General features: G+C 34.7%; 4 protein-coding genes and 2 pseudogenes across 5 annotated transcripts; 2 read left to right on the forward strand and 4 right to left on the reverse strand.

Annotated features, from left to right (window-relative positions):
• Positions 1-13,646: 13,646 nt before the first annotated feature.
• Positions 13,647-17,984, reverse strand: LOC143604635 (cucumisin-like). Its single transcript, XM_077081051.1, has 9 exons — positions 17,882-17,984; positions 17,718-17,809; positions 17,461-17,552; positions 16,762-17,002; positions 15,950-16,463; positions 15,443-15,540; positions 15,081-15,302; positions 14,872-14,983; positions 13,647-14,407 (listed from the first exon to the last, which is right to left on the reverse strand). The coding sequence occupies exons 1-9, from the start codon at positions 17,972-17,974 to the stop codon at positions 13,670-13,672; spliced, it is 2,202 nt and encodes a 733-aa protein (XP_076937166.1). The 5' UTR covers positions 17,975-17,984; the 3' UTR covers positions 13,647-13,669.
• Positions 17,985-18,934: 950 nt separating this feature from the next.
• LOC143604636 (cucumisin-like) lies at positions 18,935-23,569 on the reverse strand (annotated as a pseudogene). The gene is made up of 7 exons (XR_013148336.1): positions 23,484-23,569; positions 22,360-22,600; positions 21,092-21,605; positions 20,923-21,020; positions 20,576-20,797; positions 20,346-20,456; positions 18,935-19,802 (listed from the first exon to the last, which is right to left on the reverse strand). The product of XR_013148336.1 is annotated as a cucumisin-like (transcript).
• A 4,404-nt stretch (positions 23,570-27,973) lies between these two features.
• On the forward strand, positions 27,974-29,702 carry LOC143604639 (ras-related protein Rab2BV-like; annotated as a pseudogene).
• Positions 29,703-35,265: 5,563 nt separating this feature from the next.
• LOC143604638 (uncharacterized) lies at positions 35,266-38,487 on the forward strand. Its single transcript, XM_077081053.1, has 7 exons — positions 35,266-35,570; positions 36,200-36,376; positions 36,458-36,607; positions 36,695-36,796; positions 36,887-36,957; positions 37,039-37,106; positions 38,131-38,487. The coding sequence occupies exons 1-7, from the start codon at positions 35,379-35,381 to the stop codon at positions 38,367-38,369; spliced, it is 999 nt and encodes a 332-aa protein (XP_076937168.1). The 5' UTR covers positions 35,266-35,378; the 3' UTR covers positions 38,370-38,487.
• Positions 38,488-38,525: 38 nt separating this feature from the next.
• LOC143604637 (protein DA1-related 2-like) lies at positions 38,526-41,160 on the reverse strand. Its single transcript, XM_077081052.1, has 11 exons — positions 40,977-41,160; positions 40,684-40,771; positions 40,491-40,605; positions 40,289-40,409; positions 40,116-40,199; positions 39,885-40,004; positions 39,584-39,796; positions 39,438-39,500; positions 39,243-39,358; positions 39,094-39,152; positions 38,526-39,013 (listed from the first exon to the last, which is right to left on the reverse strand). The coding sequence occupies exons 1-11, from the start codon at positions 41,100-41,102 to the stop codon at positions 38,703-38,705; spliced, it is 1,416 nt and encodes a 471-aa protein (XP_076937167.1). The 5' UTR covers positions 41,103-41,160; the 3' UTR covers positions 38,526-38,702.
• Positions 41,161-51,678: 10,518 nt separating this feature from the next.
• LOC143604640 (protein NRT1/ PTR FAMILY 5.6-like) lies at positions 51,679-53,886 on the reverse strand. Its single transcript, XM_077081054.1, has 2 exons — positions 53,701-53,886; positions 51,679-53,245 (listed from the first exon to the last, which is right to left on the reverse strand). Exons 1-2 carry the CDS (start codon positions 53,782-53,784, stop codon positions 51,872-51,874), a joined length of 1,458 nt encoding a protein of 485 aa, XP_076937169.1. The 5' UTR covers positions 53,785-53,886; the 3' UTR covers positions 51,679-51,871.
• Between the last annotated feature and the right edge of the window lie 1,350 nt (positions 53,887-55,236).

The following is a 55,236-nucleotide window of genomic DNA, read 5'->3' on the forward strand; positions in this document are numbered from 1 at the left end:
AGATCAGTATCACCTCCATCTTTCTTCAACTAATTAATCAACCAAAACGCGTGTTAGTTCTAGCATTTTTAACGTTAACACGCAACAAAATGGCGGGGATATATGTGGATACTCACTGTATGAGGAGGGCGAGTGGTTTGGGTGTTTGGAGAATAAACTTCTTGGCCACCATAATAGATGGAAGAACTGAGATAGCTTGGCTCTGCGGTTTCATTTCCGTAAACAAGATTTCCCTCCTTTTCACCCGTGTTTCTTTGTGCCTTGTAATCTATTGCCAAAAGACTATCTAATTAGTAAGTAGTAACTAACCTTACTTGATTTAAAATTTTTAAAAAAAGTTATGAACCTGGTGTTGAAGTTTTGCCACCCCCATATGCACCTCCAAATTCCTGGTTTTTCGATGATCCTGAGTGCGTTGGGTGTCTTCCTAGACCCTGAAAACAAAAGTGTAAGATTATGTGGTTCTATTCTATTGGTTTTAAATCCATAAAAAGAGAGGAGGAGGATGATACCGTGGAGGATGGACCGAAGACAGTGCTGAAAAGGCTAGACGAGGAAGCGGAAGATGCATCCTTAGGACCAAACAGATTCTCGGTAAATGAAGATGACGACGAAGAAGAAGAAGAGAGCTGCTTTTTCTGATGATCCATTGTTTGTTAGTTGGTTACTTGGTGATGCTATATGTTACAAATACTAGCTAGTGTTTGGATGGTGAAAATGAAAGGGGGGTTGTGGTTATTTATAGGGGCCAAAACATATTATTACTATTATTATTGAAGGTGGCACTTGACCCATAAAATTTGTGTGACCCCAAGTCCCCAACCTAGTATCTTGTTTCAAAGTGTCCCCAACCGTAGATATAAATATTCTTCCTCTAGTTTTTAGTTATCGAATATTTTTAAGCAATGTTGCTCACGTGTAGGCAGTAGGGTGAGGTGGGTCCTATGTATAATAGAAAATAGAACAGTTGAGACAACTTGGGTTAAGATTCGGATAATGCATGGCAGCCATCTAATAAACAGTTGAATGTTGACCCCCACCACCTTATTAAGTTTCGAACATTCGTTGGATACGGACGCCTTAAGCATCGAACACATCAAACTAACTTAAAGATTGAGTAAACTAAAACTTAACACATAACGTACTGAGACAGGCATATCACTTATGGCTTTTAATAAAAGGTACGTAAAAGATTTCAAAGGATAAAACGGAATATAAATACATCATTTTGTTGAATGAGTTTGTGTTCGTTATAACTCGGAAGGTATCTCTTCATAGAATATAGATAATATATATAACAGGTAAATTCTAACAAGCTCATAAACGATAAGTTTATTTTTTAAACGACCAACAATTAGTTAATATATATATATATATATATATATATATATATATATATATATATAAACCCAACATAATAAGATGTATGAAGATATGTAAATGATATTTATAAAACTTTTATATGATATTTAATTTTGTAGAATTTGACAAATAAGGTTTTATTTTTCAAGAAAACTTCACTACAATGAGTAACTTAGGTTTAAATTTGACCTTAGGTGTGACAAAGCACATTAGTACAATTGATCGATGGGGTAAACAGATTTGGGTCATAAACAAGCTGACACGTTAATGACACGATTAAAACGTGGTTAAAGACGTTTAATACTTAACCCGTTTATAACACGCCTACCATGTTTAACATATCTTATTAAGTAGGTTAAATGATTCACATGACATGTTTATTATCCATTTAAGTATTGTAAATTTAGCTTTTCTGTTATAATGTAAATGGTCATCCTGTCAACAGGAAATTAGTGGACATTGTTTGAAATATGTTTTCCTTTTGTATTCTCCAGTATATTCTTTTTAGAATATTTCTAATAAATAAATATATTAAATATCATAGTTTCAACATTGGTAGGCCAAACCCATGTTAGGTGCCAGTGTCAACCGTTTACAAGCTTATCTTGAATAATATATGTGAGGAATTAAGATTTAGTCTTTCAATCCAAAAGGTATAATATTGAGGTTATGCGTATTAGATTCTTCGTGGGTCATCTTTGCCACCGGTCTGTTCTTAATTTGTAGGAAGTAACTGAGATATTATCTGGACAAAGAATATAGTCTTGTGGTCAAGGATCGGATAAACCATTTGTCTATTCATATGGCACTTTCAAGGTTATTGCTAGTAGAACAACATCAAAACATATTACATTTACTAAAACATGTCCAATAGAGATCAACTCTTCGAATATGCCTTTGTCATGGACTACTGTTTTCGTATGCATGAGCGTTAATCATATCAAATGGTGGATTTAAAAATCTGCGGTCTATCCTATTGCTAGTCAATTGAACACCTGTTTAGAAATGATTAAACCTATTAAATAAAAAAAGTACACTATGTGTGTGTGTTTATTTTAAATATATGAAATTAGTATGATACACTCCATTTTTATTTATTGATACATAAAACATACAACTGTTTTATATACATGATATATAAAGTAGTTAAATGAATTGTATCCATAATGAAAATTTTTTTGGATTTTAATGGAAAATATGATGTTCAACTTACGCAAAGATATTTTAATATACGAATTTATTGTTAAGATCATGCGGGGTGTGTTTTTGTTTCATATGAAGGCTTAACTTTAACTGATCTCACATAATACATTCTAATATGTTAATGTGGCATGCTGACTTGCAAATTAGCTACTATGAAGATTCTAAGTAAATTGAACGAGATGAGAACTTTAGTATGTGTGTGCGAAGGTGAGTAGTGCATCCGTAACTTGTGCTATTACCTACTTATTTATAACGTAAATATAATGGCATAAATATGTTGTGACTAATTTGTTAAAGATAGCAAAGAGTTTGGTTCAAGGTTATGTTGTTGTCCATGGTGCACACTTACGAGTCGAGGATTGTTCCGGTATTAAACAATTTCAATTTTTTACGAAAATTTGTTTCCGCATTAATTGTTGACAAATTTACTTAGACCCTACAGAGGTTTCAAGCCGAATGAGCTTAATTAAGTAGACATAACATGTTGGTACAATTGAATTACACTTGTTGTCAATTAAGTAGACATAACATGTTGGTACAATTGAATTACACTTGTTGTCCTAACCAGGTCAATCTATTTAGATAGGTTGTTTTGGGGATTTAAATATTTTATTTTGGCATGATTTTTGGATAGAAGTTGGTTAAACTCATAAATTACTATATGAGCTTTTAATATATTTTTCTGAATTTGTGTGATTTAGTTTTGTGGGTGTTTTATCAATAAAATAGTGACAATAATATGTTTAATAAAGTTGTAATGAGTCAAAGTGTATATTTTACTAACCAATGATATCGGGTCAACAGTGAGGATTCATAATCTTTTTTAGTTTTAATTAATGTGTCATAATAATAAATATTATGATGTGTATAAACGGGAACATAATGTAGTAATAAGTAGGGTTTGGATCAAATACAACTGAAATTAACGTGCCAAAATGAGAATCAAGTAAAGTAATTATGTATACAAGTAGAGTAATCATCATAGAGTAATTATAGAGTAATTACATAATTACTCTATGATAATTACTCAATTACTCTATAATGATTAATCTACTTGTAAGCTTTATTACTCTACTTAATTCTCACGTTTAATACGTTAATTTTATTTGTACGTTAACCTTCCCCATAATAAGTAAATGCGGTGTAGGATTAAACTATTGAAACAAGGTGAATACTTGAGTTTACGATTTTACAAATGAATTGTTCCATCCTAGGGATTTGGTTTATAATCAAAAGAATGGTTATATGTTATTAATAATCGATCTACATGATAACTAGGGTCGAGTTTGAATTTGTTAAAATGTCGCATAAGTTGAAGTGAATTGTTAAAATCACAAAATGGCATGTTGATTTTTATTTCGTTGTAGTCTACGATGACTCTAGCTTAGCCTACCTAGAGGTGGAGGTTTACACTGGCACGTTTTGTACTACGCTCGTTTTTGCTTTAGCGTAACCTACGCTGACCCCGGTGTAGTCTACACTAGGCATAGGATGAATTTGAGTTTATGGAAAAGTACAACTTTTTGTTTAGTAGGTTTATATATATATATATATATGTGTGTGGTGTATATACAATTAATACTAATTATATTTACAATTTTGTAATGCCTTAAGTGAAACTCTCAACATGAAATCACATGGTGGAACTTGGAAGATCAAGGCCCGGGATTGAACACACATCTTCTAGGTAGAGTTGGCCTTGTTTGTAAATGGATTTAATGGTCAAGAAGATAAAGTTTGTTTTAAGATATAATTACCGGGATTATCCTTTATTTTTACACCCAATTTAATTGGCTGCCCTTTATTTTTTAAATTGACAAGTTTTGTACTTTACGTTTTAAATCTTACATTGTTAGTTCTTTGGCGCTCAACCAGTTTATTTTTTATATTAAATAAGCTCATTTGCCTTGCACATGAGGGCACACTAGTCTTTGGGAGATAGGAAGGTTGGTGGGTGCTGTGGTTGTAACACCCGGCCCCTAGCACCACCAATGTTGTCCGCTCTGCCCACGAGAGCTCAAGGATTTGTTGTTGGTTGCTCAGATGGAGACTTCCCAGAAGGTCACCCATCCTAGTACTACTTTCACCTAAGCACGCTTAACCGTGGAGTTTTCATGTGCTCCACAACTAGGGCTGTCCAAATCACTCGTCGCTCGAACTCGCTCGCCGCTGGCTCGGAAATTGCTCGGAAAATGCTCGCTCGTTTTCCCGCTCGATTGTAAACGAGCCGCTCTGCTCGGTTCGGTTTGCAAACGAGCCAAACAACGAGCAAAGGTCTGCTCGGTTCGGTTCGGATCGAATATTTTTAATTTATTTTATATATAATATATATGAACAAATATATAAATATATAGACAAAACACATAAATATAAGCTTACAAAATTTTTTGCCCCCTTTATATTTTTTCTATTCCATCAATTTTATAGTTTTATTTGTTCGTTTCAAGTTTTTAGAATACTAGAAATTTATTTACATGATCATTTTATCTCACTTCAAACTTACTTTTAATAAAAATTTACAATCGATTACACGTTTGTCTAAAACTAGTAATTTATTTATAAAATCTATATTTTACAACCTTCAAATTCTTTTTTATTGAAAATTTTAAAGTGAAAAAGAAATAAATAATGCTCGAAATCGCTCGATGTTCGATCGAAAGATGCTCGATTTGATTTTAGCTCGTTTCGGTTTTCGCTCGGTTCGAATTTCAGTCGTTCGGTTCGGTTCGGTTGTAAACGAGCCAAGCAACGAGCAAGCCTTTGCTCGGTTCGGCTCGGCTCGTGAACAGCCCTATCCACAACCAACTAAGCCCAAAACGCGTTGGTGATTGAAGAGACAGGACATTTACTTATGAACCAAGAATCTCTCTTGTCCACGGATGATGTGAGATTTGCCTAAGAGTGAGACGATGTTGTGTTTGCCAAGGGTGTTACAGTGGTGAATGATGGTAAAGGTGTATTGATGAATTAATTCGCAGTATATTGTGGTAGTGCTGAAGGTTGACGGTGGCAGGTGTGGGAGTGACAGGGTGGTTATTGGTGGTGGTGGGTTGTTGGTGGATGAATTCTGGTTTAAAGGAAAAGGGGGGGGGGGGGGATCGAGAGGAGCTTATATATTTTTTTAGTTTGTATTTCATAAAATGTTTTTTTTAAATAAATTGGTAACAAGACTAATTTTCTCTCATGTGTTGTAATTGAGCCGACTTAATAAAAAAACTAATTGTGTTGAGGCCAAGGACTAACGATGTTGAATTTGAAAACATAAAGTACAAAACATGAAAATAAATGACAGCCAATGAAATTGAATGCAAAAATACAGGACAATCTCTGTAATTAGACGTGCACAAAAAAACCGGTTCCGGAACCTAACTGGTGGAACCGAACCGGAACCGGTTCCAGTTCCAACCCGGTTGGAACAATACCCGGTTTGGGTATTTTTGTACCCGAAAATCGTACCCGGTTCTCCTATTTGTATGTCAGTACCAGTTCCAACCTGGTTCCTACCCGGTTCTTAATTGGAACCGGTTTGGTTCGTACCCGGAATAACCGGTTCCGACGGGTTTTTTTTGAAGGGTCAAACAAAAGTCAAACTAGCCGTTGGAACCGGTTCCAACGGTAATATAGCCGTTGGAACCGGTTTTTTAGACACCAATTAGCCGTTGGAACCGGTTCCAACGGTAATATAGCCGTTGGAACCGGTTTTTGATGCCCAAACCTATATATAACTTGTTTCCATTACTTGTTTCACCACCAAACTCAAAAACAAACTACAATACTACTCCTTTAGCAAACCCGTTCCTTTACCCGACCATCCAACTAAATATTATTATGGCACCCATCAAAAAAACTAACAACAAGGCTAAGAAGAGTGTTTTTGTTGCCCCTGTTCCTGTTACGGAGGACCCAAGGGTTGTTACGGTAGTCAACCATAACCGCAACCAAGACATATGGAAGAATTGGGATTTGATTGTGGATGACGAAGGTTATCAAAAGTCTCGTTGCAAACTATGTGGTTCAATATTAAAGCACGATTCCAACTCTACTTTGAGAAAGCACATCGAGAAGCCATATTGCAAGGCGTTGAAAGGGATTGGCGCGACCGATCAAATTGACTTGGGTAAAGATGGTACACTATTTCGTTACAACACGACTCAAGTTCAAGATAGAATGGCAAAGTTCGTTATTCAACGAGGTTTGCCGTTTAACCACTTTGATGACCCGGAGTTGAAGTCGTTGATTCGCGAAACTCTACAACCGAGATACACACATGTAAGTCGTACTACCTTAAGACGTCATTGTATCAGGTTGTGGGAGTGTGCTAAAAAAGAGTTAATCGAGTCTTTTCATTCTTTAGAAGCCATGGTTAGTTTAACTACCGATGTTTGGTCGGCACCACACGGGTTACCCGAATCATACATATGTGTCACCGCTCATTGGGTTGATCCGGGTGACATGGCAATTGATGAAACGCACCATCGCTTTTGAAAACTTCCCGTTCCCACATACCGCCGAAAAATTGTTTGAATTACTTGATGAAGTTATAACGACTTACAACTTGAGAAATAAAATATTTTCGATTTCGTTTGACTACGCTTCAAACAATACTAAGGCGGCTGAAAAATTTATCATTAAATATTCACCACCTTGTTTCGGGGATTTTTTTCATGTCCGATGTGTTGCACATATCATCAACTTGGTTGTTCAAATAGGTCTTGACAATGAACACATTTGTGACGATTTAAAATACTTTAGACTTATGTTACAAGATGTCTTCAAAAGTGGTAAAAGAAGACATCTTGAATATAAGAACTATTGCAAGTCGGTTGAAAGAAAGTATTTGGGGCCGAATTGGGACGTTCCAACCCGTTGGAACTCAACTTGTCATATGTTAAAGTGTGCTTTTGCCCAACGCCAAACTTTACAAGCTTTTCATAACAATCTTGTTGAAGAACGCAAGGCCGATATGTTTCCGGAAAGTGTTTGGGTCCAAGTCGGTTATTTGTTGGAGTATCTTGATGTGTTCAAAAAGTCAACAACAAAATTATCGGGAGTCTATTACCCTACTAGTTGTTGGGTTTTGCAAGAATTGTACTATATGTCTTGTGTTTTTAAAAGCTTTGCGGAGAAGAACAAACTCTTCGAAAATATTGTTGCTGTGATAAAAGAAAAGTTTATAAAATATTTTGAAATCATACCGCCGGTCTTTACTTGTGCCGCCGCATTAAACCCCTATTGGAATGTTAATGGGGTTGAAACAACGATTGAGGAAATATTCGACAACTTAGGTATGCACGAGATTGACCCGAAGTTGTCGACGGAAGCAAAGGACAAGTTCAACAAAAACCTTCAAGACCTTTATGACCATTATTTTCAAATGTATGGTCCAAGCACGAGATCGTATTTTGTGAAAAAAACAACAACTGGTAGGCCGTGCAATGACCCACTTATAAACTTGATGAATGGGATTCGTGAATCGGCATCTAAGAGGCAAAGAGGAAACACACCAAGTAGCGAACTTGGTCGATATAGTGGAGCAAACTATGTTGAGGGCGCAACGGTCGACGAAATTCGCAATATTGATTTGTTGGCTTGGTGGAAAGGTAAACAAAACGAATTTCCCATTCTATCCGCCATGGCTCGTGATTTGCTTGCCGTACAAGCCTCAACGGTTGCTTCCGAATCGGTTTTTTCTCTTAGTGGGAGAGTGTTATCTATGCGAAGAACAAAACTAACTCCCGAGTCTCTAGAGGTTTGCATTTGCCTAAAGGACCATTTGGATGCGGTGGATCGTGTACAACACAAGGCGAACTTTGAAGACGAAATACCAATAGAGCGTCATATTCATGATGAGGAGGCGGAGGACGGGGTTTCTTCCGATAACGAAGACGAGGGTGAAGACGAGAATGAAGACGAAGAAGAGTTGTAATTATTTGTTTTGGTAAAATTATTTGTAACTTGTTCAACTAATATTTAGTTTTGATTTGTTTTATTATAATTACTTTTGTTACTCATGATTAATTGTTTGTTACTTTTTTAATAACGACGAACATTTTATTCATCTAAAAAATAACTATTACAAACATTATTAAAACATAAACGATACTAAACATAACAACTAAAACATAAAAAACAAAGTCCGTCGTTTTAATCCGGGAATACTTATTTTTTGGTTGTAGAGCCGGACGACTCTCCCACTTCCGTTTTTTTAGCTTCCAATCTTCTTTTCTCTCGACAATACTTATTCGTATGTTTTCGTAATGTCGAGTTGGACCCTGCTTTAAGAAACTTCGAGCAATATTTGCAACGTGCCAACTCATGTGAGTCGGTCATGAGACACAAATCGTAATGAACCCAAACATCGGGGCATCTTGTTGTTTCGATCACCATAACAACGTCATCATTGGTTGCCATTTGTTGTCGGTTTAAGGTTAATTGTGGTTTGGAGTGTGTTTTATAGTTTTGGGAGTGGTTTAACAAGTACACAAACAAACCTTGCTATTTATAGAAAGAAGATAACCTATTTATAGTTAAAAAACCGGTTCCAACGGTCAAAAACGGCTATATAGCCGTTGGAACCGGTTCCTAATGGCTATAATGTTTAAATTTCAAAAAAAACCGGTGGAACCGGTTTTTACGTAAAAACCGGTTCCGGTTCCACCCTACCCGGTTCCTAAAAGTTTGCATTTCTGGGCATCGGTTCGGGTCGGGAACCGAACCGGTTCCTGACTGGAACCGGTGTCATTTTGTACCCGGTGTGAAAAAAACCGGTTCCGAACCGGTTCGGGTTTTCAAGGTGAACCCGAATTGTGCACGTCTATCTGTAATTATGTCTTGTTTTAAATTACATACTTACGTATTCTAGGTTTTATATATTAACAGTTGGTTGATTGAACTAAGTTATTATATATATAATAATTAATTTAGAAGTTACGGTTGTCTCTCATATGTCTACTGTTCTACTGCTAGCATAATTGAAGCTCATGTTACAAACATACAAAGCGGCTGTCTTTTGCCACGTAAGGTTACGCGTGGCCTCTTCTTCCATTCACACCTACACTCCGTATTGAATACTCTTTCTATTGCATGTCTACTCCACTCTGTCCTTCACTAATTACATTGTTTCTATCAGTTAGTCTGCCTCTTTGCTTAATTAACTCAATTAGGTATGTTACTAAACTTTGTGTTGTAAAATTTGGGTACCACGATCTTGATTTCGGGCATTTACTTGATTGATTTGTTTTGGTTGCCGTATGGGTTATTTTGTCACCAAAACCCTACACGACAAAGAAATTTAGGGAGGGTTACAAATCTCCTGATATAAATATATTCAACTATCTTTTACTTAATTAATTGTGTATATTCACTTGCAAAGATTTGGGACCCAGGCATGTTAACTGATTTTGGGGTTTCAGGCATGTTGTCGAACCAAGAACCTAGAAAGTATCATAGTACAGAATTGGGCGTCTATTTTTTTTTTGAATTAGCTCTTTAGGTAGTGTTCTTTTGGGTGCACGACAGTTGCTCGATGAAATGTCGGTTGTTTTTTTTTTTGTTGTTTGAAGTTAGGTTTTTATTGGTATTTTACCATGAGTATGTTTGTTTGTCCTTTCGCATTTGTGATTGGGATTGTAAATTACGTTTTAATATAGTATAGTTGTTCGTTATATGTATTTGTAATTGAAAATGTTGTCATCAAAACTGTACATCGAGATTAGGTTATGTGAACTGACCCTATATATTTGTGATTGGATCTTAATATATCTACTACCGCCATCATTAGCTTAATGTTTTGAATTATATGGCATGCTTTGTAGATGCTCTGGAAGTATTTCCTTTGTAGAATATGACATGTTTTTAAAAGATATTATGAAGTTTCCTTCTACTGCATCATCACTGAATATTTGCATCATAAAGTTTAAGGTATGTTACTTTTACTCTATTTTACAACTCATATTTTGTTACGCCTTAAATTGGTGTGAAAGTTGATTAAAGATTGTAAAATTGGTGTAGGGACAATTTGGGTATTATTAAGTATGGAAGGTGTTATTGGATATGCGGATCTTCCATTGTCAACACATGCTCAGTAAGTTTTTACTTTTTTACATACAATTACAAACAAGTGCTTTTTAGCATTTCTTTTGAAAGCACAACATAATGTTTTATTTGAGAATTTTAAGGCTTTGAGCATTCGGGTTAATGAAAGAGTTGATCTGTTTAGCTTAACTTATAGAATTGCGTTTAAAATGAGTGATTATAAGTCTATTGGAATTGACCCACAGAGGTTTTACCATGACATATCTAAGGTGGTAATGTATGTAGGGGAAACTCTAACCATGAAATATTTTAAATATTTTTTTGTAAACATGTATGATGACTAGGGTAGCAAGTCAAAACACGTATGCATCAATGTTAAGTAAACAAAAGATGACGAGGAAAAGAGGAGTGCATCCAGATTGTAAAAAATTATCCAATCCTTGCCATGAACGTAGTGAATATTGCTTCATATTCCTGCAGAGGCCCAGAAGATGGCTACTGAAACTTAACCAAGTTAGCTCATATTTTGCCGGTTTTTGTTGAAAGCTAGAGTTGTTATTTGTGTAATTGTTTTTTAGTTTGTAATTTGCAAAGTTTAGTTCACAAATGTAAGGTACTGTAGATGTTTACAAGTACACCCAGATAGTTAGTTTTAAAGGAGTTATATTGTTTTTAGCATTTGATGTGTAGTTGGTGATATCTGTAATAGGATGTATTCCAGTATCTCAAGTGGTAGGTTGGTGAAAGAGTTTTGCCTTTCTGTGTAAATTTGAAGTTATATAAAGTTGTAATTTAATGTTTTCTTTATTTTTCATTAAGCCATCAAGACTTTGGCTAATGACTGAACCAGAATGGGATTGTGAGACTTTGTAATAAATTCAACATTAATTGCCTTATAGTTGGTATGTGGTACTGGTTTGAGACTTTGAGCCATAGGTTATTCGCTTATTGCATGCATATTTGTGTATGTTTCGTAAAGACTTAATATAATTGACTACACGTAGTAAGTTTTCCTGATGTAAAACAGTGACTGTAGACGTCAACTTCACGCCCGCGTAGCGCAGGTAAGCATCCTAGTATTATATTAAAATTCATTAAATAGAATTTGTGTTAGTTAGTTAAACCATTACGCATGTTTGATGATTTACTTAGTAAATGCCCCTTCACCTACGTGGCAATGACGTGATGATAGGGAAAGCTCCTCAACTATACATGGTCTTATTGAAACAAGCTACGAATGCGTACGATTTCTTCTTCGTGGTGACGATGGTTAGGTATGTGGTGGTGTTTGGCGGGTGGCAATTGTCTTTAGAGGTGGTAGGTGGTGGTCGGGACAATGGTTGGTTGCAGTGGGTGGTGGTGGCGGGCGGTGGTGGCGATGGTGGGTGGTAGGTGGTGGTGATTTTGGGTGACGGAGGTGATGTAGGGTGGAAGATGGAATAAAATGAAAAGAGGAGTGGGTGGAAGGAATGAATTTTTGGTGTTTAGGGGGAATGAAATGGAATACGTAATTCCCTTCACCAACGAAACATATTTTTTACATTGCCCTCACGATTACATCATATTCGTTATTATTGCATATCAAACGCTATCTAGTTGTAACTCGTAAGAGACTTGAGTTTAAATAATTCAAATTGGATTCGTGAATTTTATTTGAATTTGCACTATATATAATCTTCTATTCTTTTTGTTTTGATAATTTTGAATTTTCTAACAATCCGTTTCAACTAATTGTATCTAACTACGATCTGACTTTTGAAATTTGAATAACCGGAATTCACTCCCTACATCCAACTTGTTATAAATAAATGTAAACCCCCACAACCACCGTACATAGAAAACATCATCACATACCGTTTGCATAGAATATTGTTCATCCAAAATCCACTAAATAATATATGTTTTCTTGAGGAGGAGGGGCATACAAACCTTCGTTGGATAGCAAAGGTGGCGGAGGGACGGTTCCGGTGGTGGGATTAGCGTGTGACGTGAATATGAAGGAGAAGGACCTTTTCCCCATCTTCTCCGTCCTTCTCCTTCTCATCATCATGCGCCAATCTCACTCGCGAAACCGTACTTCCTTCACAGTCGTGCGGATATAAAGTTTTCTAGTAGTGTTTTATGATTAGCTTATATAGATATTTTAGCACGCACAAATTAGTGTTGTACTATATTGTCTTATTATTATTCATTATTGTATTTTCTTTTTAGATCAAATGGACCCACCCACGTTCATCTAATTGACGGATCCTGAGTGAATCATTTAACTCGTGAATTGAATGTATTTATGGGCATAAAAGATACTACTAAAATAACTATTCAATAAACAACAATAATGCATGTTCAATTGTTTATTTGCTACCCGTATTTCCAATGGCCGGCTATAAAACACCTTTTTTTTTGTAATAAACCCAAGTCTACCTATTATTTAAAAATTAATGTAAAGTTAATAAAATAAAAGGTAAAAGGGGACAGATGTAACTGTTAATTTTTTAAAAATTTCAAGACTTTTAAAAATAATAATTGAATATAAATACATGTCGATGTGTCACTTAAAAAATTTAAAAACATTTATAAGAAGACATCACATGCCACTGCAAAATGCAAATTTGCCATTTGATTAATCGAATATGTTTTTAAAATAATCAAAATCTGATACGACTGTTCTTAGAGATGGTGATGCATGGCCATATTATATATGCCCATCTATGATCAGTATATGTAACTAATTCTAGTTGTTTACAATTTATTTTTAGTCTTTCATATAAAAGGTGTCACAGATTTGGTGGCAGAGTTTTACAAGTGGTCACTAAATTTGTTATCATTTTTCTTTTGGTCACTAATGCTCACTTGCATATCAGAATAATTATCCCAACCTCAACTTAAATATAATTAAAAATAAATGAAATATTAAATTTAAAAAATTCGAACACTACCAATTAGACAAAGAAGTATAATTATAGGAAATAAAGCATCCGTTAAATACTTTTCGTATAGAAAAGAATCAATTGATCTTTTTTAATCTATTAAAAAAGAAAATTAAACTAAAGAAACAATTAATAAAATTCTTTTAAAAAAGAAACGCAACAATGGGGCTGATTACAAAATGAGAAACACCATCTGCCCATACCAAAGAGCCTGATAACACCTTTGATCCAATTGTTGCATCCACAGTCACTACAAAAGATTGCTTCTCACCAACTTCTTTGAACACAAGACTACTCGGGTTAACCTTCACCACTAGCCCTGATGGTACATTCACATCAAACACGTATGTTGAATTTGCATCACCTACATTAGTAACCGTCCTGCTAAACGTTTGGCTAATGGTTCCCGGTTGTTGAGCCGAGAGAGCAAACGACGGATAGTTCAAGTCCCAAACAGTCGTGTTAGTGACACTAGAGCAAGCACTTGCATCACCAGTAATGACTTTCAAAGCGGTATCGTTGTACCCCTGCCCACATAAAAACGACACGAAATCTTGTTCTCCGGCATCATAGACTAAACCGGGGTCAACCGCCTTTGATGGGTTGATATGGCCCGAACCATATGCGAATTCAGCGTCAGTGTTTAGTGTAGGGTCCATTAGTGTAGCTGTAGTCATAAGGGCCGACTTTATGGCCGCAGGGGACCAAGTGGGGTGGAATGATTTAACGTAGGCAGCCGCACCAGTGGCGTGCGGGCAAGACATAGATGTTCCGGAGATGATATTAAATGGGACAACGCGTGTGTCTCCTACTTGTCCGGTGACGGTTGAACCCATTGACCACGCAGCTAAAATGTCTACTCCCGGAGCAGTTAAATCAGGCTACAACAAGATCATAATAGTATTAATAGACAGTCAAGTATATATTTTTCTTTTGTGAGAGGCATAATTCCATATATACTTAGCTACAAAGAAAACAATATCACGTTCCGTCGGAAGTTCATTGATGAAAGTGATTACCAACGAGAATCCATTGATGAAAATCCGTTGTCGGTAATCTAATTAGCAACATAACCAACGTTGCTATTTTTGTACAATATTACCGATAACTTACCAACGGTTAGTTATCGTAAATGGACCCTCACACAAACAGACAGTTACAAATTATGAGCGGGAATATTATAAAATTTATATGGATAAATTTTTCGCTGATTTTCCATCGATAATGAGTTCGCCAAAATCTAGAGTTTGAGAATTTTTACAAAAATGGTTCTTGGATTCTACCGGAATTCCGTTGGTAATTTTTGAGCAGACGTCAGTGATACTCATTTGTTTAATAGTGATACCTTAAGAATATCAGGTGTGATTTGGTTTGGGCCTCTTGATGAGAAAGAAGCCACAACAGGTGCGTCTTTGTCTAGAGGCTCGTGACTCTTTAGGATGCTTGCACTTGGTGTTCTATCAAATGCAGCCACAAAAAGTTGGTTTATGTCACTTGTTATATGTCCATATATGAATATAAGGTACGAGTAAGTAATCGATATGGTAGACTTACGTAGTCGAGTTTATGTAACTTAGAACTCCATTGCCATCTTTGCTACTCAAATAAGTTGCTGGCAAAGGGAAAGCAAATGCCACATCTTCAAAGCCGAAGTCGCCTGCTACCACTACACCAGTTGCACCCGATAATGACACATTCTCAGACGCATCAGGATCCTCACACACAACAATTTTATTTTGTACCAAAGTTGGGTCCAAGGAATCAAGTATGCAGAATCTGTGATCATTCAATGATGATGTTTAGTTTTTTTTATGATGTTGGCAGTATTTTTGATAGATTTTAAGTACATTCAGATTGTAAATGTCACAAACTTGGGATAGAATTCTGTCATTATAAGTTGATGACTTTTCGTTTACCTAGATTCAGACGACGTAAATCCTTTCTTTGTATTAGGCACTGATGCGCCATAAACTATTGGGTGAATCACACCATCGAATGTGTTTATTGCCGGCCCCTACACAAGATACAATTATAGGAAACATTTGTCATGCTATGATTGCAGTTGTTCCAATAATCAATTTTACTTGAACCAAATAGACAAGGGAAACGAGTGGTGTTATGGGGACCATAAGGAGCGGACCAAAGGTCTTGACGAGATGGATAAGGCGCAAATCCCTTAAACAATTTGGACCAGTTGTCCGACACCCGAGTTCCACCAATTAAAGCTCTGATTTTACCACTAATGGCTTTTCATTTCATTAATTTTAGCTGTATTCATTTATGCCCCATTTACAACTAAAACTCATAAGTCACAATTGACTCAAGTTACTCGTTTTTTTCGTTATTAGATACGTGTTTTAATTTGTATTGCCAATATGCATCTTTTTATCTCAAAAATCAAATGAGTATGATTTCTCACGTACCTCGTAAGTCATATTGTTGCCCAACACAATTTGAGTTAGAAACTTCCTGTCAATGGTGCTCGCAGCAACCGATAATAACCAGGGTGAAACACTAGAAATTGATCCAGGACTAGAGCCGCTGTTTCCGGCCGAATGGGAAGTAAGAATCCCATTCTTCATGGAATGGAAAGCTCCAATGGCGATAGAATCTTCAAAATAATTTAAAGGAGTAGGATTTCCTACTGAAATTGAAATGATATCAACTCCATCAGCAATTGCATCGTCAAAAGCCGCCAAGATATTAGCATCTGAACAAAACCCTTTAAAACAGATCTTGTACACAGCTATGCGTGCTGAGGGAACGCCGCCTCTAGCAGTCCCATTTGCTAGACCGAACAAACTTGTGTTTTCAACTGCACATCCGGCCACCGTGGATGCAGTGTGTGTCCCATGCCCCCCACTGTCTCTTGCGGATAGCTCTTCAATTCCGACTTCACTTGCCTCAGCGTTGTAGTATCTTGCTCCAATGAGTTTGCTGACAATATGTATAATGTTAATAGTGTTTTAATAATTGTAACGAAAACGACGAAACACAAAATTTCATGGATTAGTAGTTGATTAAGGATTCAGCTATGGGAAGCAAACTCACTAAGTCTTTCATAAAGTTTTGGGTAGTTCGCTAGCCACAAGCAAATTTACCGAGTTCGCGTGCTGTCAAGGGAACTCTCTAAAGTTTAAAAACTTGTAATAAAACGTCTACAAATACTTAATTGAATCCTAAACCATATACTAATTCAAAAGTTCTTAAGACTTAAGTGTGTCAATTTAATTACTTGTTGCATGTGAAGTTGGTGGAATCGCATGATCCCTTCCACTTGGCTGGTGGAGGACCGAATCCGTCGTCCTTGAAACTCTCTGATTCAGGCCACACGCCACTGTCTAGCATTCCGACGATAACATCACTTTCAAGAGGTGCTCGCTTGATATCTTGAGGGAATCCCATGAAGTCCCATGACCTTGTTGTCTGTAGTTGCTTTTGTTGGTTGGGGAATACCGACACCACACCCTTCAATCCTGCATGCACAAGACGGTAATTAGTAATATGTTTAAAGTATCATGCAATTGCATCAAAACATTTTGATTAAACAATGTTAATAGTTTATTGTTAGTAAGATGTAACTTGTGATAGTTAGACTTTTGTATATTGATTAATTGATAGATGGTTTAGGATCCAGCTATCTTTAGACCTCCCCTCCCCCCCCCCCCCCCCACCCGCCTTTTTTTTAAGAACATCCTTGTACTTTTAGAAAGTTATGAAAAATGTAAACAATAAATTAAGTTCAGTGAAAAATTCTATCAAACGACCGAACTTGCTGAGTTCATTTGACAAACCATCGAACTCCAGAAATGTTACGCAAAAGTTCGATTGCAGGAGTAGGAAATTGTCTCAAAGTACAAGAACTTTAAAAAACCGTCATAACCGGATCTTAAATCTATCTACTAATTCAAAAGTAATGTGATAATTCACTCACGGGCTATCTTGTTTTTCTCATCTTCTGTTAGCTTGGCGACGAAACCATTAAAGCTCTTCTTGTAGCTCCAGAGTAAAGATTTTTCTGCCCGACTGCTACAATACGATCAAAAGTGTGAGTGATTGATTTCTAAAAACAAACAAACAAACTACCCAATATAACAAAGCTATTGGTAGGGTGTTAGCGATCATCACCATGTCATAAAAACGACACTTGGTGACAAACTAGCGGTCACAAGAAATCATAAAAATGTAAACCTGGCGGTAACTTTTTGTAGCATGTTAGTGTGAAGTGATGTTAGGGAGTAATGACGAGTCTTTGGAAGGTCACCCATGTACACAATGTATGTCTGCCAAACACAAATATATGTTAACCAAAAGAAAACTAAAACACATAAAGTTTTATATATAAAAAAAATTGCCTTGAGATCATTGGAATCGGCTGCGAGAGTGTCGTTATAGATGAAAGAATACGCGACGAGTAGTAAGAAGAGCAGCTTTATTGGAGATGCCATTGGTTGCAAGATGTTGGTATGCAGATAAAACTGAGATTCAATTGTTTATATATAGCAAACGAAACCTCATTGTTTTCTCAGAAATAATCTGATGTTGTGATCATCATATGTACTTCAGAAGCCGTCTCTAACAATGTTACTTTGAGAATCCCGCACAGACAAATACTTTTATATCAAGTGTCAAATTTACTCCAAATAGGGTCTTCATTATCTAATTGAAATTATTAAACAATCCTGGCCATTAAAAGTAATATATAGCATATTTATTTTTATATATATTTTGTATGTATATTACAATTTTAAATAAATTTAACCCATCTTAATTAGCTGGTCTTTGGGGATGAGCACAGTTAAGGTAAAATCGCGTTAATAACTAATGTTTAGATTTTAGATTATAACCTATAGGTGTTCGTTATAAACAGTTTAGTTACTAGAAAAGATCATAACCAATGTTTCATTTGCATTCTTGTAATAAACTTGGTTAGTTATGTAAAGTTGTTATTTAAATAAACTATCGATTTTACCACTAAGATTCATTATTTGTTTTGAGAGGAAATATCAAAAGAGGAAATTTCATCTACTAGAAAAAGACAAATAAAAATAGATTAATTTTATATGTACCCTTACAAAGATAAGAGGAAAAAATAAAAATAAATAAAACTTCAAGACAGTCACACTTATAATTAAGAGTAAAAAATATAGGTTAACCTATAATATAGAATGCAAGGAAAAAAAATTCACAAACACGCGCATCACCAACATCTATTACCATCGGATCACAATGGAATGGTTCATCGACAGCTAGCTCATCGACTATACGAAAATGGATGTCATCGACTATTTACCAATAACGTGTCATGAACATATAAGAGAAGACAATTACTAAAATATAGGAAAACAATGACTAAAAAAAAGATACACAACGATCGATTGTTTTTTATGTTCCCTTTATACTAGTATAAAGAAAACATATGAAGATAGTTACATAACAAAGACGACATACAATAATATGTTGCTTATTGAACTATTGACACTATGTCACATGAAGCTAGTTATATATATAACCAGAAGAAAGCAATTAAATAGCATTATTTTGAGAAAGAAACGCAACAATTGGGCTGGTAACATTGTGAACTCCACCAGTCCACACCAATGAACCTGATAACGCCTTTGACCCAATTGTCGCACCCACAGTCACCACAAAAGATTGCTTCTCCCCCACTGCTTTGAAGGCAAGACTGCTCGGGTTAACCTTAACCGTCAGCCCCGATGGCGCAACCACATTAGCCTTGTATGAAGAATTGGATGCCCCTACATTAGTGACCGTTCGATTAAAGGTTCGGCTCACGATTCCAGGTTTTTGAGCCGAGAGAGCAAATGACGGATAGTTTAGGTTCCAAACAGTTGCGTTAGTGGCGGTGGAGCAAGCACTTGTATCACCGGTGATGATTTTCAAATTGGTGGCATTATAACCTTGCCCACATAAAAATGACACAAAATCTTGTTCACTGGCATCGTAGACCAGACCTGGGTCAATGGCCTTTGATGGGTCGACATGGCCAGAACCATACGCAAATTCAGCGTCAGTGTTTTTTGCTGGACTCATTGGTGCAGCTGAAGTCATAAGGGCCGACTTTATGGCGGCAGGAGACCAAGTGGGATGGAATGATTTAACGTATGCAGCAACACCAGTGGCGTGTGGGCAAGACATAGATGTTCCGGAGATAATATTAAACGAAGCAACGCGTGTGTCTCCCCCTTCTCCGGTCACGGTTGAGTCCGTTGACCAAGCGGCTAAAATGTTTACTCCCGGAGCGGTTAAATCAGGCTACAACAAGATTACATTGTTAATAGAAAGTAGTATATTTATTTCTTTTGTGTGACACATAATTCCATAAATAATAATGACAAACCAAATGACTATCATTGTTGGACAATTTTGTTTAAAATGACTGTGAAGGTGACTATACCGACGAGCGAACCAAATGATTTTCTTGATTCCGATGGAATGTACCGACGGACCACACCCAAACAATGTTCTAGTGTTTTTGAAATACAAAGATGTTATACATTTAGGTTTGAAATATGGACAGTGGCCACACAAACATTGTGTTACTGTTTTTAGATAATATTACCGACGGTAAGGCCCTTGTAAATAGACACACGACTCTGAAATCTTAACGAAAATCTTATCAGAAATTTTATCTTCAATTACACGGATTATCCGTTGACAATAAGTTCCCATCAACACAGCTAAAATCTAGAGTTTAAGAACTTTTTGTTAATTTTACTGGATTTCATCGAAATTTGGTTTGTAATTTCCGACATTTTTAGCACTCATTGTTAACACGCATTTGTTTATTTGTGATACCTTGAGAATGTCTGGAGTGATTTGGTTTGGGCCTCTTGTGAGAAGGAAGCCACGGTTGGTGCTGTTTTGTCTACGGGTTCATGACTCTTTAGGATGCTTGCACTTGGTGTTCTATCAAACACACACACACACACACACACACACACACAAAAAGTTGGTTTATGTAACTTGTCCATCGATGAATATACTTATATACCAGTACAAGTAAGCAATGCATATGGTAGACTTACGTGGTCGAGTTTATATAGCTTAAAATTGCATTACCATCGTTGCTGCTCAAATAAGTTGCTGGTAGAGGGTAAGCAAAGGCCAGATCTTCATAGCCAAACTCACCTTTAAGCACTGCACCGCTTGCACCCGCCATTAACACATTCTCGGCTGCAATAAAATCCTCACATACAACAATTCTATTTTTTACCAAAGTTGGGTCCAAGGAATCAGGTTGGCAATATCTATGATCATTAAATGGACATGTTTAGTTTTTGTGGCTTCTTTTAAGTACTTTTAGATTGTAAAAGTCACAATTTATGATGAAATGTTGTAACTATAAGTTGATATTTTAAGTGAATGAATTTACCTAGAGTCATTTGATGTAAATCCTTTGTTTGTATTAGCCACTGATGCACCATAAACTATTGGATGAATCACACCATCAAAAGTGTTTATTGTTGGTCCCTACACAAGATACAATTACTCTTATAGTAAACAACAGTCTTTATTTAAGTCAAAATATTATAATTTCTAACCTCATATGTTTTATTGTTGCCTAACACAATCTGAGTTAGAAACTTTCTGTCAATGGTGCTAGCAGCAACCGATAATGACCATGGTGAAATATTAGTAATTGATCCGGGACTAGGGCCGCTGTTTCCAGCTGAATTCGATGTAAAAATCCCGTTTTTCATGGAATGGAAAGCGCCAATGGCGATAGAATCCTGAAAATAATCTAAGGGGAAAGAACCTCCAACCGAAAGCGAAATGATATCAACTCCATCAGCAATTGCATCGTCAAAAGCCGCTAAGTTGTTAGCATCTGAACAACCCCCTGTAAAACAGATCTTGTACACGGCTATGCGTGCAGATGGAACTCCGCCTCTAGCTGTCCCGTTTGCTAGACCTAACAAGCTTGCGTTTTTAACTGCGCGTCCAGCAACTGTGGACGCGGTGTGTGTGCCATGGCCCTTGGTGTCTCTTGCTGATAACTCTTCCTGTAAGGTATCTTCTGCCGCAGCGTTGTAGTATCTTGCTCCAATGAGTTTGCTGTCATTATGTATAATTTTGGTAAACCGAAGTTTAGGACCGGCGAAAAATGGACGCATAAATTTGCGACTGGAATTAAACGGGAGGCAAACTGGTCGCAAAAGTATTGGTATACAGACAAAATTAGCAACCGATAATTTCAATTGTAAAAACATTCTATATTTAGCGGCGTTTTGGTTCAAAATACATTAGCTATGTTTATAAAGTAATAAAATACAAGGTAATTGGTCACAAAGTGGTAACATATATAGATTTCGAACTCGTTTCAGTCAAATAGAATCCGTAGTTTTAAAAGAGAAAAAGTAAATAAAAATTGATTTGGTCGCAAAAACATTGCAAATATATATTTAATGCAAAAAATGGCCACAAACTTTCCTATCGAATATGATTTTCTTTTCTTTTGTTTTACTAATTACATATGAAAATCTATATGCTATTTTTTTATTTTGTTTTACTAATTAAATATGAAATTATTTGTTCGCAACATTTATTTTTAAAACCTTAAAATAAAAAAAAATTGGATGAATAACAAGCACAAAATCTGGTCGCAAATAACAGTAAAAACAAAAATATTCGCAAACGACAAAACAAAATTCCGTCGCGACAGTAGTTTTGTCGCAAAATAGTTGCAAAATAATTAACTATGGTCTAAGATACACCAAAATAGTTTGCGACTGATTTCTGACCGTTTTAAAGATCACAAATGTTGTTGTAGCAGTGAAAGCTATAATTATACAAGGAACTATTCAATTACTTGTTGCAGGTGAAGTTGGTTGAATTGCATGATCCCTTCCATTTGGTTGGTGGAGGACCGAATCTGTCATCCTTAAAACTATCAGACTCGGGCCAGACTCCGGTGTCTAGTACGCCAACAATGATGTCGCTTTCAAGAGGTGCTCTTTTGGCATCTTGAGGGAAGCCCATGAAGTCCCATGACCTTGTTGTATGCAGTTGCTTTTGTTCACTAGGGAATACCGATACCACACCCTCCATATCTACTTGCACACGACGATTTTAATCATAATATTTACAGTTTCTTGAACAAAAACTTTCACTATAAATAACGTTACGAATTTATTCTTAGTTTCATCTAACTTTTGATCATGGAATTTTTTTTAACTAACTGGTTGTTTAGGATTCCACTAAGTATTTATAAGCGTGTTTTAAAGTTCTTTTACCTTATGCACTTCACTACCCCTGCACCCTACACATTAACTCAACTAGTTCGTATGGATGACAAGCTTGCGGACCATAGGGTTTTTAAGAAAACTATTAATGATGGGTTATATCAATGAAAATCCATGGACACCCAAGTGAACTTGCCTATATGTTTGCCAGATCAACTTGTACCAACAACGATATTTGTCGCAAAATTATCGTAAGCGTGTTATGATCACAAATTTGCGACGGATATTATTCATGTAAAAAATGCTGGAAATCATATCAGTGACAGCTTAGCGGCAGATATTACACAAGATTACAACAAAAAGTTTTCTCTTGCTATTTTTTCAACAATGTTCCAACAACTTTTTCAACCACTTTTAAACCAGTGTATGACTACTTTGTGACAAATCTCCTTTTATCTTAAAAATAGATGATTTTGCGACAATGCTTTATTATGTGGTCATTTTGTCGGAAACTTGTGGAAAACTTGTCGCAAGTTGAGGGGAAATTGTAAGAAACGTTTGTGTAGTAAACAGGCATTTTCTAGTAGTGCAAAATGTCTAAAAATACGAGAATATTTAAACTACACTTAAAGTTCTTAGCTAATTCTAAAACACATAGTAATCAAAGAAAAATTTGAAGATGGTTGCATTTCTAGAATTGGAGTTCAATAGTTAACTAAAATCATAATAAATTTAAAAGTAATTCACTCACCCGCCATCCGGTTTTTCTCATCTTCTGTTAGCTTGGCGACGAAGGCATTAAAGCTCCTCTTGTAACTCCAAAGTAAAGAATCTTCAGCCCGGCTACTCGAATGTGATCAAAGGTATTAGTAAGTAATCATCGTGTCATAAAAACTGACATGTAGACATGTACTAACATACACTTTCGTTACGTATATATAAAGGATTCACGAAAATTTTAAATATACAAACCTGCCAATAACTTCTTGCAGCATGTTAGTGTGAAGTGATGTTAGGAATAATGATCATGAGTAGTCTTCGGAAGGTCCCCCATGTACATAATGTATGTCTGCCAAACATAGATATACAAATATTTTTGTGACAACTTTTGTACAAAAAAATCTTGATATAGTTATCTTAGAAAAAAGAATTGCCTTGAGATCATTGGAATCAGCTGATAGAGTGTCGCTAAAGATGAGAGAATATGTGACAGTTAGTAATAAGAGCAGCTTTAGTGGAGATGCCATTGATTACAATATGGTGCGATGCAGATAAAACTGAGACATTGTATATATGTATTTATAGAAAATTAGTCCGATGTAGAAATCGTCGGATGTACTACAAATGTTGCCTTTAAGGTGAAGCTAAGGTATGTTTGACAATGCTAAATTGAGACTCCCGCACGTTTTGTCCTAAGTTAGTCAAAAAACGGTCTTCATCGTCCAATAAATTATTAAACAATTCTGAGCATCAAAGTAGCATAATAATAATAATAATAATAATAATAATAATAATAATAATATTGTTTTGAGAAATAAAAGAAGGAGAAGAAGAAGAAGAAAATTACTAATCTTTATATTTTTAAGTCTTTTCTCGGTCATATGTTTTTTTGTCGGTCGAATTACATCAAGTCCGGTTTCAACATATACAGTTCGATTTTCAATTATGCTCGACTTTTCTTGAAGTGGTCTCGCTTAGAATAAGCATCGAACATGTAAATCTATAAAGCGAGTAAAAATCATACACCAAGTCAATAAACTCGACATCACATAAATTATTTAGATATTTATAAAAAAAATACTTTTTAAGTTTTAACATTGCCCGACTAGATACTTTGTCCAATCATTATTGTTCCAATATGGATAGCTTTGAAATAGTTTGGAGTTAATGTTATTGGTGGCGCATTGTTACTTGTCTTTAAATCCACTCTAACTCTCTAAGAAAGAAACCATGGCATGATTAATTTTCTTTTGAGTTGTGCACATCACAAAGAAATGGAGGGTTGGTTTTTGGTTGAAGCTATTCTTCTACAACGAAGACTAATAAGTCTTCTACTATTGTTAGTTGTTACACCTTACAAGCTACATCATCATAATCGTATTATCAGTTGACAAGTCACGATTTTCCATTCCGTCTAGGACTCATAGTGCGTTTGTGATCATAGTTGATGTCAATGTTGATAACAACCTTCTATCAGAGAGAATATATTATTAGGATGTATAGTTATATCGACACCATGTTAGAGAATATATTATCAGGGTGTATTGTTATACCGATACAATGCTTAAAAGATATAATATGATAATGTTTTTTTCATAAGTATTCCTATTGTAATTCTATAAATAGTTTGTGAACATTATATGATGTAGAGCCTTAGATCTTGCGTTTTCTTTCTCTTCTTCTATTTCTTATTCTTTCTGGGGGACACTTGTACACACATATTAGTTTTTATATCACCACTTATTTTCTTTCTTTCTTCTTTAAGTTTCTCATAGACTTGTTTTGCTTTTCCTTTGTTTCCTGATTTTCTCGCAAACCCTGTAAATCCCCATAAAAACCCAAATCTTAGGTTACGTTTGTATACAAATATTAGATTTCCGATTACTATCAACTTTATTTCTTCAAATTAACATTGATTTCGTTTTATCTTAGATTTACCCTTCTCCGCCGCGAATCCGCATACATTGTCACCAGCAAACTCCTAGTCAAATCTCGTGATAACTTCCGTTGTTTTCTCATCAGCAAATAAGTTTCTTCGCGTAGTTGCTCAAAAATTTTCATCTAGGCATCAATTTTTCTTTTTATCAAAGTTACCAGCTTCGTTTTACTCACTACTTTAGTATTGTGGTTTCATCTTGTCTTTATATCTTCTTCTATTGTGTGTTTCGTTCTAGTTTGTTTTTTTTAATGAAGTTCGTATGTATTGACAGGTTTATTAAAAAAAATAATTGTTATTTATCACTATTATCATTACTATTGTTGAAAAAAGTGCCATGGTGGCGCCAATTCATAGCTCCTCTCTCACCAACATGGTCGCCGGTTTGTGCATCTTCTTACTTTGATTACGGGGGAATATTAGAGATGATATATATTATTAAGGTTTCCTTATATTAATACCACGTTAGTCGGATCGAGACCTAGGTATGAGGCCGGTTTGGTTCAACAACTTTGGACCATTTCTGGTGGGACCAGCCGGTTCGGCCCGGTTGAACTAGTGATCTGGTTTATGGTTAGACCGAGTTTGGGCAAAAATATTCATTTGTTGGCCATCTTTTATATTTTAGAAAAAAATTGTAAGATTGAAGTTGAGAACTCTCATTTATACTTTTAAGCCCTTACCAATTCTTCTAGCATATATTAATGTTTTCTTTCTACATATATGAATTAAATACCATTTATAATACTTTAATTTTTTTATCTTTTTACTTTAAAATAAAATGTATTCATATTTTATTTTTAAAGAAATAAATGCATTTTTCGTTTCACCTTTTTCTTTAAACTAGACGAGTGTCCGAGCGATGCAGCGGGTCTTTGAACGCGGAATCTATTAATCACATAACAATTATGAGTTTCATGGCTCGGTTTAAAACCTTGAAACCGTTTAAACTGGTCATCAGTTTGGTTTCCCGGCTGGGTTGTTTACTTTCAGCCGTTTTTTTTTTACTTCCTTTATCCTTTCAAGTATCATATTTTGACTTAGTTGAAATTGATGATACGGTTATATTAATAATCATTTTAAGCAAATTTTATTATCAAAGCTTAAACTTTTAAACCAAATCAGAACCAGACCGTTAATAATAGTTTGGTTTCAATTTTTAATGGTTTAGTTTTCGTTTAAAAACAATCAAAACCAGCATTGAACACCCATACGTAACATATTAATTTTTTCAAGTGAAAAAATTATAATAATATTATATACAAATTAAAGATAATAAAATACTCGTTTTTATGGTGCAATATTTTTACAAAAATATTAACTTATGAAAAACTTATTATCGTTTAAAAATCGTGGGTGAGAAGTTGGTTTAAAGTTGAAACTAAAAACATGATATGGTTAAAGATGAGGGAGCAAACTTGTAAGTTGAGTGAATTGTTTTTAAAAGACAAGTTTACCCTTAATTAAACATGTACTTAATGCTTTAAGTGTTGTAAATGACTTAAAAATGAGTGTCTTAATTTACCCTTATTTGGTGTATTATATATAGTATAGATATAAGTACGGCATAACATAGCAACATAGTTTTATTATACTTTTTAATTTGATAGTATCTTAATCTTATATAATATTTGAATGATTTTAAATTAACTATGATGTCATCCAATTTTTAAATCTGGTGCGACATGTGAATTGATAAGACGTTGGATTCACTCTCAAGTCTGATTCACTTAGATCTTGTTCCTTGTGTTTTACCCATCACCCAAGTAATGAATCTTGTTTGCTTTGATCCCGCGTCAATTTGTTCATTTGTATTTCATTGACGGAAATTAACCGTTGTTCAATCATAATTACTATTGATATGCATATGTGTATTCGAAATCAAATAACTTTTTGGCTCTATCTTCGGTTTAAGTTCGTTGTTGTTACTAACACAACAATTAATCTTGCCTTAGAAAATGAGAAAGAATGTAGGTCGAGTATGCTTAAAACACTTTTTGATATCCAACCATTCAAAGAGTGTAACTTTATTGGGAATTTATTGTCATTATCAATTGTGTCTTAGAGAAATAGAGCAATAAGAGTGAACGCAAGGCATTTCTACAAATCCAACTGTGAAAGCAAGCAAGCAAGAAATGAAATTATCTTTCAATCTCTCCATTAATTAAGTTTCATGAGTTATGTTTGTGACATAAATAAATAATAAAAATGATTAATAATAGTATAACTAGTGTACGAAACCCGTACACTAATGTGGGTGTGTTAAAATTTGTAAACTCAATTTCAACGACTTGTATATTATTAACCATTCGGATAAAATTTACATCAAAACGTTGAAAATAAAAACCCATGTATCAAAATTGAGCAAACCTCATAGACGATGTTTGTGGTTTACTCTTTGGATCATATTCCTTGTTTTCTATTGTCGTATGTACTTACAACATATTTGAAGGGGTATAGTGACAACTTTCAATTGAAGTTATTTCCTTGTTCAAACTTCATAGATCCTATTTATTCGGTTATTCTGTTTCATCGTATTGAATTCGTATGGGAAAATCCTATGAAACATTCTTAAAATCTAATCTTTCTTTCTTTTACTGCATTGTCTTAATTCATCGATCAGTCTTGCATGGTTAGCATCTTGAATTTCGTTTCCGTACAAAAAACACACAACTAGATCTCACAATTGTTCTTTTATGTATATATTTGTTGATTAAGGTTTCCCAAAATTTTGTAGGTCTGTGACACATACAAGGAATGGCATATAAGGTGGATCACGAGTACGATTACTTGTTCAAGATTGTCTTAATTGGAGATTCGGGTGTCGGAAGGTCCAACATTCTTTCTAGATTTACCCGCAATGAGTTCTGTTTGGAATCTAAATCCACCATTGGAGTCGAATTCGCTACGAGGACTCTTCAGGTTCGGTTTCTTCTCTACGAATCTCTATTTTTTTATTCACATTGTTATCATATATTTTTTTTCGAATGGCAAGAATTATATTTAAAAAAAAAACCCTTCACTAGTAAGGAACTAGAGAGGACAAAACACGAGTACAAGACCTAATACAAAACACATCCCATGGTACTAAAGAGAGGACAACTCTTGTACCTGCCTAGGGGATCACTAGGAATAATAATACGATAGGTAGATGTTGTATTGTCTCTATAAACAGAGACTATATATTGTAACAATGCTCGAAATGATATCAACATACACCTTTAACTGTGTGTTTTATCGCTTCCCTTGTATTCCTCTCAAATATCACTCATATTATTAATCACTAGAGTCGGTCTTGAACAGTAATACATAAAGGTCGGGATTTGCTTTAACAATAGTTCTTAGTCTTGTTACAAAAAAGATGCAAGTTTTGTAGTGCCTAAAATATGTTTAATAAATGTTCCCTTGTGTTATGAAAGATTGTATGCAATATTGTGATGCAATATTGTGTAGGTTGAGGGGAAGACAGTGAAGGCTCAGATATGGGACACAGCCGGTCAGGAGAGATACTGAGCCATCACAAGTGCTTATTACCGAGGAGCAGTAGGCGCGTTTTTGGTTTACGATATAACAAAGAAGCAATCATTTGAAAACGTGACGAGGTGGCTTCGTGAGCTAAGGGACCATGCAGATGCCAACATTGTCCTTATGTTGACTGGAAACAAGTGTGATTTGAACCATCTTAGAGCGGTGTCAGAGCATGATGCGCAAGCATTGGCCGAGAAAGAAGGGCTTTCGTTTCTAGAAACTTTTGCACTTGATGCACATAACGTTGAGAAGGCGTTCCAGTCGATTTTGCTTGATATTTATCATATTGTGAGCAAGAAAGCCTTGGCTGCTCAAGAAGCAGCCGCTTTTGTTCCTACGGGCACTGCCATTAAAGTTGAGAGTAATGCTTCCAAGGGGAATTGTTGTGGTCGTTAAGTGTATGTTCTTTGTTAAAATGTTTTGGTACTTAAAATGGCACTTGACACGATTGTTTTGGTGGTGAATTTGTGGTGTGGGTTGCGAGTTTGAGCATTGTGTGTAACACAAGTAAACCAAAGAGGGGATTAAAGAGGGAGAAGGATTGATTAGCGTATTGGGCTTTTGATTTTTGTAAGTATAAAGAGTTAGGTTCAAGAAAGTTTTGTATGCAGTATTTGTTTTGACCTTCATATAATATTGTTTGGGCAAAATTAGGGATGTTCAAATCAAGCTATAGACCGGTTCGACTAGGAGTAAACAGTTTGGTTTATGGTTTGAAAAACGAGTTCTGCGGTTTGGAACCAGTCAGGTAAACCAATTTTAGGAGAAATATTAAAGCAAAAGATTAATCTGTAACATTTTAAAATAATAATAATAATAATAACAATGATAATAATAATAATAATAAGGAATATTGGATTTTAATAATCCCTATTAAATGGTATTGGCCGATAATAATCCCTATTCGTTTTATCGTCATTGGCGGTCCCAAATTCAAAAAAGTTGGCATCCAATGGTCCCCTGTTAAAAATGACTTAACGGCGTTATAGTTTTTTCAGAATTTCGAAACAATGTTTTAGGGCTTTTGATCGTTAGGGGGATGTGAGTCGATCGATGTAAAACTTAGCTCGAAACAATGATCAAAATGAGTTGATTTTGGTTAATTGTAAGTTCAAACACCCGAATTAAAGCATTGTTTCGTCATTTTGAAGCACTATTTCAAACTAAATTTTACACCAGTCGACTCATATCCTCCTAACGATCAAAAGCCCTAAAAAAATGGTTTGAAATTCAGAAAAAACTATAACGCCGTTAAGTCAAATTTAACGGGGGACCATTGGAGGGCAACTAATAATAATAATAATAATAAAAGTTAAGTATTTTTATTTTCATGTGTATGAATCTAACATTTATAACATGTATCATTATTTTAAACTATAATACAGATAAATTATTAGTTTAACCACTTTCATGCGATTATTAACCTTTAATACTTACAAGGTAAAGCGTTTGGTCTTCTTTTAGCCCATTATTTTACTTCTAAAATCTAATGGTATGATGCCATGTTAGCGGACAAAACACGATAAACAGATATATAAACTAAACCGTTATACCTAGTACAGTTAACCCATACAACCCGGCCGGTTTCGTTTAGGTTTTCCGAAAACCTTAGTTACCAATATGGTCCATAAATCCTGTAAAAACCGGTTGTGCTGAACGGTGAACATCCCTAGTGAAATTGATAGAATACTTCATGATTGTTTGAAGATATATCCATAGTTCTGTTTATGTAGTATGTTCTGGAATTATTGAGTCATTTTCTTCATATCTTTATATTTTGTACCCAGTTATATGTTGCTCATTAAAAACCAAATTTTGTCAGTCTCACTAAAATAACTATTCATCAGCGTTGATTAAGAGCCACACATTCTTCTATCAAACTTCAATTATCAACCGCACAACTTTTATCACCTCAATTATCAATATACGTTATCGACGAACCGTCTGTTGTTATCTTTGTTCGTTGATGAGTAATGTAGATGTTGATTCCCTTAATGGCCGTCGACTCCGTCTTCCGGTGATTTCGTTTTTTTGTGGACCTTGCCTCTTTGTTGCAGGTTTTAATTTATGTGGTTTTAGCTCTAAATTGATCCTTTTTTTTTTATATAATTTCTGCAGCTTTATCTTTAGCAATTGTAGAGAGGAGTGGTAGGTCAATCGTTTGGGGTATGTAATTAACATTTTCAGTTTTCCGTTTCCGGTTGAATGGTTGGAGGAGGGAACCCTTACCCCGGTATCCATTAAGAGGTATGACGCCGGTAAAACACCTCCATTCAGTCCGCGACAGATCTGGGCCGACCCTCAGGATCGAACCCGCGCCACTACGGCTTCCCTGTCTTAGTAGAACTTCATTGGTGACGGGTACCTCAAGGCCGCCCGGAGTGGGATTCGAACTTGAGACCTCCCATAGGAAAGCCCAAGCCTTATCCAACCCAGCTAGACACCAATTGGTCGGTTGAATGGTTTAGGTGTGTTTGGATTTGGGTTTTGTAACTAATAATTGCATATTCTATTGTTATCAAGTTTTGTTTCAAACACTAAGCTGCTAAATAGCTAATAATATTCCGCTGATGTTTTTGTTAGATTGTAGGAGGGAATTTTTGAGCTCCTGTGGGTAACCAGTTGGAATTAGCTACGTTATATGCTTTAAAATTTACTTTTAGGTAGTTTTAGTTTGTTTGTTTGTTGTTAACTTTGCTATATTTAAATGCTTCAACCCAACCTAGGTGGTGTTAAAACAAAAACAGATGTTGCATAATTTGCCCCATATATGCTCGCATCTGTAAATATGTGTTATATCACACATAATGCTTTCAATGTGTAATATAATAACTAAATGGAATAGAATTCACATTCATCCATATTTGGTGTCTTTTTTCCTTCATGTTCGTTTGTTTATGAAATAAACGTCTAACTTCCCACCAAAGAGGTCATGAACGTTCAGTTCGTTTATAGGCCTAATTGACCCGTTTGATATTACAAGTAAAATTGATCCGATGCCAATTTGGGAACTTAATGGTTTAGACTGTTAAATGGTAAAAGTTGTAGGGCTTAAACGTGATAGATTTGTTTGCGGGTCAGTTTTTGTTTCGGTTTTTGTGAGAGATAAAAAGGGTAGTTGTCGAGTTAAAGATAATCAATGTTAATTAGTTCCCTGTTTCTCGGAAGTCGGCTGGAGTGAGTAATACAAGCAACCGTTTACCTCTTGAGCAACTTAGAAAACTATAAGTTACTCAAAACTTTTCATTAACTACTGATCTTCTACTATATGTAATCCATTTATAGACGAATCTGCAAAGTACATTTAGTTATAATTGCCAGGTTTAATTCAATTAATCAATGTGACATTTAGTAATTGCTGTATTTTTTTTTGCTTTCATGTTTTCCATTAGCGTATCAAATAGCATTTTTATATTTAAGCTTTTATGAACATCAAACAACAATATCCTGCACTGTTTTGTATTTCACTATCTTCTGAGTTTATTTTAAATTCTTACACATTTTTATTTCTAATTAGTAGTTTAATACTTTATAAACCTTAGTAGTAAAACAGTAGTTGTAGGGATCACTGAAATTAAATGCCTTTTTATTTGTTAGACCAACAACTTTTTGACTTAGAATTATCATAGTAAATTATGAGTATAAACAATAGTTTCGAAGATCAAAGTATTTCCTATGTTAGAAAAAGAATCACCAGTCATGTATACGTATAGTTATGTTTAGCTTCTAAAATATAGAGTTAACTTCAAGAACTTTGGGTATTTTGCAGGGTGTGGAGAAGATGTAGGCTGCCAAACGAGCATAGCAACGTCATGCGTTTGGGTTCGGTTTCGAGTCATATCATGTCGTGCGATTTCAGGTATTTGACAGCCGCTTAGTAGTGGGCTGCCAGAACAGTATTTCAAATGAGACAGCAAGTTCAAGTGCTTTGGAGTCGGTCTCGGGGTTGAATGGAGGTGCACGGACTGACTATTCGTAGTTGACCAGCTGAAGATCAAAACCTTGATGTTGAATTACTAGCACACACATATTTGGGTATGACCAACTAAAGATGAAAACCTTGATTTGGAATAACAAGCACTTATATAGTTGCTTTGTTGTATGCTATCAAATAACTAAAAAGTTGTTAAATTAAAGCAATTCTAATTGTGTAATTAAATGTTATCAATTCTAAACGTGTGTCATGAACTACGAAATTAACCGTATATCCGTCACGCACGCACCTCAACGCCCGGGTAAAGAATCTTGTTGTTCATGAAATTGCTAACATGTCAAAAGTGTCAACTTAGTTTTTGAATTAAATGGACATATAAAGACTTATTAGCAGCCCAAACCCAACAAGTACTTTCAAGTTTCAAGTTATGAGATAATCAACAGAGTAGCCCAACAGTTAAGCCCGGTTTCATTTATTTCAATCCGTCTAAAGACTTTAAACCGGAACTAGAGTATCTATTAATGGTGCTTTTACAATTGAGTCCACTACGGCACTACCGGTTAGGGCTGTTCACGAATCGAACCGAACGCGGACATGCTCATACTTGGTTTGGTTTGAAAGCGAGCCGAACCGAGCAGATTAAATTTAAAGAAACGAGCGATATTTTTATGCTGAACTTGGTTTGGTTTGAAACTGAGCTGATTGGTTCGGCTTGGTTTTGCTTGATTTCGTACAAAGTTTTCAATTTTAAATTTATAAACCTTCAAAATATCAATAATTCTAGACTTTCAACTCTAAATTGTCTAAATTTCCACCTTTAAAATGTATAAAACTCAAAGTTAACAACAAAACATATATAAAACGAGCGGCTATGGTCTAAATTTAAACTTATAATTCAACACAAAAGAGAGAAATTTTAAAAACTTAAAAAAAATAGTATACTTTTATATATATATATATATAAAGATTATATATAAACTAATAAATAAAAAATTATTCGAGCAAAACGAACCGATCCAAACTGAGCGAGGCTTTGCCCGTGCTTGGATTGTTTTTAAACCGAACGGAGCCGAACGGCTCACTTCCAAACCGAGCCGAAATTGAACGAGCGTTTTTCGAGCAATTTTCGAACGAACGAGTAACGAGCGACGAGCAGTTTAGACAGCCCTACTACCTGTCCGGTACTATCCATAACTAAATACATATGTCATATGCCTAATTATAACGTGCATTCGTGTAATAGGCATTCATTTAATTAGAGCAATCGCATGATAACGAAATAAAATTATATATTTTAATCTAGTGGTTCCCAGCATCTCAAGATTACGTCATTTGTTCGGTCAGAAGGCACAATAATATCTCCACTTGTGGCCTAGGAATATTCTTCATTTATCTTGGTCCTAAAACTTTTAACAATTCTTTTTGTTATTTCAAAAAGCGTTATGTATTCTAAATGTAACATCAAATCCCTAATAGTCACATAACATAACAAATGCTTACTCTTGGATTATTGTTCATGCTATATTTTATTCTTCATTTCTTCTCAATCAGGGGCGGATGCATGTGGAGTGTAGCGGGCTTAAGACCCCACTCAAATAAGTTCAATTAGTGTAAAGTATGTAATCCTTTTTATTTTTTCTTAAAATGGATTACACTCTACCTATTCTTTTTACGAGGCCCCGTCAAAGAAAAAAAACCCGATCAATAACTTGATGAGCGAAATGGATCATCAGACTCTAATTAAAAATGGATCAGGTCTACAAGAAAATTCATTATATTGTACTATTGAAATCTTTGATGCAAGGTGAGTAATAGAAATCAATAGAGTACACTGTATAAACTTAAACCGACCAAACCCACCAGCTTTCGTGAGCATTAGTGATGCATTTAATTTTTAATGTTTATGAACAAACTTAGTGAAGAAACACGAGTTCAACTAGAGACGAAACATGCATTTCCATAGAGCGAGTCAACCGAGAGTCCTGAATCCGAGGGTAAGTTGTGTTGAGATATGCAAATACAAAGAGCCGAAGGCCGGTATTAATTGAGGTGTAAGTGATTACTTCAACATACGCCTTAATCTTTTTTGAGCGTATTTCGTTTATTCATGTTTTATTAAAATCGTTACTAATTCATGATTGATTTGTTTAAAATTTAAAATTTCTAGTGTTATGATTTGTTTTAAACGAAAACAATACAAAAATATCTTAAAACACTATACAACTTTACTATATTAAAATATCTAACCGTTATAAAATGATAAGCAATCATGCAGTTAAAAAAATTAAAGTAATAACGGTAGGAATAGGGTAAAATAACTGCGCGACTGTCTCTTCGTCAAAAACCACGCATTTAGCACGCAGAAAACCATGAACTTGCTTTTCTTTTCATTTTCTTTGTTTCTTACAAAATAATAATAATAATTTCAATTCTTGGTAATTCATCAATCAATTAAATTCTCATCATTATCATCAATTAGAAGTGAAATTCAAAATTTCAGTTTCCGATCTTACATTCAAATTGATAATATGCAAACGGAGGCTAGGGTTAGGGTTGTTGAAGGCGGTGGTGGATCGGCTCACAAACTGGTGGCTCACCACAAACATCAACATCACCGATCGCAGATCGGAGCCGTTTCTCAACTCATCGCCGGTGGTGTCGCCGGTGCCGTTAGCAAAACCTGCACCGCTCCTCTTGCTCGCCTCACTATCCTCTTTCAGGTTTCATTTTTTATATTAATTCAAATTAAATTGTGCATCCGATATTTTATTATTCAAATTAGGCTTTTGAACTGTACAAGTATTAGTAAGCAAACAGAGTAATTCTCTTATTTAACTGGAAATAATATATGACGTCTGATATATGATTAGGCTTTTGTTCATTTAGATAAATGAACGAACACGACTAGAGGTTGTGTTTGTTCATTTGTGTTTGTGCACGTTCGGTAATGTGTTTTATATTTTTATACTATTTCATTTGTAATAACCAACCTAACATCTAACTTTTATAATATTTTATTGTTTATGTTCAGTTTGTTTCGTTAATGGTTTGTTTTATATTTAATTAACGTGATTATGTCTGATGTTTTTTTCTTAAACAGTACATGTTCGTTTGCGTTATTGAACAATTTCAATTCCTTAGCGATCGAACATGAACAATGTTTTCCGTTCGGTTAGCGTTCATGAACTGTTCGTGAACAAGTTTACTGCTAAACGAACGAACATGAACAAGGCTCTGTTCAGTTCGGTTCGTTTACAACCCTATATATGATGTTGCACCTTTTAAAATGGAATTAATATCTTTATATTGTTAGATTTGTTAATAATAAGGGATTTGATTGATTCTGCAGGTGCAAGGCATGCACTCTGATGTTTCTACATTAAAAAAGGCTAGTATATGGCGTGAAGCTTCACGTGTCGTTACTGAAGAAGGTTTTCGTGCATTTTGGAAGGGCAATCTTGTAACAATTGTTCATCGTTTGCCTTACTCGTCTATTAGCTTTTACTCTTTTGAACGATATAAGAATGTTGGTACAAATGCGCTTAGCTAAAATTTCTACATGCATTTACTTTGATCAGTATTCAAACTGATAATTTCAATCTGGCAGTTATTACAGTCGATGTTGGGAACCGAAGGCCATGAAACAAATCTTGGTGCAGATGTGTTTGTTAGACTTGCAGGTGGTGGCTTAGCTGGCATAACCGCCGCTTCTGCAACATATCCTTTGGATCTTGTTAGAACACGCCTTTCAGCACAAGTAAATATTCATATTTGCCTTTCTGTTAAACAAATGATTTGACTTTCTGTTATTTAAAAATTCTGTATTCATCTTTTGATGTTGCAGATAAATGTACATTACTATAGAGGTATATGGCACGCTTTACGTACCATCAGCAAAGAAGAAGGCGTGTTTGGACTCTACAAGGGACTCGGTGCTTGTTTATTGGTATCGTACTATTGTTTAATAATAACCTATGCTATTTCATTTTTTATTCTATTTTGTCGCGTACTAACTACATGATTTCAATTTTTACAGGGTGTTGGTCCCAACCTAGCAATTAGCTTCTCAGTTTATGATACTGTTAGATCTTACTGGCAATTGCAGAGGCAACTAACTGTCTTATATTTCTTCATTAATCATCCTAAGATATATGAATTTTTCTAATTATGATGTTAATGTTGTAACAGACCGAATGATTCTACTGTTATGGTGAGTCTGGCTTGTGGCAGTCTTTCAGGCATTGCTTCATCAACAGGTTTGTGATTAAAATCTAATCCTTATAGATGAAGCCTGTAAACGAACACGAACATGGCATATTCATGTTCGTTCGTTTAACTTTAACCGAACAAACGGTTGAACACGAACAATTAAACAAACAGGTTTTTTTTTGTTTTTTGTTCGTGCTTGTTTGTTAAGAAAATGAATGTGTTCATGTTCATTTCTGTTCGTGACTTCGTTCTTTAGCTGTATAAGCGAACGGTTCACGAACATAAACAAATGAACATAACTAAGTCAAAGCCAATTAAAAGTAAATGTGAGCATCAATTTGGTGGGCCAAAAATTTGATAAAAACAGACTATATATACACAAGCGTGTAAAAGAACAAACATTTACGAACTTAAATAAACAAATTAGCATCAACAAAGGGTGAACACAAATAAACGAACCAGACATGTGTTCATCTTCGCTCGTTTAGCTAAATGAACAAAAAATGTTGTTCATGCCCGTTCTTTTATCTGAGAACATAAACGAACGTCGTGTCGAACAGTTCATGGACAGCTAACTGAACAATTGATTCGTTTACAGGCTTAACTTATAGCACACATTACAGCTTATATTCCAAATATGTAATCAGTAAGCAGAATCTTTCAGAAAAAGTTGGTTTTTGATAATTTGATTAATCTGTCCTTTGGAGGCAGGGAACCAAGCTTGTTGACTTAAATTTATTATTTGGAAGCAATTTAACCTTTTTTTTTACTTATTATCATAAATCTATCTTTAAGTATTTCAGCATGAGATCTTGTTTGGATAACTTCATCTTACATCTAACACGGTTCTTCAAAATCTCAGTTGGTTATTGTAGGTTGACTACAGGCTAACCAACTTTGTTCAAGGAGTCAAAACATTGTGAGAGGCGTCCCTCTTTTCTCTGAGGTATGCTTCTCACTGTGACTCCCAACTGAATGTGGAAAATTATGTAAATTTGGTTACAAAGATATTGGTGGTGTTGTCTTTATTGAAGGGTAAATTCGGTATTTGACGAGCAACCTTTGTTACAGTATCATTCCCTTTAGATCTTGTGAGGCGACGGATGCAATTGGAAGGAGCAGGTGGCCGGGCCCCAGTTTATAAAACTGGAGTTTTTGGTACGTTCCGACACATACTACGGGCTGAAGGACCACGGGGCTTATACAGAGGCATTTTGCCTGAATATTATAAGGTGGTACCCAGTATTGGCATTGTGTTTATGACCTATGAGAAACTTAAACAAGTTTTATCAGGTATAGACGCTTGCTAAATGCTAATAAATAGCCATTGTAATCCTTTTCGAAACGTGTAATGTCTGTAAAAACATTATTTCCCTTGTACAGATTAGAAGGGCAGCAGTAAAATGTTTTCGGTTTTTTAATGAAATTGGATTTTTGCACCATAGATATAATAATTCATATAAATTTCCAAATACATTATCCCAATACCAATCACAGAAAGAAATCACTTTGAAATTTATAAAAATAAAAGACTCGCTGTCGTTTGTCACAGTCACTGTCATATATCATCCCTCGTGTATTCCCGAACAAAAACTTGGGTTCCTTAATGGTTAACTCAATAGTAAATACTCTGTGTTGGTCAATCAAAGCGGAAAGCTTCTGGTTAAGCGAATATGGTCGAGTGTTCGGCGCAAGCCGTATGTATTAACAGCTGCATTAGCAGCTCTAAACCCGCCTCCATATGCCGGTGAAGCATCATTAGCTATCTGATGCATGAAAAACTCACCCAGTTTGTTCTCCAGTCGGGATTTTCCGCCTTTCTTTGAAGCTGAAGAAGATGATGACGTGGCTGCTGACGTGGAGGTTGACCCTGGCATGATCTCTGATTCTAGCCACATGTATGAAAGCACTTGACATATACCTTCTTCTACCTCGGGATTTAGGTTTCTATATCCTGTCCAAATTATGCACATGAAAGATTATCATTAATCAAGTTTTAGTGTCCACTGTCTACAATACACGGTTTCTAGTTACCTTTAAGACGTAACCAGCCGTGCATCAACTCGTGAGCAAGAATGGCACCAGTAAGTAACCTGAAACATGATTTGATTTCATGACATTTGGTTCAGAAATTGGTCTCCAAGGTTCAATAAAAACATATAAAAGAAGTGTTTATGTTTTACCTCGGGAGACCGTAAAGAACGAGAATGGCGGTAACTTCACATCGCCGAGTCAATTTCTGAGGTTGAGTCCTCATTCCTATCAACCCGTGCCCACCAATTTTCGGCCTTTTCAGTATCTGAAACTCACAAAAACAAATAATATCATCATTCAGATCAAACACACCAAGTGAAGAACAAAAGAAACATAAAACTTACACTTGCAACAGTCTGCTCTTCTGAAAGACAAAGACCCCGTGTCTCGGGCATGTGATGAAATCCCTGAAAAATAAAAGCCGATCACGGTCATGAAACTTAAAGCTAAAAGTGATAACACGACAAATAAAGTTATGTTACACAATTACATGTTTTTCACCGACAATCGCTTCGTTAAGGGCGTGCCGTTCAACAAGTAACATGGGAATTTGTTGATCAAGTTTCATATTCATTCCTTCATAGTAGTCCCTGATACTATGATAAAGCGGTTGGCAGTCACCGGTATCCATTATTGCAGATTCCATACACTCCATACATAAGCACCGCCCGTCACCCAAGGATATGAATCTTACATTCACAGACTTCAACAAAGTAACAAACACATCAAAACATTTGATTATCGGATTGAATAGACGTTAAAGATTAGTTAAAAGATTACAAATAATATACCTCTAACCGTTCACAACTACAGCAGCGCGCGGTATTATCATGCTCGTGTACGGGACAGTATTTCTGGGACCAAAACGGATGGCATCGATACTCGATCAACCCAGCTCCATTTGTCGGAATCTTTATAAAAAGTTAGATACTTAGATTCACAAATTAGCATATTATAAAGTTATAACCATGTTTGACTGTCAAAAGTAATTGAAAGTTAATTAGGGTTTCATAGATGATTACAAATTGAAAGCAGACTTCACACTTTGGATGTGTTAGCTCTTTGAAACAAATCTTGTGGTATGCATATTTCCCTGATAAAGAGAACTTGAATCAACAGAAAAAAGGAATATTAATAAGCATCCAACTTGACTTCCAGAAACTAAGTCACCAATCAAATACCTAAATATAACTACCTCTTGTTCTGTGATTGGATACCGACAAGCGTGACAACAGAAACAATCGGGGTGAAAAAAGGTTCCCATGCATCCTAGGTAATTTCCATAACCGATGTCGCGATTGCAGCCACCACATACTCTGCAAATCATTATAAGAATTTGGTACCCATTTCGGTAGAAAAATGCATATTAGTAAAGGATTGTTCTATCTTCTAAGTACCTATATCCCATTGGTTGATACTCTCTAGGAACACAAGGAGGATATGAAGAATGAGGATCATCCTGAACTGATTTTGCAAGATCTTCTTCATCATTATTAGTTCGCCACCCGTATCCTAAAAGTAAACACAAGAACGCTTATTTACACTCCATTTTCAAATACAAGAACAGGATTAGAATAGTAAACAACTTACCATTTGGTTTCTTCAAACCTTCAGCCAAAGAAAGTGCGATTGCTCGATCCAACTCTTCCTTTTCTTTATCGGTTCTTGATCGATTATCCTGATGAAATTTCAAAGTGTTTAATATCAATCAAGGTGGGGTTTTCAGATCAAGAAAGGTGCCTGCTTTTTAGCACTATGTACAAAACAAACTTTTCCAACTTTTTGTTACAAATTAGCATATTAAAAGTTAAGCAAAGTTTATTTTTGATGTTTTGTTCTTCTTTCAAATTTTCATATAAAGCAATCCCATATCTAATACTTACCAAGGATCTAACAGGAGCGCGCAAAACCATATTTTCGTCTCCGTTAAACTGTGGACCACGATGCGTACCACCAACAAGCCCGTGATTACTAGAACCACCTCTGAAAAGCCTACTCAACCATCTCATCAACCATGATTTCCTCTCTGCATTAAACCAATAAATTTGATAGTCACATATGTTATATAATCTACACTTCAAATGTGAAAAATGGTTACAAGATTCAAACTTTATCAGCTAATATTCTGTAATGAACAAAACCCATAAGCTTGTCAAACACTTGGAACAAAAAAGACAAAGGATTTAAGTTTCAGATTCATTGAGGCATATCGTCGAAACTTGGCGGGCGTTCTTAATAAAACCGAATAAAGAGCAATACCGTAAATCCCTGAAGAAGACGGCATGATTGGTTGGCTTTGAGAGGTAGGTATAGATGAAAGGGACTTTGAAAGGGAAAGAGATAGGTATGCAGAAGAACAATGGCAGGCATCATTGATGATAAAGGTTATGTTTTTAAGAAAAAAAGTAATATGATTAAAGAAATGGAGAATCTCTGATGGGTAAAAGAAAGAAAGAAAGCGATAGTTTTCATGGGGAGAGATTCTTCGCTTCAGAAAACAATTAATCGAAATCGAAAGAAAGATAACCGGAGAATCTTGATTTCAAAATCAATCAAGAAAGTTAACGGTTGGTTTTTTTACAAAACAAATCCAGCAATTATTATTATTATTATTATATTTCATCATCTCTGTATCTATATTGGGAGAATTGAGCTTGAAGCTTAGCATCTCTGTATCTGATTGCTGTCTCTATTTATTTAAATAGTATTATTTGAAAGTTAATTTTGCCGGTAAAAGAGAATAACTAATTGCATAATGGTCCTTGAAGTTTTTATAAGTATACATATTTTACCCGTGCTTTTGCTTTTTCCTTACTTTTTATGTCAACGGCTCATTATAATTTATAAGTCTCATGCTATATACGTTTTGACGAATCTTTTGTTTTCTTATTGAAGTAAGAATATGGTTTTTGGGCATCAATAAAAGATTGTGTTTGATGTTATGCCAACGCTGCAATCTAGGGATGAGCTTGGAACAATATCTGTATCCGTACTTGTATCTGGACCTGATTGTACTCGTACAAAAAATCAATAAAAACATGTACCAATACTCATACCAAATTTTTCGGTATGGTACGGGTATTTCGCTACAATACTCGTTTTTGTACCACTTTGTTTATTTATTTCTAAATCTTTGACGATCTTGAAACACGTATCAATACGAGTAACAAACAACATGAATTAGCCGGGTATCGGTGCTTGCACAGGTACGTGAAGGGTACCAAATTAGTACAAGTACCAAATTGGTCACCGATTTAATAATAAGATAGTGTTGAATAACCCTAATTCGGTCGCTGACTTTAAATGATTTGTTTCTTGGTTCGAGTCTTTGATGTTATATTATTTAATATTGAATAAACGTTTGGTACTTGTTCAATAATAAAATTGTTGGAAAATTTATTTTATATATTAAATATGAAGAATCTCAATTAAACCCCTCTATATATTCCATACATGTACAAAATACCAAACGTGTCAGTACTTGTACCCGTACCAAAATTCAACAAAAATGAGTACCAATACCCGTACTGAATATGCTAAATCGGTACATGTACATGTAAGGGTACGGTACAGATACGAGTTCGGGTATTTGGGACAAAATGTTCATCCTTATTGCAATCGAGTATTTTACATTTTTACGGACTTATAATTTTCTCTCTACAAGGTTATTTAGTATTTGAATTCTCTTAGGAGGAAATTTTTGCGAGGGAGAAATAAAAACACAAACTAAATTGGGTGGCTTGAAACTGTGTCATGCTTTAGTGACGCTAATTTGGGTCTTCTTGCAAAATGGTCATGGAGATTTAGGACGGATGAACTAAGTTTATGGTGAAATTATTGCTGCTTTCCATTACTCACCAAGAAATTGTTCGTCGATTCTTTTGGTGACAAATGTTAGACGCGTCGAAGCTCCATAGTCAATTAAAACGGAACATCAATTAATCTATTATCTTCCTCATAGTCCATCATAATAATATGATTCAAGGAGTATTTGGATATGGAAGGTCTATTCAATTCTAGATTAGTACTTGGTTGGCGGATAAACCTTTAAGATTTCTGTTTCTTGCTTTGTTCATTGAGGCAGCAAAAGATAGTCATTTAGCATATTGCCATACTCTTGAGAGATTTAAATTTAGCTTGGTTGTGGAAGAACAAAGACAAGTAATGAATTGTATCTCTTTTAGTAGGTAAAGAGTTAGCCCATGAATTTGGAGGTAAAGAGGTGTCTCAATAGAAAATACAAGTGATGTTGAGACCCAAAATTCACTTTGTGTTTGTAACGGGCTCTTGTCTCATCGTGGAGAAAGAGATCCTCCGGCTTAGATCCTTTTGATCTTGTATATGGAAGAACAAAGACAACTAGTGAATTTGGATTCTCTAGGCTATAATGTGCATGATTTTCCAATTGGAAGTTTCACAAATTAAGCACATTACACTACACGAATAAAACGTGTTTTTATATCTTTTTAGCATTAGCATTTCACTAAGAACAATAGTTCAACAAAGGTGATGACAAGGTTTGCTTTGTTGATTCTTTTGATATTGTATTTCCAGCTGCATGCTAGCTTGTTACCTTTTAAAAAAAACAATGGTGACGGCATGTAATATGGTTGAGGCGGAGATCAACCATCCACTCTCGAGATTCGTATTGATCAATTGATCTTCGCGTCCTGCCAGTTCACTAAGTAGACGGGCAACAAAGGCTAAAACTTTTCTTGTCAAAAACAAGGGATCCACTTATCATCCTAGGAGTTAGCAGGTATGAAATAGTCCCATCTCCGTCTCTCCGAGTTTCTACTACTAAGTAGCACTTCTGCTAAACCTTTGTAGTGGACATATGAAGTTCATCAACGCAGGTTGTAGTATTAAAGGGTCTTTGGTTCATTGATATCAAGTGTTATTCAAGAGATGTAGATTTAGAATGTATGTGGATTTCTCTTTAAAAAAAAGTTGTAATCTATTGTCCCTTAGTAGGCGTATAATAATATTCCTTATAAATTTTATGTAGTGAGTTGACTTTACATAGTGCATATTGACTTTATGTTGGCTTGGGATTCTATGTGACATACCGAAAAGGCTAGATTTGTTGACTTTGTTTTGGAACAAGTATTCCTAGTTATCAAAAATTTCAATACGGCTATTTGAATTCATTCAAAAGTTTAATACTATCGTTTTGGGCTTGGAATGTAAAATTAAGGTTTAATAATGTTTACTGGTAAATTAGATTCTAGTATCTAAACTTTTACTCATTGATGATTATTTCAGTTAACCAATTATATTGCTAACTTTCACTTTCTTACCAACAAACAATTTCACTCACATAATCATCATATATTTAATTATTTACACTTGAGCTCACTTGGGTGTTGTGTGCGAAAGGGGAAAGCTAACCTTTCTTATTAGTGATATTGGGTGATTATGTGTGAAACGCGGAAACATACCTTATTTGATTATCCGATATTGAACACCCATAACTGAGATTGCCCTCAATAACACTAGTGAAAGTTAAAAGTGCAATTGGTTAATGTTATGTAAACAGTTACATAACTCTCTTATGCCATACCTAATATAAAAGACACGCTATTTATGTTTATATGATTCTCATAATTCCGAAATTGGATATGTAATGAATATGTTTTTAGATAAAAGAAAAAAAAAATTAAACCTTTGTTGTTATATTATATAAAGCAACCAACTGACCAAGATAAAGGCTTTACTTGAAAGTGGTTCAAAAACCATGTCATTTGTGGCTCACTTTTAGGTTTGAACGATCTTGTGGGAGGGATATTATGCTTAACATAAAGCTAAGAATATCTAATCGTTGGGTTTCTTGGAATTCATTCGAATAAAAGTCTACTCTTCCTTTTAGCTGTCATTTCTTTATTTTTTTTATTTTTTTTCTTATTTCTTATTTCTATGTCCGCAACTTTGCTTGATCCAAGGTATTATTACTTTATATAGTTTTTTACTTTTACTGTTTTCTTCAATTTCAGAATATTTTTGTTAAAACTTTTATTGAAGAATATAACTTTATATTTATTATTGTGGGTGAGCTCTCAATTGGCATCGGATGGAAAATGAAGATTTTGGCCGGAGACCGCAAAGTATCAAATTCGAATATGAACCAAGTTTTATAGAAGTGGGCTTTCAGGCGGCGGGTTTTCTCTGGTATAGGAGATGGTGGGCTAGGGCTACCTAGCGCTGTCTGCGATCGTAAGCATATCGGATCGTCTTTTGCCATTAAGTTACCCCCGGTAAGTTTCCTTATTTTAATTTTGTTGGTTCATTAACTAATAATTTTTTTGTTAATTCTATAATATAAAAGTGATAAAAGGAGAATAAAAGGGGAAAAGATAATAAAGTAAACTTTAACGTTTATAGTCTCAGGGGCCGAAACCACTAACAAAATTAAGCGTAAGGGTCTCATTTAAAAAAAAAAAATTATTTTAGGCTGAATGAGCTATGAAACGTAAATCATATGAACCAAAACAACAATTTACTGTGAAAAGTAAAAGCTAAACAATCATTTGTAAGCTTCAAAACATACCGAACCATAACTAGCAAAATGTTCAAAGCAATCTGTTTTGATGTTAAACCGGTCTACTTGCTTTGGTTCGAACGCTTCAATAGGTTAACGATACATAAATACCGCTACTTTGGAACAAACTTTTGAACAAGTATTGGTTGATCAAGAATATGAAACTATGCTAAAAAACTGTTTTCCGTGAGTTTAATTTAATGAAAAGGGTGATAAAAAAAAGTTGAGCATTGTCCAAGAGTGGATTCTACAAAAGCAAAAATTGAACACCTTTTGAGTTGTGTCATGTGTCATACGAGCATAAAAACACCCACATATCACATTCACATGTGCTTGTGACCTCATAATCACCTTTTTGTTTTTATAATTATGATTTATCAAATCTTAATAATTACAATTTACAACTAACTTTTTATCATGTTTTGCATGGTTTTTTTTCTTTCAAGGAATACAATTCCATATATATTGTGTTTATATACTTCTAAAAATGTGGAAATTTTAAAAACTGTGTATTTGCGTGATAACTCACGCATTGCGGCACGCTAAAACGCGGCATATCAAAATGTAGACCAAAACGTAAAACACTATTGTAAAAAAGAATAACCAAGTTGTAACGGTAAAAACCTATATACTAAAGTTATTAAAAAGAAACTAAAAAAGACTTTAGTGGCTTGTCCATACATGCTTGATCATATTGAAATATAGATAGATAAAAATAAGCACGTCATAACGTATACTCGGAATTTTTTAAAAGATTATATTCTATAAGTTATGAAAGAGAAACCAAATATGTTTCCAAATAAATTATAATAATAAAATAACAAAAAAAACTAACTTAAAAACGTGTCCACAATCCACATGAACCACTAAATACATACAGGAGAGTACCGAAAACGAAATCTTGTGATTGTCTACATATAGGAGAGTACTGTAATCTTGTTTTCTTTTGTTCGGTTTCTAGCTTCTTGCTAGTTGTGTTAATGAAATTTGCCGTTTCAAAAAAAAGGAGAGTACTGGAAACGAAATCTTGTGATTGTGATTGTTAGTACAATATATATTTACAACATATTTTCACTTTTGTTAACCTTTTACCAAGAAAGATTTGCAAATATTCTACCACTGAGGATAAAGAACAAAAAAAAATACTAGAAAAAACTGTTGGATTAAATACGCAATTCAAGTTTGTGGCTGATCATCACACTTTTCAAAACGAATATTGTCATCAATTTAACGGTCTATTTGAATACTTGTGTATGCAACAACATAGATTATTCTTTAAAAAATATTCTTAGGTTTGTTTCCTCGTTTGACATAGCGTATCCATGTGATAAAAAATAAAAAAATATTTGCAAACGTTAAGGATGGTAAAAATATCAAATATAATTTGTTCAACATTCTGCTTGTTTCTCTAAACTAAATCGGTTTTTCCAAACCGATACACTAACTTTAGGTGAATCTTGTGAAGTCTAAATATGAGGTGGAATATGACACTCTTTTTTTTTCTAAAGGGTTGGTTTTGTCGATGCTTGGGTCGAATCAAACAAAATAAATAAAATACAATGCGTGTTAATAAATTGTTCAAACTAAATAATAATGAAAAATAGGTTGTTATTAGATGATCAAAGAAATTACATCCTCAGACCATGTGTAGCTAACACTTTACACATAGAAGCGTTTTGCTACACGTGACGTCCCATCAGCAATGAAAAATTTTGCAAAGAGTGATGTAGTGGGAAAACACTCCTACAATAATTACTCAATTGCTATAAAATAAGTTAACTATAAATAACCTAAATATTTGATTAGTTGAAGTTTGAGAAAGAAAACCTTATTTGTTGAATGATTTAGTAGGTAACGTTTCCTACAAAACACTTGAGGCCAAAAGTTGGCTTAAAACTTTGAAAGGGGTGGTGTTTATAGAGTCTTAAGAGAGTTTTAAGATAAGAAACGCCCCACTATAGATGGTCTAAGTTGTTCTTTATAAGTTTTACAATTTTTTGAAAATGATTCATTACCAAATACATCTCAGGTGTCACACCCCGATCAAAGGCGGCGGAACATGCCGGGGTGCAACGTGATTGGACAAATACACAAGACACTATTTAAAGTGACAATATTTATTTAACTTATTTTATTTTAACAAATCAATAACAACACATCTCGTTCATATAAACCAATAGCAATCATATTGTTCATTTTACTAATACCCTAATAGTCTTGGTAACGTTTTCCGTCAAGCACTCGAGTCAACAAAAGTCAAATCTGTAACATTTCATAAAATAAAGTTTGTCAACACAAAGGTTGGTGAACAATTCATAAGTTTGAGCATATAAGTATATAGTAATAAAAGCCACAAAACTTGTATACAAAACAATAAATAAAAGCTATAAACATGGATAAAATAGTAATCGCTAACAAGTTAGCGACACCCAACTATAAGGGGTTGCCAAATAGTTTAGGATTTTATAGACAGTTGCTAAACACATTAGCACCACCTAGCTACAAAGGGTTGTCAAGTAGTCTAGGATTTAATAGTTATCGTTAATTGCATTACGTTAACGACACCTTGCCATGAGGGGTTGCCAAATGGTCTAGGATTTATAGTTCCACCATCCAAAAGCGATAAACACATAGGAAAATAAGCATGTAAGCATAGAACACCAAATCAAGCAATTATTTAGGTGAAGTAAACAATCACGTTTGTGGGTTTAAGATTTAAGTAAATAAAGCATTTAGTTTGATAGGTGTGAAATGTCACCCCACAACGAAAGATGGAAAAAGGGGTATGAAAGTACTCACCTCGATTGATGAATTGAGAACTAATTAATGATGGACATATAGAAAGCTTGTGAACAAAACAAATGAATCCGACTTGAAACGATAAACACCTTAGCTAAAATAAATAATGTAATATATATTAATGAACTTGAAACCATAATGAAACTATATTGGAAACATTGAACGAGGAGGTTTGGTTGTAAATCGGATTACCGGTTAGTTTGTTAACAATTTGGGACTCGTACTTAATTGATAATTTAAAATAAAATAATATTATTTTATTTGAGCTTTTAAATAACTAAACCAATATCAAAATAGAAACAAGACAGACTTAATTTAAGAGTTCGGTTTTATAAAAATGAATTTATAATGAAGCTTATAATAATATTATTTATAATGAGATAGTAATGATAATAATAATTCTAAAAAGATATGTTACATATATATATATATATATATGTATGTATAAGATAATAATAATAACAATAAATATTTCTAATAATACTAATATAGTATAATAATTATAACAATAGTTATTATTAATAATACTAATATTAATAGTTATAGAAAAGAAATCTTGGTATTAATTATAATGTTGCTGATAAAAATGATAATAATAATAATAATAATAAATATTATTTATAGTAAATAATGATACCATACTCGATGTTTGTTCGATTTCTAAACGAGTTCACAAAATAACTATACTAATATTTTTGCTAGTAATTAATGATAAATATGATTTTAATTGATAATAATTATATGACCTTTAATAATATTAATAACAACTTTAATATATATAATAATAATATTAATAATAAATAAATATAATAGTAAGTTAAACAAAATAATACTAATAATAATCTTTATGTATTTATGTTAATACTAATAGTAATAATAAATTTATTAAGTATAAAGAGAACCGAAACCGACCTAGGATAAGACCCGAACCCGAGACCTCTCGTTCAACAACTTATGTACAAACCAACCAAACCAAAATAATTAAACCTATAAGAACTTAATATATACATTACCCGTTCATTCATCTTTTACCCAATTCAACCCGTTTCAAATAATATAACCAACAATATAACCGATTTTTAACGGTTTAAATCTGACAATCTCTATACGAAAATAACAATACCAAAACTCGAATTAACTTTACCTATTATATGTTTACGAGGTCGCCGGAGATGAAACCGCAACCGGAGGGAGGGAGGGAGGAAGGGAGAGAGAGAGAGAGAGAGAGAATCGTAGAGAGGGAAACAGCGGGGAGAGAGAGAGACCACGTCGGCCGGAATTCCGGTCGCCGGAAAAACGAAAACCGACGGGAAGGGTGGCTGGTGTCTCCGGCGTCGGTATTAAGGACCAAGGGGAAGAGAGGAGTGGTGGTGGTGTGTCGGAGGTGGTGTTACGGACCAGAGGGTGGCTGAGTTGGGGTCGCCGGACCGCAGCTCCGGCCGCCGGAGACGGCTGCCGGAATCTCGAGAGAAAGAAGAGAGAGGCGGCTGGAATATGTGTGTGTTAATATTAGGTTTGGGTTTAGTTTAGGTGTTTATATATATAATATATATTTTCAAAATACCCCCCTCAAGTTTCATCAAAGTTTAAAGCAAGTTTAGAGGTTCGTAAAAACTTATAACGACTTTACGAAAAATCGTTTTGAACTCCTTATGTTTTTTTAGCGTCACTATAATATGACAAACATCGGTTTATTAATGATCGATATCTATTATAATATTATATAATAAATAAATAAGGTTCTAAAAATGTTTGAACGGTTTTACAAAATAAAAGTTTATAATACGAATATAACTCGAGACTCAAATTTGACGAATGTCACAGTATCACCAACTTTTTGAAAATTTCGTCCCGAAATTAAAATAAACTTAAAGAAAAAGTAGGTATTTACGAATATTGTCCTTTGTATGATAATTGCATGAACAATTTTTATTTTTTTATATATATATATTTTTTGCAAAAGAATAACGTCAAATCCTTGCATGACTCGAAAAACGCTGAAAATGAGAACGTAATAAAGGCACTTATATATAGGAAGTACCAGCGGCGTATCCACCATGCCTTTATCACGATTCGCATTTCCATCGTTTTTCTGCCATCATCCTCGGGTCTGAGTTATCGCACACAAGTGCACTTACTATGGCTTCCATACGGGGGCTTCGATAATTAAGTGTGCACCCATAATTATTTAGATCGTCGTATGGTCCACATGGTTCGTTCCATTGTGTGGTTTAAGAGACATGTTTATATTGAAATCTTTAACTATTAGATGTGTAAATAAATTTGTTGAATTTTACCAATATTGGTAAAACAGTACTAGCGGTTGAAAATTTCGGGATTGACTTTTCTTAAATAAGTAGGAAAATGAAATAAATAATTGAAACAATTAAAATCTTAATGTATAACCAAGGTGAAAATAACTATTTTGGTTTAGATAAGTAGAGATGATCGAATAACTACAAACCAGGGTAGGAAATTACGAAACGAGAATTGAAGTTAAGTGTCCACAATGTGAAAGGATAAGTAAATCATTGAAATTCATGGTTGAAAGTCGGTCACTAAATTAGTATAAAATTTCCAATGAGATAAAAAAAGAAATGAGAAGTTCAATAAATGAACACATAAAGTTGGGATAAACAACGATACAGTTAATAATAGCGTACAATGAGTTTCATACCTGGACAAACTTGAGGTTATAAGTATTTGAGATATGATTACATGAAATGTGATATCATGAGGGTGAGGTGAGTTTCTTTGGGGTGACGCATACGTGCATCAATATAAATAAATAGTATTTGATTAACAACCAAAGCCATCGATTAAATGTGATAAAACATAGATGGTCAACGTCAGTAAAAAGGTGGTCAACGTCAGTAAAAAATACATCTAGTCGGTTAACGTAGGCCTACTTTGACTTAAAAATACAACATAATTCATATTTCTATAATATTAAAAAACGAATATTATTTTTTTAATTAATGATTAACAATTTTTTTAGAATAATTTAGCATTTAAAAATGTATTTCTCTTATTTATATTAATATTAATTAGTAAACTTAAGATATTTGAAATATATATATTACCCCAAAATTAATTTTTTTTATATTTATCATGTTCAAGTACTCTTCGAGTACTTCCCGAATACTTCCTCCAAGAGGGTCGACCGCCTAGGGACCGCCTAACGACTTTTACAACATTGTTTTTAATTGCATGAAACCCCATCCAGAATTATGAGCTAACCTTAACAAAACCTTGTTTATTAAATTCAATGCTAACAATTATACAATTCTTGTGTTACCTTTTCAAGTTCATGTTTATTATTCGTTTTACATTTATATTGAAATTGAAATGATTCTTTTTGTACTAGAAGGCAAATATCTGTTACACGTTTATTATTAAACATGACACAAAGTCTAGATGCTATTTATCACATATCACTTACTACTTACTAGATACAACTTCTTTTCTTTGCACATTTTTGTAGTCATATTTTCTCGTCAGTAGAATATAAATCCCGAAGTTCACCGCACTCATAATCGCCAATAGCCAATAGAACTTATCGAGCCGACTGCTATTTATATCCTTCCCGAACCAACTCGACCCAAACCGCCCTGTCACACGACCAACAACAATAATCAGAAAACTACTATAAAAATTCGCAACACCGAGCACACTCGAATATAAAGCTATCCCAATACTTCTCATCGAGTCGGGCACTTGCTCATAAAAATACTCCTGCAAACCCACAAGCGTAAACGCGTCCCCAATCCCCTGAATAAAATACTGAGGCGTTAACCAAAACACACTCATCGACAAAACCCGATTATATTCTCTCTCTGCAACCATTAACCTCTTTTTCTCAACCAATGCCGCAACAACCATACCCATAATAGAAAACACCATTCCGATCCCCACTCGTTGGAGGATCGGAATCCCCCTTTCTTTTCCCGTTACTCTCCTTAGTATCGGGACTAGTATTTTATCGTAACATATAATACACAACAACATACCAAACGCTGCAATCGCGTGAATACTCGCAGGTGGTATCTCAAAACCATTAATATTTCGATTCATCGTACTACTTTGCTTCACGTAGAATGTCCCACCTTGCGCAATACACACACCAAACAACAACGAAACGAACCATATCGGGACCACCTTCACCACGAGTTTTGTCTCTTCAACTTTGGTAATCGTCGATAGTTTCCAAGGAGACGGTTTTTCCCCTTCGGATACAACTTCGTTTTCAATAATACATGCTTTATCAAGAAACCTAAGCTTATTAGTATGAGACAGTAACCTCATATTAGTGTTTTCGGATTCATAAAACGAATCTTGGTTCGATGGATACGGTAGGTTTCGTTTTCTTACGGCTGCAACTAGAACTTGTACTAATGGTGTTAACGGGCTACCTTGTGGCGCACGGTACCTATAAAACGGTCGTCCGAGGAAGAATATAACGGTAGTTAAGAACATGGAAACAGTTAGGATAAGGTTTGCTGTTCCCCAACCGAAGTTGTCTTGAACATAAGCCATGACAGTTACTCCTAGAACAAGTCCAGCACACAATGCTACATTCCAATAATTAAAATACGACATCTTTCCTTTTCGTTCGCTTGAATCATTGTCGTCAAATTGGTCGGCTCCGAAGGATTCTAGTGATGGTTTGTGGCCGCCTGTTCCGACAGAGAGGAAGTACATTGCGGTGAAGAAGGCGAGTTTGTGAATCTTTGTTGGGTTGATGCAGTTGTTGTCACTGACTCCACATGGTTTTAAGGGTGGTATGAATTGAGTCATGGTGAGTATTGTTAAACCCTGAAATAAAAAAACGGAAGTGTGAGCATGAAACCGAACCTGAATAAAACTGACGGTTTGGTTTTATGTTTTCGTGAAAACTGAAAACCAAACTTTGGATGCGGTTTGGGTTCTGCATGTAATTAAAACTGAAAAACCAAACCGAACAGAACCAAATTTATGTATATATATTTTCATTTTTAATTGTAAGTAATTTATAAGAATTTAATAGTGATACCTAAATATTTTAGCTCAGATGTAATGATAGTTAGTTAACAAAAAGATTTAGGCTCAAGTTAACCATTATGGACCAAGTTTTACCCAGCCAAAAATGTCAAGCCCAATTGGTAAAACCGAAAACTAAAAAGCAAATATAGAATGATTTCAAAACAGAATTTTCGGTTTTTTGGTTCGGTTTGACCATGAACACCCCTAAATTAGATGGATGGTGGTTAATGGTGATTATATGTGCGTACCGCGACATAGATGGAGGAAGAAAGCAAGATCATGAGGAATCTCCCAGCATAGGCGTCGGCAATGAAGCCGCCAAGTAAAGGCATGCTGGTGGTGACTCCGGCCCAGCAATTTACAGCCTTGGCTGCGGTTGTGAGGTCTTGGTGCAGCACTTTTGTTAGGTACGTGATGAGATTGATGAAAATGAAAAGTAGCCAAGCCTCTCGCTTAACTCGATTGCTTAAACAAAACAAATTAAAATTAGTCACATCTAGTATATTGTGCTCCTGTGTAGTCGAAGGCGCTAGCTACACTCAAAGCACAAAGTATAAACATATCATATTTAGGTGTTTATACATATTTTAAGTCGGTTTAACGCTAGTTTTACTGGTTCCATGCAATTTTTGGAATGTTTTGGATAATTTTATGTCTTTCAAACCTCTTCAAAGTTTGACCAAATTTAACCAAAATGTACGCAGTGTACTATGGGCACAAGCTTTTGACTATGTTGTGTTCGTCTATGCGTGCATATTTGTTTTCATAGACACCCCTCGTTTGATGAGCATAGTATCTTGTTGCTAGAAATTAAGACACTTGAAACCTTGATTTGATGGTGTTGGTTCACTAGCATAGTCGAATTGGGGTGTTCTGTGTGTTTGGATGGTGTTTGAACAAACTTCGCATTTGAATAATTATAGTTTTATATATGTTAAAAATCCTATTACCTTGCTAGGAAACAAACCATACTCAATGCACCCAACACCTAATCCCTGCTTACAGGCGAGCCACACAAGCTCCGGAAACCAAAGTGGCTCCTAGCTCTCAACCTTTGTATAACTTTAATGCCCCACATGGTCACTGGCTCTGTTATCGAGCCCGGCAATAAAATCGGCAGTTCAAAATATATATATATATATGTTTAAAATCAAGTGACAGATTATTAATATGAAAAATAGTCTTAAGTTTCGATTTTGCTTCATTAAAATAAACCATGAATTGCATGATCAGCAAGACAAGCAATAGTTTGTTTACAACTTTCATACAAAAGTTTACAAAAAGATATAATTTACGAAGTCAACTCTTATAATAAATGTTTTTTAGTCCAAGTTAAAGTCACTAAATGATTCAGAGAACCATCAAGTTTCCCACCACCTTAATGTTACCCCGCATCTATTATTAGAGCAATAAATGTTTTATATATTTATTTTCAAGTAATTAAGATTGCATGGATATAAATAGTTTGAGATTGAAAATAAAAATATGCAAATATATAGTTACTACTAATATTGTTATTGAAATGGTCACAAGCATTCTTGTAAGAATAAAATGTGTTAATTTCTTTACCATATATCGATCTTCTCTACATTTTTTTTTCATTTTTTCATAAGCATCTTTTGTTTTATTTTCTTTTGTTTTGCTATTACACATTTATATACACATTACCCGAACTATACCATAAATCTTGTGTTTTATTTCTTTGGCTTTGCTATTAGGTAGTGGTATAATTTAATAACCCAGTGACTTTTTAGCTCTTTTTATTTCTATTTCATTCCTTTTAA

Source organism: Bidens hawaiensis, unplaced genomic scaffold (assembly GCF_021521415.1).
Source record: "Bidens hawaiensis isolate Kalapana, Puna unplaced genomic scaffold, B.hawaiensis_p1.1 tig00066049_1, whole genome shotgun sequence".
Classification (NCBI taxonomy): Eukaryota; Viridiplantae; Streptophyta; class Magnoliopsida; order Asterales; family Asteraceae; genus Bidens; species Bidens hawaiensis.

Bases quoted from the DNA above. Each gene is read 5' to 3' on its own strand.
- LOC143604637 (XM_077081052.1), bottom strand. From the start codon at position 41,102: ATGAGATGGTTGAGTAGGCTTTTCAGAGGTGGTTCTAGTAATCACGGG. The intron at 40,606-40,683 runs GTAAGTTGTTTA...GTTTACTTTTAG, and splicing joins AGGTTTGAAGAAACCAAATG to GATACGGGTGGCGAACTAAT. The intron at 39,501-39,583 runs GTAATTGTGTAA...TTTATTTTTCAG, and splicing joins CGATTGTCGGTGAAAAACAT to GGATTTCATCACATGCCCGA.
- LOC143604635 (XM_077081051.1), bottom strand. From the start codon at position 17,974: ATGGCATCTCCAATAAAGCTGCTCTTCTTACTACTCGTCGCGTATTCT. The intron at 17,553-17,717 runs GTTTACATTTTT...GTATTGTAGCAG, and splicing joins CTACAAAAAGTTACCGCCAG to TCGGGCAGAAAAATCTTTAC. The intron at 16,464-16,761 runs GTAATTAAATTG...ACATATTGTCAG, and splicing joins ACCAACTTCACATGCAACAA to CAAACTCATTGGAGCAAGAT.
- LOC143604640 (XM_077081054.1), bottom strand. From the start codon at position 53,784: ATGCCTTTACTTGGCGGCTTCATTGCCGACGCCTATGCTGGGAGATTC. The intron at 53,246-53,700 runs GTACGCACATAT...TTTTTATTTCAG, and splicing joins CTTCCTCCATCTATGTCGCG to GGTTTAACAATACTCACCAT.
- LOC143604638 (XM_077081053.1), top strand. From the start codon at position 35,379: ATGCAAACGGAGGCTAGGGTTAGGGTTGTTGAAGGCGGTGGTGGATCG. The intron at 36,608-36,694 runs GTAAATATTCAT...TTGATGTTGCAG, and splicing joins GAACACGCCTTTCAGCACAA to ATAAATGTACATTACTATAG. The intron at 36,797-36,886 runs GTATCGTACTAT...CAATTTTTACAG, and splicing joins GACTCGGTGCTTGTTTATTG to GGTGTTGGTCCCAACCTAGC.